Source organism: Ruditapes philippinarum, unplaced genomic scaffold (genome assembly GCF_026571515.1).
Source record: "Ruditapes philippinarum isolate M1 unplaced genomic scaffold, ASM2657151v2 ctg4707_1_1_1_1, whole genome shotgun sequence".
NCBI classification, from domain to species: Eukaryota; Metazoa; Mollusca; class Bivalvia; order Venerida; family Veneridae; genus Ruditapes; species Ruditapes philippinarum.
Window position 1 is genome coordinate 14 of NW_026865030.1, and position 72,089 is coordinate 72,102.

General features: G+C 33.9%; 5 protein-coding genes across 5 annotated transcripts in view; 3 read left to right on the forward strand and 2 right to left on the reverse strand.

Moving 5' to 3' along the window:
- The first annotated feature begins 10,904 nt into the window (after nt 1-10,904).
- On the forward strand, nt 10,905-12,897 carry LOC132727631 (uncharacterized). The gene is made up of 2 exons (XM_060713204.1): nt 10,905-10,929; nt 11,075-12,897. The coding sequence occupies exon 2, from the start codon at nt 11,091-11,093 to the stop codon at nt 12,759-12,761; it is 1,671 nt and encodes a 556-aa protein (XP_060569187.1). The 5' UTR covers nt 10,905-10,929; nt 11,075-11,090; the 3' UTR covers nt 12,762-12,897.
- Nucleotides 12,898-17,122: 4,225 nt separating this feature from the next.
- On the reverse strand, nt 17,123-35,393 carry LOC132727632 (uncharacterized). The gene is made up of 7 exons (XM_060713205.1): nt 35,075-35,393; nt 30,016-30,301; nt 23,297-23,457; nt 22,534-22,600; nt 21,199-21,448; nt 19,577-19,697; nt 17,123-19,160 (listed from the first exon to the last, which is right to left on the reverse strand). Exons 1-7 carry the CDS (start codon nt 35,156-35,158, stop codon nt 19,044-19,046), a joined length of 1,086 nt encoding a protein of 361 aa, XP_060569188.1. The 5' UTR covers nt 35,159-35,393; the 3' UTR covers nt 17,123-19,043.
- Nucleotides 35,394-40,833: 5,440 nt separating this feature from the next.
- LOC132727636 (uncharacterized) lies at nt 40,834-43,224 on the reverse strand. Its single transcript, XM_060713208.1, has 2 exons — nt 42,968-43,224; nt 40,834-42,489 (listed from the first exon to the last, which is right to left on the reverse strand). The coding sequence occupies exons 1-2, from the start codon at nt 43,041-43,043 to the stop codon at nt 41,255-41,257; spliced, it is 1,311 nt and encodes a 436-aa protein (XP_060569191.1). The 5' UTR covers nt 43,044-43,224; the 3' UTR covers nt 40,834-41,254.
- Nucleotides 43,225-45,291: 2,067 nt separating this feature from the next.
- Nucleotides 45,292-58,166, forward strand: LOC132727633 (protein asteroid homolog 1-like). Its single transcript, XM_060713206.1, has 2 exons — nt 45,292-45,498; nt 56,867-58,166. Exon 2 carries the CDS (start codon nt 56,973-56,975, stop codon nt 58,164-58,166), a length of 1,194 nt encoding a protein of 397 aa, XP_060569189.1. The 5' UTR covers nt 45,292-45,498; nt 56,867-56,972.
- A 5,743-nt stretch (nt 58,167-63,909) lies between these two features.
- Nucleotides 63,910-72,089, forward strand: part of LOC132727635 (protein asteroid homolog 1-like) — a gene marked incomplete at its 3' end in the record, with an annotated part of 12,571 nt that continues 4,391 nt past the window's right edge. The window contains exon 1 of the mRNA XM_060713207.1: nt 63,910-64,124. The remainder of the gene's footprint in view (nt 64,125-72,089) is intronic.

Here is a 72,089-nt window from a genome sequence, read left to right on the forward strand (position 1 = left end):
ATTAAGGAATGCAAAAAAACTTGAAAGAGTCATTTCGTTGCGGAACGCCAAAAAGTCAACATCGTATGTATGTATTTTACGTAAATATTTATTAAATTATTTTACAGTAAAAGTCCTTATTATAATCTTATATAGAAACATTATTTGACTGACTCATAATATCGAATTAAATTGAAAATTAATTTCATATATTTTGTTATATGTTAAAAAACTTTATGAAGAAACACATTTAAATTAATTAATTGTCTTATTCATTGTATTATAAAGAATCAATTAGTCAGTCAGTTTTCAATTATATCTTATTACTAACGCATTTTCTTTTATTTGGAATGTTTATAGAAAAACACATTTGAAATAATATATTAATATTGAATTAAGTTTTTAATACTATTTTTATTAATAATGTTATATAAATAATACAGACTATTATTTAAATACAAAATGTCCTAATTAAAAGGTAAGTCATTTTATTCATATTTTTTATGGATACATGTGTATAATTTTCATTTGAAATGTTATCTCCCCGTCTAGGGCCGAGGACCTGACCTTCAATGTCCGCGATTAAAGCCCTAAATCGTGTATACGAGTCAGCTCCGTATACTTCCGGGAGATTAAAAATGAATTTCTAAATATAGAACGATGATGTCATTCTAAAAAAAGAATCCAATATGGCGCCGCGCATGCGCAATCGTGACGTTAAAGAGACCCCTATACTACTAATGTGGTTGAATCACATCGTTAGGTGCACAATAAAAATAAATAAAGACAGCGTTGTAATTCATATACTTTTACAATAGTATCAACACAACAACTGTTCGCATTGCCTCCCTTTAGTTGTTAATCAACTCTTCAGTATTGCCATGACATTATATAAACAATTTAGCAGTTTATGTTTGAAAACGTATTTTCGTCAGTCAGGGTGTAATCAGATATAATAATTTTAGTGATTAAAATAGACACAGAATGAAAGAACATTCAAATATTTCGCCAACAGTGTTCTAGCTTTCAAAACTTTCACTTATGCATTGTGATTAATATAGTAAAATACCTTGATATTGGACAAAAAAAATTTTCTACAACCTGCTTGACAAATATCTTAAAGTGTATCAGACGATTTTAAAAAAGCAAGATGTCCCTGTTTCTAAAGACCATGCGCTTCTGATTCTTTTCAGTGTTAAAAGAGGCGTATTAACTTTAATGAAGCAGACAATCTAAACTAATCATTTGAGCCGTGTCACGACAAAACCAACATAATGGCTTTGCAACCAGCATGTATCCAGACCAGTCTGCGCATCTACGCAGTCTGATAAGGATCCATGCTGTTCGCTTTCAAACCCTATAACAAGTAGAGTAGCTGATAGCGAACAGCATGGATCCTGATCAAACTGCGCGGATGCGCAGGCTAGTCTGGATCCATGCTGGTCGCAAACCCATTATGTTGGTTTTGTCATGACACGGCTCAATTTTTTCATTTATACAAAACAATATCAGAAATACTATAAAGGGATAGACAGTATTTAAAGGGCCAGACGATACCCTATGATGTGAAAAGCCTTTACATAAAAGACAATCTTTAGAGGGACAGACAACCTTGAAACTGAAACATTGTCTGAATATGTGTGCCTTTATTCAGGCGATCTTAAAATCAAGAGATAGACAACATTTATTTTTGTACAGACCATCTACTTGTATTATCTATCATTTAGAAAGCAGATTCGGTTTATGAACCCTAACTCTTTATTTAGTTCGATAAAATTTTGCCGACGGTTTCTTTAAGGTCCTTAAGATTAAATGATAGAAAATCCTTAAAGATTGAGACTTGAGAAGGATATAATTGTTAAGCATATTTGCAACCAAAACTCTTAACGTACTGATGGAAGAGGATTTTGTATTATGCAAGATTAATTATCGAAACCACGTATCATTTACTTTTTAGTTCAAACTCGAAGTACCATTTCCTAAAATGTATATTGTTGCGCACATGGATAAGATTCATGTTTTGTGTTCCATGCTAGGGGAACGAGTTAACTCCTAGCAATGTGGATAAAAGTTAACCCGTTAATGCACTATATTAACAAATTATGAAGGTTATTCTTTGCATTACAGATTCTCTCTCTCAAACTCGCAGAGGTCCCCCTTTAGGTCGCTACACACACCACTGCCATAAAATGTTATACATTATAATTATTTTGATTGTAATATATTTTCTTGTACATGCAATTGAAAACTATTTTTTCGACAATAGTTGGTTTAAAACTAAACGAGTATAATAACTATTTTGAAGGCACACACCGTACAATCAAATGGGCAGACAGCAGTTCAAGCGTCGACAGCCGTACCAGTATATACATGTCGGCGCAGAAAACACAATTGACGGACGGTAAGTAATCATATATTTTTAAAATATCCCAACTGTGTTCAAGTAAATCCATGTTATGAATTCATAGTCAACATCCAAAGGAGCATGCTAACAAGTTGCTTTCCATTAAAGCCGAAATTACGTTTGTGTTTGTTACAAAAAGGATGCCTGAAGCCATGTGCCGTTTTCTATGAAATTGTGACGCGAAGCCAATCAAAGAACCGTTAGGTGTTTTACTTTATCTGATATTAGAAGCTTACCAAAGCAATTCGTTTGTGTGTGTGTGTGTGTGCGTGTGTGCGTGCGTGCGTGCGTGCGTGCGTGTTTAATTGTGCATGTACCTTTTTGTCTTCTGAATACAAAAAATAACCCTGATTTTGTGGAAATGAAATGTTGAGTACACGGTATATATAAATTGAATCTAAAGATCAATTTGCGATAAATCGCAATACAGTTTTGTTTTAACAATAGGGACCGATACGTTTGCGCCTTATTTGTCACGTGCAGTGGTCATGTTTCATACGCGTGGACAAATATAACTTAACGAGCCAAATCTTTCTCAAACATGTCATGTTAATATATAACATACACTTATTTTGTAGCGATAAACGTCAAATGTGTCTACTTTTGTTTTAAAGAATACCTATATTTACCTACTTGATAAACTATATGTGACATATTGACCAGTACTTGACCTTAATCTCGGAATGTAAACACAAAACTTCAATGAAATATCGGTCAGTTGGTCATAAAGGTGTAAATCTTTTCAAACTTAAATTGAAATAAACGTTGAAGTTAAATTCATTGAGTGGCATTTTTGTAACTCGTAAGTGATAATTTGATCAATACATATGCCAAATAAAAGTACATTTCGGAAAATGCACAGATAGCAAATTATAAATTCCTTGGTAAGGCCATGTTTAAATCACCGGACAAAAAGGTGATGATCTAAGTACAGAAGAACTTGTTAGTGTCATTCAATAATCCCCCTACCCATTGCCTCCCACCCCCACACACAGCACAGCACAAGCAAACAACGAAAGGTTCTGTTCACAGTCATCATCATCGACACAGCACCAACATTTTCTTCTGTCTCTCTTTTCTTCTTTTCTATTTTCTTTCTAATCTTCTAACGTTCTTTAAACTCAGGCATTTGTATTTTTTATCTTTTATTTAAACCGATTTGAAAAATAAAAAAATCAGATTGGGACAAAACATATCAGTTATTCCCTGCGGGCCGGAGACCGCAGGGTATTGGTACGCGTTTAATTTTTAAGGCATGAAGGAGCACGTGACCTGTTTTCGGTACATGGAAGAGCATGTGATTTGTAAACCGTACATGATTGGTTAATTGACCTTTTCGAAAACCTAGCTAAATACCGTTTGCGGGTATGTTACGGATTTACCTTTAGGGAATTAGTCCGAATTACATCTAATTAAGAACATAAAACTATTACGTGATATTTCTAATTTTCTATAATTTATTACATACACATGTTTTATATGTTAAAAGTACCCAAGGTACTCTCCCTTTACATGTACTATATATGCTTATGTTATTTTTTTTTTTTTTTTTTTGTATCTCGAAACTTTGTTAGTATTTATTTACCTCATGTTGGTCAATGTCTTGACCTGAGAGAAATAAAGATATTTGTATTTGTATAATTATTTTACCGTTTAAGGTGGAAAAAACTTGCATGATGTGTTTGAAAATTATAAATGTTTCTTTATCTATCTCAAATTTTACAAACAATAATTATTTATAGTGAAAGTCTACAAAATTAAAACATTCATAGTGGCAGCTTCAATAATAAATAGAGATATTTTCTGCGTAAACTTGCGTGTTTTCCTTTTTTGCAATGGAATTATTCATACAATGGTATTTAAACATTTTCTTAAAAAGAAATAATTGTTTTATTTTCGACCTTCTCCGGTCTTCGGTCTTCAATGGTCACCAGTCTCAAAAGACCTTTTTTTCTATTGATCGATTATTGTCAACAAACGTTGTTGTTTTTCCCCAAACAATGTTGAAAATAGTTAAATGAAATATCTTTATATCATTAAAAATGTTACCCGCAGGAAACCAATTTACTTGTTCTTCTTTTAACATTTCTTTTTGCAATTCTCATGTGTAAATGTACAGCGTACGAGCACATGCATGAGATTGCCCTTTGATCAGGTGAATGATTAATAGAAAGAAATGTGCAGGGCCGTTCTTTTTAATTAGTTTTATTGATTATAAACTGTTTTAAACTGTCTGTGAACTAGACTGACTGTTTACTAATTCTCAATAACCGTTTGAACTTTGTCATTATGAAAAAAAGGTATTTTATTTCCAAGGCCGACTTTTTTATTCAAGTTTAAACCCCTTAACTATCAAAATCATATTATTGGCGCCATTTCATGCAAGTTTTCAGAGTGCGTCTTTAACGGTGAATAACGGTGATTGAAAAATTAAAAGAAGAGCCCATCCTATTTTTGATAATAAAAAGACGGAAGATTTGCAAACTATCTTCATTGTTTACAAATGAAAATACTTAACCTCGAGTTTGGTTTTCTTCTACAGGAAATTAATTCATAAAGCCGCGGTAGTTATCTCACGAGCGTTGTAAATCTACTATGTTAGTAGGTCAACTGGGAATTACAGTACAGGTAAACACATGCAATTTCAAAACACGCATGTTTACAAATTGCGTAAATTCGTTTGCAGTGGATTTATAAGAGTGGAAATTCCTAAAATGTCGGGAATAGTATCACATTAAATGACATTTCAAAGCTGGCATGAAATTACATGATTTATAAAATAATGTTAAATGTCAGATATTTAAAATACTGTGTTTGTTATTGACAAGTGTTGTGCTCTTCAAATGACAATTATTACTGAAGGCGATCGATTTATCGAAGTTGGATTTGTAAACAGACTGGCTCTATTAACACAATTTGGATCCTTGAAACTTTAACTTCTGAAGTCATTGTGTAATAGTAAGTTTCCATTTGTTTATAATTATTTACGTATTTTTTATCACTTTTTTCTTCTTTTTGTTAAATTTATAAGGTGGTTCCATAATTATCTATAAAACACAAATTTTTAACAGTAAACATGACTTGTGTTGGATTTTCTTTAAGCAATCGTGACTTATTGAACTGCCAATATTTTCGTTTATGAGTCATTCATAGGTAATTCGGTTGGTTGTATAGGTAAAAGTATAATAACTCGAATAGTTCGTGCTGAATGAAATGCTGAGGTATAATAACATTAAAGTTCCATATATTCTCTTTTGTTCATAAGTATACCCGATGATTAAGTGTCTAAGAGTGATTGATATTGTTCAATGATCTGTAAATAGATTCGAACTTGGGTGTTATGGTTACACTTATTTCATCAATGTATATACGACAAAACAAACAAATGCTAGGAAGCAATACTGATGTATCGAAGTGTATGTTTTATTATGTATATAATTTCTCCAACGTCCATTGAAATATGTCAGACCCCAAGTTGCCATGGCTCAAATTACACTAATGTTAAGGTTAATAAAAAATTCCATGGATTATCTTGTGAATAGCCATGGGATACTAGATTCTTTATATCATTCAAAATTTATTATGTTTTTTTATTTGTAATTTCTAACATTTTGTATGAAATAACGTTCTAAATCAATCCTTTTTACTCGAATGTGCTCTGATGTGAATACATATGTTGCCATGCTTTCTTTTTTAAACAAAACTGGACTCGTTTTATAGTACACACAGATCTAAACGTTACGTTTCATTCACGTTAAAATTCAAGATATGAGCCGCGTCACGACAAAACCAACATAGTGCGTTTGCGACCAGCATGGATCCAGATCTGCGCAGTCTGATCAGGATCCATGCTGTTCGCTTACCAACTCTATTACAAGTAAAGAAACTGATAGCGAACAGCATGTATCTTGATAAGACTGCGCGGATGCGCAGGCTGGTCTGGATCCATGCTGGTCGCAAACCCATTATGTTGGTTTTTAGTCATGGCGCGGCTCATTTAATATAGTTGAAAGGTTCAATGCCTATCATCATGTAAACAACATAGGTTTAGCACGACACGCCTGTGAATAAACAAATAATACATCAAATATTAATAATGTATGGTGATTTATTCTACATAAATCAAGTTATCATGTATTATATCAGAAATGGGTTAATTCTGGTACATGAAAATACATGATAAATAAATTGAATTATGCATATTTGCATATAGTCCAACTAATTAGACTTGTCAAAGAGACATCGAGATATTTTCTTGCATTAGGAAAATTTGTCAAACCGTTCACGCTTCAATAAGCCTAGTATATAACAGTCATTATTTAATGTATTAAGATACCAAAAAAAAATTATTTGAATGATAAATGATTGCTGAAAATACATATGGTGAATCATGCATGATTGCCGATATCATATTTAACAGATAAAGTATCATTTATGATATCACATAAAATAATTTATTTACGATTGTTGATTAAACCATGTATTGAATAATGTGTGATTGCTGAAAAAAATGTATAATAAATAATGCTTGATTGATTATAGGTCTAGATATCAAATAAATAATGCTTTATTTTTTATGATACATATGTAAATCAGTTCAACATTGCTCTAAATACGGAATGAATAAATCAAGAGTGCTTTAGTCTTATACAACAGAATGAATAAACTATTATTGCGTATAAAACGTAATGTATAATTCAATATTGCCTATAAAACAAAATGAATAATTCAATATTGCCTATAAAACAGAAGGAATAAATCTATATCGCTTATAAAACAAAATTAATATTTTCAATTTTACCTATAAAACAGAAGGAATGATGGAATAATTCTACATCGCTTATAAAACAAAATGAATAATTCAATATTGCCTATAAAACAAAATGAATAATTCAATATTGCCGATAAAACAGAAGGAATAATTTAATATCGCTTATAAAACAAAATGAATAATTCAATATTGTCTATAAAACAGAAGGAATAATTTTATATCGCTTTAAAACAGAATAAATAATTCAAAATTGCTTGTAATACACTCATGATTTGCTGATGCAATATTTGTAACTTAAGTATCATTCTATTATACAGGGATTATCTCTACTGATTAAATTCCGAGTTGTTATCAAAATATGTAAACAAAGAATGAGAATAGAGTACATGAATGACGCAATAGACTACAAGATTAGAAAAAGGATAGGCCAATATTTCTTTCTTATTTTCTTTACACCGTCTAACCATGAGATTAGTGGATTCCGAATGTTGATTTAAAAGATTTCGAGTATCAAAATACTGAGAGATTAAGCTGTAATGTAGAATTCACAACATATGTGACGGAAGGTTTTATTCTAAGCATTAGCATATATACTCTTGAAATTAAAGTTTCTAAAAATATATGTACATGTATATGTAAAATTTTAAAAATGAAATTTTCATACAAGGATTGTGTGTGTGGTCTCATTAAATACATGTTCTGATTAAGGTTCTTGGTCTTATACTGATGTGCCGTCTGCATAATCAGGTCGAAAATGGTCTAATATTAGTGTGACATATGTAATGAAATTTCATTTTGAACAGTTCATTACTTTATGTGGCATTAAACTATATACATGTATAGTATATAGCCATTATTACATAATATAGGTAAGACATTCTTACAATAGATTGTGCGTTATACCGTACAAAATGTTTTCAGAGAAGTTATTCAAAATTTATCTTTATGTAGATCTAGCAATAAACTTTAAAACATTTTTTATCATAAAAAATGTTTTCAGAGATGTTATATTTACGGTTTGTCTTTATGTAAATCTAACAATAAACAAGTTAGTCAGAGTTTCTTACTTTTGAAATTCCAATATTTTTGAAAAAATCTTGGCGTAATTATCCAAGGTTATGCATATCTGATAATTATGTAAATATACTTGTTTTGTTTCTATGGATATAATGACATGTTTGATACTTTCACTTCTGCTAAACAACAGAACTTCCTCCTTCATGTAATCTCCTCTGTCCGTATTTCCGGGATTGTGCATGTCGCCAAATTTAAGTGTCACTAAAGGTATAATGTTGTCTTGTTATATTTTTGTAAGCTCTGCATCAGTTATTGAAAATCGAAGAATGCTATATATGCTTATGGGCTATATGTTTATTTACAGAAGTAGCCTATGTGACTGTTCAAACTCGCTGACATACTAAATCATTTAGAATGATCTGCAGATACTGTGTTCTTGTTTGTATATTGTTCGTGTCTTTTTCAAATATGAAATTTCATTCTGTATTATTAGGTGAAAGACTCTTCACATTTTATTTTATAATTCATTCTGACCTTGTGACGTGTTATATACAAAAATAAAACTTCTTTGTTTATGATGTAAATTAACCCTGAAGAATAAAATCTAAAACAAGCAAAAGCAAACAGTGCCTGCATTCTGATAAACAGTCAAAGGGTTACTTCGTTTCCTTACTTGTTGTACCAATAGCCTATAGAATGTTGGCACCGAAAGATTCCTATACAGAATTATTATATTCTATGTAACGGGCTACTGTAAATGTATAAGTTGCCGAAGTAAACTATTTCTTCTTCTTCATATCATTTTGCCCCCCCCCCCCCCCTCGCCTTAATACTATATTAATAACCCCTCCGCCGGCACATACAACATGTGCAATGTTTAAATCACCTGCATGCCCATGTTTATTAACTACGTTCACATGTTTGCTGGATGTCTGATTTGAGATCACGCAATTTCAGTATTTATTCTATCACATGTTTATATCGCTTTATTTTGTAATAAGAGATATAAAGTGCATCAGTGAGGAAAATAGATAATGACCTTCAGCAGAGAATAAAACAAATAACAGCAAGAAAATTCCTGCATATAAATCAATTATATAAAGTTTAATCTATACCCATAGAGCTATCTCTTTGGCGACACGAGTACTCTGTTTGGCGACAGGAGTACTCTCTTTGGCGACACGAGTACTCTCTTTGGCGACAGGAGTACCTCCTTCACGACAGAGCTGTCTTGCAGAATAAATATCATATATTTCATTAAGAAAAGTTTTGGTTCCGATTTAGATTTTAAATACATTCTAGACAAAACATCCACGGTAACGTTTTGAATCTGGATTGCTGTCAAAATAAAGTATGTGCCAATATTAAACGCTTACTTTATAATGAAAAAGTCCATTTCAACTCTAAACGCGCTAAATGGGAAACGCCGCCACAACTACAGTTCAAACATAAATAAATTAACTTTACGTTCCCTTGAAACTTTAATCAAATTTACATAGTTAAGCGATATTCGATTTAAAGTTCACAAATATATATAATAAGACAACACTATTATACCATTGTTGACACTTAAATTCGGCGACATGCACAAGCTAGAGCATTTTATCGTGTATCTCTGAAATGTTTACTTAAATATGGGCGTGTCTGATCTGTGAAAATTTAAAGGGTATACATCTATATCTTATGAAATATTTTTATAAGATTTACAAACAGTAAAATTATATTAGTTTCACTATTATATGGTTGTTTTTCGAAAATGTTGTAATATAGAATGTTTCTGTTATTGAACACACATGAATAATGTACGTAAACAGAATAAAATGTTCCGGAACCAAATACATGTACATATTATTTTGCTATTTAAAGCCATTTAGCAATAATTTTGTGCATGTGCCACTAGCTTCAAGGCAAGAAATAACTGTATTTATTTCATATAAAGTATTTTGGAAATATTCTTTTTTTTAAATCCAAACAATACTTTTTGCATCATACACTTTAAAAGGTATTTAACCCTTACCACGGTAAATACCTAAAATGGACATGGTCATCTTTCAATCTGAACAAAGTCATCCATCCTTTTTATGTACAAATTATTCCAATAAGTATTGACTGTAAAGCGAACAGTGAAGTCGTCTGCTTTTTGGTCTGCACCGGTCGCATTTGAATCAGTTGCCGCCGGCAGACCAAGGGTTATGATGACATGGGAAGTGTATGCATACTTGGTTCTAGGAAGACAGTGGCGTTCAGAGTTTAATTATTTCAAAGCCCACAGTTTTATACTGTTATCTGGTCTGACAATATTGATTTATCTACCTTGTAACTTTTAGCACGTACTACTTGTAGTTTTTTCGTAAATAATAGTTGATGTAAGATGAAGAAATTAAAATTCTCTCAGGCATATTCTATTCCAGATTTTAGAGCAGACGATATCTTTGTTATGTTCAAGGACAAAAATTGTCTGAATATTTTAGAGAAAAAAAATGTGGTATTAGAAAATTAAGATAATTTGATTAATAAGCTGTTAAGATAAATTGTAAACAAGCTTTTAAACAAAAAAACGGTTCCATCTGTATTTTAACATAGGGTGTTTAAGTACATTTAAGCGTCACCATATTGATATGAACTTTCATTTTCTGCCATGTTTCCAAAATTTCTTTTTTTTATTCTGTACTTTGTCGGCAAAACAGACGCCGTGGGCCAACGATGCATGGAAATATCTGTTACATAAATAGTGTAAACAATTTCTCCGCGTTTCAAGGTCTGAATTTGACTGAGATTTTATTAACTACATAAGATTTGCATATTGCGTGCGCTTGTTGCTCATCGGCAGCTGTTGTAAGATTTGGATAACACAGATTTTATAATACTTACCCTTTCTTTTACTGTTTTATATTTCATTGCAGATTGTTTCTATGCAAGATGGATATACGCGTGAGAAAACTACGTAACGGCGAAAAGGGGATACCTTTAAGTCGATCATTTCCGACAAGCGGAAAACCAAATTGCTTTCCGCAATGTTTTAACACTAGTACTGATAGTTTAGCTTCCGACAGATGTAGATCACCGAAATTGGGACAGTATCGAAAACTGCCAACTCATTCCGAATGTGACGTGTGTCAGGTATGTGATAAAGACGCTGTGAATTTGAAATGTTTGCATACATTCTGTCCAGGGTGTCTTGAAAGGCATAAAATATCGAAAAACGGGTGTCCAGTATGTATAAGCGGTGGTGATGACGCCGAGAGGGGCTCTTTCTCAGAAACCGACGAGAAGCATGGGCCTCCGGTTGACGAATTTATCTTCGAGAATTTAGAAAACGGTGACGTCATCGAGGAATCTCTAGACGCGCTTGTTGATAGGCTTGAATTTGATGTGTTGTGTAACCTTGAGGATAGACAGAGCGGTATAGAAAAGGAGATAGAGAGGTTACAAACCGATGTAGACAAAGAAGTTGCTAAAATAAAAGACTACGTACAAACATTAAAAGTCCTTATCGACAAAAGAGCCGAAACTATGATTAGAAGTGCACACGAAAGCAAAGTCAGACACACGACTGAATTAGTCAGACAAAAGAAGATCGTTGAAGATTTCATAAATCGCGTGAAAGCGTGTGTAAACAAGCATCGACACTGTGCAGATTCGACAACTTTCAATGACACAGAAAAAACAGTGTATAATTCTGTTAGAAATTTGATGACACTTTCAGATCAGATTTCGGAAGAGAACGTGCATATAAAGTGTACAACAAAGCCTTTATCCGACACAACACTTGACTTCATGGGAAAAATTGGCGTGCGAGTTTTTCTGGCTCAACCTCTTGGTGTTAAACTTTGTCGAACTTTTCAGTTCCCGGGAGCCGTCCACAGTATTTGTCCAATAAATAATCAACAGGCATGGATTGGATTCCAAAATTATATTCAACTTTGCTCAAAATCTGGTAATAGCAACCAACCATTAGATGTCGGCGAGGATGTCCATGATATTACATCTGATAAGAGAGGCAATGTTCTTATTGCGTGTCACTCTAGTGTCAAGTGTTTAAATGCATCGCACCAACTGCAAACATTGTTCACATGTAAACAAACCCCGCAAGGTATAGCTGTTGTTGAAAACGGGGATATCTATCTATGTATGGGAAACAACGTGGTTGTCTATGATTGGAAAGGACAGCTAATACGCATGCTCGGAGATCCTCATTCCGGTGATTTGAAAATGCCGTACAAAATTGCGATCAATACAAACGGAGACGTGTGCGTGTCCGACTACCAGTCAAGTTCCGGCGAAGTTGTTGTGTTTGATAATGGAGGAAGATTGAAAGCGAAACTAAGAACTGACGGGATGGCTCCACGAGGGGTAGCTTGTAATTTACAGGGAATTATATATGTCGCTGACTTTCGGTCAGACAGAATAAATCTTTATTCAACACAAGGTCATTTCTTACACACTCTGTTGAGTGCAAACGCAGATGGACTTTCAGGTCCGCTGAGTGTAGCTGTTGATGAAGGTGGGGACCTTTGGATCGGGGACTGGAAGAGGAAGGTTCGAGTCTATAAGCAGTCAATTACCAAAGACGAATTTCCAACATACTAAGTTATTTGAACTTTGTTACGCAAAGCCATTTGTGATCTTTTATTTGACATTATTTGTTCCTCTTTCTTTACAAAATATTCACAAAATCTAAACATTATGTCTGCCTTTGAATATATCTAATATATTTACAATATAATGGGTTACATTTTACTTTCCGAATAATGTAAAAGAATGTCGGGTAGATGCAGATCAAGTTCCCGGCGGGATTTCGCTGCATCATTCATTTACATCAATAAAAAGAACTTGAATTCCACAGCTTACTTAATTCAAGTCCAATGAATATCAATATTCTATCGATTTTTTCTATTTCAAGGTAATTTTTGACTTGTCATTGCCATTTTGGATTCTGATACCTGTGTGTTATACGCGATCTGATTGGACGTCCAATTTGGCTCGTCCAATCAGATCGCGTATTTCAACCCAGGTATCAGACTGCAAAATGGCTACGACAATTAAAAAAATACTAATTTATTAATGTTAATGAATGATGCAGCGAAATCCCGCCGGAATGCGCCTCAGTCGCCGAAACGACGATTTCCCGTGTTCCACATTGTTTGGCAAATGGACATATAGTAGGCTTTACACCTTTCTATAACTATAATTTTGATAGTGGAAAAAAATTTTTTTTTATATAATTTCATCGGTGGTTTTGTATTTGGTACCTTATAGTAAGCCTTAGAGTGTTGAATTTTTTTCAGGGTTGTAGTAGGGGTCCAGGGGCAGATAGGGGTGGGGTGTCCAAACACTGATACTGCCGCCTGTGGTTTACACATAGGTTAGAGGTAATATTATAGTTAAAGTCGTCAGTTTGAGCTTTAGAGCAACCAAGAATATTGCACAAGAACTGGTTAGTACTCTAATATTTTAAGCTCGGGGAAAGTTAAACCACTTTTTATTTGTTTGGGTCGTCAGACCAAACAAATAATGGTAGCGAAATTTCAGACCCTGATGTGCCTATTTGCAAAAACCCAAAGGTAAACCGTAAACAAAAATGTATCGAAACTAATAAAGGTTACAAAGCCTAATTTAAAATAATGTGGTTTTCTTCAGGCTATTACCTCATAACTTCCCCTTGGACGCTCGCTAAAGGAAGCGAGAGGTCTGGAGTTCAAATCCCAGTGAAGGCAACTTTTTTTTAATTATTTAAGCCAAATAAACATTTAATTGAATATCAGTGTTGCAATTAGATTTATAATCAATTTACTACAGTTATAACACTGGAAACAACATTGGTGGTACTAAACAAAAACAAATTGGTTTATAATCTCACAACCTTCACCTTTCTGACATTCTGAGACTTAAACAAATTCAGCGCCTTCTGTGCTTTGATTATCCACTTTACTATATGTATGGCGTTTTTTACCATTAAGAGGACGGTACTGCCCTCAAATTGATGTTTGTGTTTTTATTTTTAAGTGTTGCATTCGTCAAACGTTATTGAGGAAAGGTTTTATGCGTCGGTTTTCTTAATTGATTGATATTACAGTGATTTGTCAGTTTGATTTATTAACCAGCGTTATTCATTAAACTCGTCTTCTTTGAGGTTGGTCGAAAAAAAACAATCTTATGTTTAATGTCATCCTTACACACTATGTTCGTATAAAGATGTGTCGATGCACAAAAGCAATCGTCAAATCCTTAAAGCTTTATACATAGATATAGAAAATCTACATGAAAATCTTTACGAACGATGAAATAAGGTATACCAATCGATCGTTATATAAATGCAGTATGTGCAGTCATAACTCTGTTAGCTTTAACCTCTTCAAAATGTTAAAATAATTCAAAATCCCCCTATCATTTAAATATCTAACTACATGTACATGTTTTAATATGAAATGATGGACTGGGTGTGTTTTTTTTGGGGGGGGACAGGGGTGTTAACGTCAGGACCGAAAATATGTAGATCTTAACCGCTCGTATTTAGCTGTACTGTATACAAGAATGTTTAAATGGAAAGCTTTAACACTTTAAAGGGAAGTTAATAAAAATTGATGAAATCAACATACACAGTTATCAATACATGTAGAGCATGTACGCAATGTTTCATAACTCTATTGTTTCGGTTCATAGAATGTTACAATATAACATGTACACAAAGTTTCATAACTATTATTGTCTCGGTTCAAACATTTGTAATGACAAAGAATTCATAAGTACACGCATAAAACAATTGAAGATATAATTTCCTCTGGAAACCAAATTATGAAAAATACAAGATTACACAACCACTTTGTATAGATTTTGAACGTGATGGGTTTTCATATGAAATTGCCTAATCTTATAAAGTCATGTTTTGCTAATAAAACTGGAGATAAATGTTTTATTTATGATACACAGGTTTTCTTCCTTTTTATTATTTTGATTTAGCGAACCCACATTCTATTCAGAAATTTTATCATTGTGGTTTGAAAAGCCAATGAAATAGTAAAAAGAGATTCTTAACTTGGTTTATTATCATGTATGTTTGTTCAAGCATTTTATGACTTTAACATAACAACGATCAAAATCGAAATTAGCATGTGGTATAACAAGATGGATGTATTAAGGGACTGCATCCATTTTAACACAAGCCGATGGAAATCCCAACATATCTGCGCATTATGTTCTTATAATTACAGAAAATGCATAATCAAATCAAATGAAACAAAATCTTTTTTGTAGCGCTTAGACGTGTGTTATTATACAAGTTAACGTATAAGGAAACGTAGTTTATTATGGACAATGCACACACTGGGATATGCACAGACGTTTCACCGGTTTGGAATTCTTAGATTTATAATACCCGTATAAACATTGATTATATTGAGAAAAATTATGAAAACACGAGCGATCAGTAACCTTATGTGTCTCCTCACGATAGCCAATTACATGTTGCAGCTACCGCAGATCTAGAGGCGAAACAAAACTCATTAAAGGACCATAACTCTGTGACAAAAATCATTGAACCGGAAAATGCCGATGATATGCACAACTAGACTTGGTACTGATTCTTGAAAGTGCACCAGAAGTCTTTGAGGAGTAGTCCGGACAAGTTTTGTGATAGGCGGACGGACGGGCGGACAGACAGAACACGGAGAAGTGATCCCTATACGTCGCCACTACTCTGTAGAGGCGATACAAAAATCATTCCTTAATCGCTGGGTCAAACGCCAATTCACAACATGCTGGTGTCAGACTTACTTTTTTACTGATAAAACTGCAAAAATACTGCAAAATTACTACAAGTTAACAAGTATTGTCATATTCGACATTATTACATGCGAACGTTACGGTGGTTGTTCGTTAAACTGGGGTTATCTTTTGTCGTGTTTTCGACCTTTCGCGCTACCTGCATGACAACGTAGGTCGTGTTCCTGTTTTCTATTCGAGGTGTCTTCGTGTTTTCCTTATGGAAAGAAAGAATTCAAAACATAAAAAATATAGACTTCCGTGGTCCATGTGTAACACGAAAATAAATGCATCTTCCCTTTTGCAAGTGTGGTGTTCGAAAATGAGAGAGGACCTACACGGATAAACCATGATTTAGTCGTGCCTCCTTACCAGCAACAACTACCGTGCAAAATTTCACATAATATTGACCATTTTACAGCATAGCAAATATTTTTAACTTTGTAAGTTTTTAAGAAAAATCTGGAGAAACAATAATCCCTCGAAAGCATTAATCACAACAAAATTACATGAAAAATGCAGACTGGTTTGATTGCGTCTGTACATGAGGGATAATGAAAAAGTACATCCATCATGTCCCGTAGCACCGGCTTGAGCGGAAGTAAATGTAAGTGCTGGAATCAAGGACCAGAAAAGTATAACAACACTGACGTGAAGTACGGGACAATGCGTACTCACTGTTTATGTTTAGTTAATTAAAAACATTGTTTTCATTAGTGAACCACTGTATTCTGTAAGACTATATTTTGCATTCTTCTGTGTTTTTACCATCTAAATTATATACTTTACGGGAAAATAAAACATGTACTGACTGAACAGCGAACAGTGCAGACCACGATCAGATGGCAAGGATGTGTCGGCTGATCTTGGTCTGCACTGATCGCATGAATATATTCGGTTGCCGCCAGCAAGCTATAGGTTATATGTTAAATTCGTAATGATCTGAGATCCAATGTACGCGCTAGAATTGTCACGAAAAAGGTCAATTCCATATTATGTTGGTAATATTTCTAAAACTGCTCTATATACATGTATCTGTTTCGATGATCAAAATACACATGTAATACCTTATCTCATAATAAACAGAATTAGGACGTTAGTTTCTCACTATACTAAATAACTCGTAGAATAACTGTATGAAAGTATATTCGTCTACCAAGCAAAGAAGGTAATAAAAGAAGAATATAATCAACAAATTTAAAACAATTTTATTTCAAACAAGTGCTAAAAATAAATACAATACATACTAATTGGCAACGCAAATAAAAATTTTAAAATATGAGTGTTTTTTCGATTTTGACTATAATAATTAACGCAGATGAATGATTTAGATGTGACTCGACACAATAAAAAGGGGACCAACTGAGAAGCGCAAATTGTGATGACGGAGATAGTATTGTAAATTTAATTAGTACATAAATGCATTCTATTGCCTTTTTCTTTTCAAAATAACGTCACGCCATTTTTACGTGACGCTGCACTTCTTTTTATTTGCAGATCATATTGTTTGTGTAAAATTGCAAACATAACAAAAATGTTTATAAATCTGAAATAAAGTAATCATACACTCCTTTAATATGAAGACTAATAATAAAATAAATAAATTACATTAAAAGACGAAGAAGAACAAAGAATTGGTTAATATATGGACAGAGAACTAATAAAATAAATAATCATATCACAAACCGATTATTCATAAATAATACTGATTCGGTCAGATGTATAGATTTGAAGAATTTGTTATCAAACAAATTCCTACATGATAATATCTTTTAGGTACATTATGCCTTAGAAACTGATAAATTTTCTTTCATTAGAAAGTACACGTGTGAGTTTTATAATATTTAAATTATGGTTTTAGAGCATGTTAGTTTCTTATCACCTTAAACAAAGAATTATTTTGATATCCATGCAAAATACTAAATCACTATACTTGTACTAAAGGCGGACAAGAAACAAGCTGGTTCAGATAATTGGCTAATGAGTAACTTTTTGGAAACTCTAAAAACACCAAAAATACAAAAAAGGCTTTTGGAAGATAAAAAAATAGAATCATTTCTGGGGCATAATGGGCCTTTAATGAAATTCTGTGATATAGACACAGACAAAAAGAATATTGGTGTTACATTTGTATATTAGAACCGATCTTTCCCGCCATTACTGACACAGTCTCACGAGTTTTTTTGTTACAAAACATATACTTAATTTTCTCTACCGATAATATTCATACCTTTCGTGTGAAAACTGTAAACAAAACCACATACCAGAAATTAATCTGTTGTTATTTTTTGTTTTTTGTTGTCATATTTTTTCCCAACCACACAGAACATAAAATATCTTTGTCACGTGATAACGGAATTCGTTCACTGACGGTATTTTGTACAGTTCTACGGATCTGGGAAAACAATCAACACAAAATGCACTAAGTATTACAGGTCTGTTATGATAACTTTACAGTTTTCACCAACGTTCAGTGTATCTTGAAATAAAATAAAGAATCAGCTAACAATTATATCCTTTTTATGTTCAGGAAATCATGATTATTTTGTTGTTGTTGTTGTTCTTGCTACTGTTTTCCAATCTATTATGAAATTATCGTCTGCGATCTATGACTTATATTTGTAGAAAAGGCAATTTTCTCACAGAGTTTACAATATGCATGGTAACTCCAAATGCATTGAATGAAATAGACCTGTATCAAAAGCGGACAACTCTTTCATACTAGTATATTGAAATTATTTTCATGCATTTAAATTATTTTTTAACATTTGATCTCTTAAACTGTCCAAAATCTTAGAGAGATCTTTCTCTGAAAGGAGTGTGTGTCCAAAGCACTGTATTATTCAATACTTTAATGCTGATCCTAGATTGATTGTCGTTTTTTATAAGTTGTACAATTGTAGATGTAAATACAAAATGATATGAACGATCCTTATCAAAATATGATAATAAGATAAGCAAATGCTGCGATACATCAAATAAAAAATGGCAGCTTTCAAGTGTTTTTAGGTTCAATGGGGACCTTTTTTACGCGTCAGTCGATAAAGGGGAGTAACCGACGATGGAATGTGAATATATGTTAATATAATCTAAGGAGTTATCCCGCCTAGTCTAAAATCTGTTTGAACTGTGCAATTGAAGCATTGATTTAGATCTTCTTAGAGAACTACGCTCCGAAACCCAGTCCGGATGAATGATAAAATGGCCTACACAGTTTGGAGTTGTTGTCTGAAATAAAGAAGAGAAAAAAAATATTAAAAAATCATGGTAAATGTTAAACAATGACTTCAACAGGCACACAGTTGTGCAGATTTCAGCTTACATGTTACTTAATCATAAAAACATCAACTAGATTAACTAAACACATCAAGGGCAGTGTTGTTGTTTTTGTCGTTATTGTTTTTTCTAAGTCCGTTTGTTTAATGTACAATGTACATAGATAGTTGCTACTTAATTATATTAGCAAATACTGGATCAGAACAGAATTTTTTATATAATACGTAAACAAACAACATGCACCGTTTTAGCCTTCAAGATTGTCTACAACATCGATTGAACGTAAAGCTTTTGTTCTTGAAACAGTATGTCATAGACAGCATAAAAGAGTCTGAGAAATATTTCTAAATATTGAATAATTGATTTACCATAAACATGCTTCGTTCGTGCACATAATCGTCAGTGGTAGCCGCTGTTCGCTTGTTTTTGCGCATGTGCAGTGGGTATTTGTTGAAACTGTAGTTGTAGTTAAACGCTGGTGACTGACTCCTATCAAAATTACAAAATGATATAGAATTTTGTAAGCCAAGACATTTTCACAAGAATAAAATGAAAAGTTTATTTTTTTATTTATTTATCTATCTATATCTATTTATTTATTTATTTACCTATTTATTTATTTATTTATTTATTTATTTATTTATCTTTCTATCTATTTTCACCATAAGACTGACTGTAGAGCACACAACATGCACTTTAAGACAGGAGACGCGGTGGCCCGGTGGTTACGGTCATTAGTTGCCCAATGGGTTGCAGGTTTGAGCCCTTCGTTGGCCATGACCATGCTTCTTCATGGGACACCGGTATTGATTAATTTAAGGTTGATTCAGATCATCTGTCTTCACAGTCGGACTCAAATATATAATATGTTAATGTTTAAACTAATAAAAGATAATAATAGTATAATATAATAATAAAATTCTTGTCAAAATCAATTTGCAATTATTAGTTTGCTTGGTCGATATAAAAGGGAGGTAACGCATTCTACCAATACAGTTGTCTCCCATGTTCCAGTGCGCTATACCACAGTCGAAACTTTTTGACCTTTTCTGAGGGATAACCAACGAATGTTTACATTGCTTCTTTTGGCAAACTGATTAACAAATAGTCTAAAACATAGTTTAAACATATTTTGTTGCCTCGATAATTTCAAACATCAAAAGACAAATATTAAGACCACTGTCTTTGAGTTCGCATTGGTCCTTATCCCCGGCTTGAGTTTTATCTTCATTATACTTTTATATTAACGAAATCTAAGGCATATTTTAAGGATTTAGAAACAGTGAAAAATTTCGCTTTCGTCATATAGAAATAGGTTTGCATAATAAATTACCTAATTCATTAATTGGAATGGGGTTTTAAAGGGGTGCATTGATAAGAATCATAAAAATAATCTGTTATATACGGCTTATGATAGCATCAATGATATGCAAGCATAACGAAAGCCAAAAAACTATGTTTACGTAGCATAGGGATATCTAATCATAGGTCTGTCAACATTTATCCAAGTAACCATCTTTTAAATAGTGTGGCGTCAGTGAAAAGCTACAAGTGCGAGACACGTGAAGTGACCTGGTAGATTGGTTCAAACATATTTATTTAAGCTCCATTGCAAAAGTCATCTCAACTTATATTAATCACTTTCGAGTCAGCTTCCTGGAACCAACCAGTGCTGGTGTCAGGTGAAGAAATATGGTCGTGACCCGATTATGGCTCGAGCCCATGATCCCCGAGTTGACAGGCAGACACCTTAACCACTAGGCCACCGCTACCATCTGACCTGGTAGATTTACACGTAATTTATGCTAAACTCAAACTCGGCCCCTCATCCCTATCCTGGGTCTTTTTATCTTATCCCTCTGGGGCGACAGTCAAATACTGTAACCGCATCGCCAGATGGACGTTTTGCCCTGTTAAAATTGAACCGGTAGTGTTTCAATGTTCTGTGGAAATCTGTGATAAGAAAACTATAAAAATATGTTTCACTTACTGGTTCATTTCACGTGACAGCTCCTGTAAATGCATCGCATCCCTTGGTCCTGTACCATGTGGTTGGTAGTACGGATTGTAATTCTGTTGGTACAGACTTCTTGGATCTACAACTTGGCCTCCATATTTAGTATATCTATCCTTTGGTGGTGGATCATTTACAGAAATTGACGTCATCGGTTTGTACATTGGCTCATAAAAAGATTGGCTCCGTTTCATTGTAGTAAACATGGCGTCGACGGCTTTGCGATCTGTAAAAAAGTGATACCGTACACTTGTGAATGAACATACGAACTGGCAAATTGATCAATCGGTCCGATATGATCGATTGAACCTACTGATATTGAAAAGTAAAACATAGTGTGAACAATATGAAGACATTGGCATGATTTTTTTATTATAAAATGTAGTAATGAATATAAGAAAGGAAATATTTGGTCGGATATAGTTCACAAAACTTGTTTTTGTCTAATAGTTGAACCTCTAGCGTGTGCAAGACTGTGATAGACTGACGGAAGGATAATCAAAATGTATAGTTGAAAAGTTTATAGTCAGGCTTGTTATCCACAACATTATGAAAGTTCCATAGCGTACCTATCACTGCAACATATGCGAGTACATCATCTAAATCGATGATAAATACAATTTCTCTGTACCAAAAAGTAAAAATTGTTTCCTTCATTTTTACCGTTAATGATAACTTAAAATAAATCTTTATTCTTTTTTATTTATTTTTTTTTGTTTCATTACAATTTAACCCCTTACCACGCTAAATATCTCAAATGGACAGTCTGGACAGAAACCAGTCATCATTTTTAGGGAGAAAATACAAACTATCTACTGGCTGAATAAAAAACAGTGCAGACCATGTACATCCGGGCGGATGTGTCGACTGATCTTTGTTTTGTTGGTTTTTTCAATGCGTTTATTTAAGGTCGCCGCCGGAAAGCCCATATGGGCGACCGTACACTCAAGTCGGGCCATCCTAGAGCGTCCCGCCGAGATTTTTTCGTCGATTTTTTTCCAGCTTTATTGGTGGAGGAAGGCCCCAGGTGCCCCTTCGGGCATTATTTCAGGCACGAGCGGGCACCTGGGTAGAACCTACGACCTTCCGTAAGCCAGCGTGATGGCTTCCTCACATGAAAGATTTCGACCCGAGTGAGGATCGAACCTACAGCGGTGAGGGACCTGTGATCTCAAGTCAGCGACCTTAACCACTCGGCCACGGAGGCCCCTTGAACTGATCTTTGTCTGCACTGGTCGCATAATTATATGTTTCCGCCGGCCGAGTTAAGGTTAAATTAGGCTTCAAACTTTTAATTAAGGAACAACTTACCGTTTGCAGCGGAAACGTTTGTCCAACTCTTGATGTTAGGATCAAATTTAACTGGTTGCCCAACGTTCTGTTGATGAAGTGTAAGAAAAAATGTATATACATATGTATATCATTTTATTACAATTAATAACTAACTCTTTAAAATAATATTCTTTTGTTTATGGTGTACGATTTATCCCTACCTCAGAAAGTTTCTATGATTTATATGTAAAATTGGCAACAACGAAGACACTGGCGAAGATCCCCCGCTTTATTTCCTAACTCATTACATTTGCAAGTCTTTTTATAAGTCGTTTTGTATTATTTACGTTTTGAATAATCGTTATTTACTATTTATTGTTCCTGTCGTCTGCTTATTTATTTAAAATAATCTTAAACAAGCCATCTTAAATGTTTCGTTTATTCGTACAAATTTACTTTAATTCGATTGCGTTGGAAGCTATGTGCTTATTGAAACACTCTCGACTCCGTTCCTGGAACCAACCAGTACTAAGCAACGAATGAAATGTTTCTTGCTCAAGGAAACAATAGCTTGAACCCACAAGGTTTGAACCCACACGGTCAGTAATCCATAGAATACAAGTCCGACGAGTGAACGACTTGGCCCACGCCGCCACCAAATTTTTATAAATATTATGGTTATCTTGAGTGCACGGATGTGCATGCTAGCACTTGAAGACCTAGCACTAGCATCATAGCGGCATTAGGGATATTTACCGCCACCTGTCTTCAGATTCAGAAAGAGGGAACATGTATAATGTACCTTATTATTCGTTGATTGGATGTTTCTATCAGTGTACAGGCCCTGTGACGTGTATGGTCTCTTTTGTGTTCTGTTTCTTTTGGGCTCAGGCCAGCAGATCCAGTGAAGATCGGGTGTTTTACTGCGTATAGGCTGTGCCTCGGGAATTACAAAGTCTGCTTCTGTAAGAATAAAAAGAAATACAAAAAATATTAATATGAGCCTGGATAGAAACGTGTTACAATTTTAAACTGTCTATTTTCTTATTCACATTTTTTTACAATTTAAACTTTAAGTAGTAGAACATATACGGTTATCAAACATAATACCAAGAAATTTTCTTCAAACTTATTTTAAAGTAAGAAAGAAAGAAAGAAAGAAAGAAAGAAAGAAAGAAAGAAAGAAAGAAAGAAAAAAGAAAGAAAGAAAGAAAGAAACAACCGGATCGAGTCGAATTCTGTATGTAAAAAATAAAACTATAAAAATACGATATGTGAATCGAATTAAAAAAAAAGAATACAAAAAAAAAACAACAAAAAACTGAGAACTGTCTCAGGAATAAAACAAATAAATTTGTAAATATTTTAAGCTATTGATACTTTTCAAAAATAAAAATGTACATGTAATTTAAAGAATGTGGTACATTTAAAGAATTAATCGTGAAGGGTATTAAATATGATTTGAAGTAGATCAAACGCTAATCGTGATAAATAGTTAAACACTGATCCATAAACTTAATATGGTTTTATACACAATATAACATCTAAATACCATTATCATAAAAAAAAGCTTTACATTTAATACGTTAAAATAATTTAACACACCGTATAATCCACCCAAAACCCGTTTACCTTTTTATCAATGGTATAAATTATACTAAAAAATCAATTAGAATTCCCGACACCGAGATATCCAGTATCTAACAGTTTCTGTTTCGTTTATTCAATTAACCTTAGATGTAGGTCTCTTTGTTAATCGATCGTCTAGCGTTAATGTATAATTCATAATGAGCTATTGTCTTCCATTTATTAGTTAAAGGGTTTAATCCCATTATATTGGTTGTCATTTGGATGTATAGAATTACAAACAAAAAACAATTTGGCAAACCCAGCAAATTTTGTTGACCTAAATTTCAACAAGAAAAATGTACCACCGTATAAATTCATTCACACATTTACAAAAAAGATTTTGTATTAGTTTAAACACATCAGAATGCTATTCGATGTATGCTATACGTAATCCTATTCAATTATCGTAAATAGACAATAAATCATTGTACAAATATATAGCGCCATGCAAAGAAACCGTTGTCGTGAAATTCGAGGATGTTGAAGATAATGCATCTATTCAGAAATATTCGTTCTATTTGGAATCATACATAATTCGCAAAAACAAAGAAGTCTCGTTATTTAATTAAAGGTGATCAGCACTTTTTATAGTTAAAGCTATACAACTGATGCCATACATGTATCAATAGTTGTGTTTTTGGTCATATCAGAACTGCAATTGTTGTAAACTACACGTTGTGTATTAAATATTTGTTTTATTGCATTATTCAACGTATCTGACGTGCAAATGTTTATAAGACACAGCAACGCGTGGCCAATGCTTCAAAGTCAAAGCAACATGTGAGTAACAGCGACATGTGACTAATATTGCAAAATCACGCCGACGGGAAACAAAATGCCTAGAGGTCACAGCGACGTGTCGCAAATGTTTCAAAGTCACAGCGATGAATGCCAAATGTTTCAAAGTCACAGCGACGTGAAGCAAATGCTTTGAAATGACAGAGACGTGAGACAAATGTTTCAAAGGTATATGGTGGGGTCAACTACATTTTGCATCTTAATGTGCTATTCATCAAACAATGCAAATACTTAAAAGACAAAACGACGTATGCCAAATGTTTCAAAGTCACATCCACTTGTACCACCTGCATCAATGTCAAAGAAATTTGTGGCAAATACTTATAAAACAACGTCATGTTGAAAATGCTTAGAAACAGCGACGGCTGACAAATACTAAGATAACAGCAATACGTTGCGCGTGCTTAGAAGTCACAGCGATGTGTGGCAAATGTTTCAAAGTCACATCCACTTGTGGCACATGCTTCAATGTCATAGCAATTTGTGGCAAATGCTTAGAAACAGCGGCGTGAATCAAATACTTAGAAATAGCATATACTTAGGAGTCACTGCGGTACATGGCGCACATGTTTCGAAGTCACAGCGACGTGTTGCAAATGCTTAAAAAACGGCGACGTATTGTAAATAGCGTATGACAAATGTGTCGAGATCACATCGACTACTGAATTTATATAATCATTTTCCATTTACAATGTCATATGTCCACTGATATAGTTACAGTAAAAACTTTTATTTTCAGAATATTTTTTATATATATATATATATATATATATATATTATATATATATATATATATATATATATATATATTAGTATATATATATATATATATATAAATTTAATGAAAGCCTGCATTCCTTTAGCAGATGCTTCCGGTTCTATATATAGTAGGCAGACTTTTATGTTACGATGAAAAAAGTCAACCCAAAGAAATGTTTCTCTTTTAAATTTCGATTAGTTATGACAAAAATAAACTCAAATACATGAATTTTTATCGTATATTACAAAAGATTATTACATATTATTACTACTTTTGCACCAGACATTCTATCATAGCACAGTTAACACGTAACATTTTACAGGTGACATTGCGCGCGAAAAATTTCTTTAAAAAAAGAAATAAAGACAACCAATATTGCTTGTGTTTTTATCAGTTTTAACGATCTGTATACATTAGTGTATTATAATGAATTATTAATAATTATCTAAATGTTGCTGACATTGGTTTGGATAAATGCCATTTACAAATGCATTCGCGAGTCAGTTTGAATTAAAATTTAATCATATTATTGTGCAAAAGTTATTTATATTTCATATTCAATACAAAAGTAAACATCTGTCACTGAATAGGCACAGTGGCAACCCGATCCATTTTTACATGTGTTAAAAAAATCTTCAAAATAATCTCACCTTTTTTGCAAACTCAGAATTTCAAATGAAATAAATAATAATTCATTTACATCCAATAAAAAATAATCTTAACTCACCAAAATCTTTTTTCAGCGGAAAGTATGTAACAATCTCCTTTCGTTTCAGAATAGATTTCCTGTGTGATTTCTCCGGGACATGCACTGTGAAATCTCGCATTGTTTAAAGCCCATATCAACGGCACTGCAAGGTTTGCAACTGCCACTAATCGGAGTATCTATTACAGCACAGTTCAAATATATTTACCCAAGCTTTTGTATAATACCAGTTTTAGTTTAATGACCATTTTAAAGTATTTATTCAAATCGGTCGAGGATTTAAAAGGTCCGCTGTAAGCCTTTAAGAAAAGGTATTTATTTTATTCATGTTTGATTATAGTGTAGCATACAAAATGTGCCGGTGAAAAAAATACCTTTTTGCACACTTTATTGGTTTTTAAGTGAAGTACATCTTATGTTTGGTATACAATGCGAAATGAATTTATTGTACGAAAATAGTAATTAAAAAAAAAATCATGTCTTTTTCCTCAAATTATTTCTGAAGGAGAGAAAGTTATATTTGATAAAGTTGAGATGTAGCTTATACATAACGAGGCTACACGGTGAAATATTATATTTCATTACATTTTTAACCAGAAAGGAAAATTTGGTGAATAATACTACAAGTTAATTGTATATTCTGTATCTTCACTCTCGCTGTATTGAAGGTATGGTGTTTCAATAGGTGATGACGCTCAAGTATAATATTGTATGATAAATCTGTTATATTCTTTCGATATTACAGTTATTATATCTTTGTTTTGTACTATGGCAAGTAATAATTTTCGGTCTTTGGGCGAATAAATTTAATAACTGGCATGAATAAACAATAATGGTGTAACCTGACTGTAAATGTAACATATTAAAGGAACTCCACTGAGGTCTTATAGCCTAAAATCAGAAAATTTGAAATTCTTTCATAAATCAACTGGGGCACTTAAAATGGAAAATTATACAATAGATAATGTAAAAATATACTCGATGTAAAAATTGTTTATCAATTTTTATGCGGATTTTTTGGCCACTTTGTGTAAAAAGCATTGCAAGGCTTTTCAATCGAATATCAATTTGCGCAATAAAATTGATTGTCCCTTGAAAGCGGAGTGAGCAAATGATCTGAAACTTTGTACATGAGTTATTGGTCCATTATTAAAAAATATTTCCGGTTCCTTCATGTCGAAAAATTGTATTGGGGTCCTTTTAACATGTAGAATACTGGAAATGATGTAAACATATATCAACAAGTACATGTGTATTTAACTTAAAAAATGGACAACAAATATTTTTAAAAAAATCTGAAATTAAAAGATTAGAATTTTGCAAACCATAACATTCTACTTCATTGAAGGAGTTTATATGAAAGTGCCCTGAAATTTATAATGTGGACATAATGTTATGAACTGTGCTGTAGTTACAAAGTTTACGTGTTCAATTTGAAAAATATCGAACTTTAAATTCTATAAATCATACGTATATTGTAATCTAGTGTTAGACATTTAAGTAAAAGATTATCTAAGATTAAAGTTATTGTGTCTGCTGCCTTTTCAAATCAGCCGTTCGCCTCCGCCGCGTTGATAAGGGCCGATTAAAGAATGATCGATCGGGCCTTTATTTTAAATGTATTTAAAAAGCAAATACAAGTTCGCAATTTAAACACTTACTTTAGACGATTCAAGAACGTCAATTGATTATTTGCATTTGGAATAATACAAAATGCATTTAAATGCGCGCTGTAATATATTCGTCAACATACGCAAGGATTGATTAGTGCAATATGGCGAATGCAGGCATGCAGTTAATCTACAAGTGTTTGTTTGTTTTTGTAATTCATAAGGCAAAGCATTTATATCTTCTGTTTCTTCGTGAGATAATCTATGATCCAACATTATTGGAAAAGTCTATAATAATTTGCATACACCAGTTTACTGCCAATTAATGGTAAATGTAATGCTATACCTTTACACACATACTTATTACTAAAATGATAAAATGTATAGACTTTCATTGCTTATTATCTATTCTATTATACATAGAATCATTTGCCGCTCATCACTTCGTGTTCGAATCTTACTAGGGCTAAGGAGCCTGTCATCGTGAGAAACTATGCAGCTAGCTTGCAAAAGGTTTGAGGTTTAACTTGGGTACCCTTGAATAATTATGGATATGGGTACTTGATGACCTCCTCGACCCGTGAGACTAGAGAGTCACCACGTGACCTTCACAATGTGGATGTGACTTAAAACCAAGCAAAACATTTGAATTGAGATTTTAGCCTTTTGAACATGATATGTTTATTTTGCTGGTGTCGATACTAGGCCCTGATAATCGTTAAGAAAGTATTATATATAACCAAACACGGACAAAATCAAAATCCTCGGGCTGCGGACTATGATACATTTACATATAGATAGAGGTAAAGCAGTAAATTGTCTTAATTAAGGATCACGAAACCCAATGAATCGGTAAATATCGACTTACTTCGGATAATATCATAATAAACTCAGAACCTCCATAGACCTCTTTCGACAGTTTTCGTATTTTTACGGTGTTCCGTTTGGACAATCGTAATTTTTTATTTAGTCTGTACCCGCGATGCACGATGGTAGGATGGTGAAAACGCGATGGTACGATGATGAAAACACGATGGCGCGATAGCACGATGGTGAATACGCGATGTTACATCGCGTTTTCACCATCGTACAATCGCGCTTTCACCATCGTGTCATCGCGCTTTCAGATCTTTGAGATCTTAGTATTTAAAACATGAAAAATAACAAAAGGCAATCGCTCAAAAATTTAAAAAATTCAAGTTGTCATCCTTGTGCACTGTACGTACATATGAAGTTGTTATCTTAAATACAGCAAAAGAAAAAATGCAAACATATATAAAACATTTACATGTATAAGCATATATATATCTATATACAGTATAACCTACGGTGTTCGATTTGGACAATCGTGATTTTTTATTTAGTCTGTACCCGCCATGCACGATGGTGAAAATGCGATGGTACAATGGTGAAAACGCGATGGTACGATGGTGAAAACGCGATGGCACGATGGTGAAAACGCGATGACACGATGGTGAAAACGCGATGGTACGATGGTGAAAACGCGATGGCACGATGGTGAAAACGCGATGGTACGATGGTGAAAACGCGATGGTACGATGGTGAAAACGCGATGGCACGATAGTGAAAACGCGATGGTACGATGGTGAAAACGCGATGGCACGATGGTGAAAACGCGATGGCACGATGGTTAAAACACGCGATGGCACGATAGTGAAAACGCGATGGCACGATGATTAAAAAAACGCGATTGCATGATGATTATATTTTGGTACTTTTTTATCAAGTATACGAGAGTGTTTTGCACTGTAAAGTCATAATCCTAAATAGAAATTCTATAGGAAGGAAAATATCTATGTGTCTATGAAATGAAAAGGAACAATGTGTTATTATGTAAATTGTTTGGCATATTTGTCTGAGCTGTTGAATACCATTAAAATATCTAATGACAGTCTCCTTCCTCGTGTTTTGGGGGATTTTACCTAAAGAGAAAGTGAAATAAACGTCCAAAAGAAATTCAGCTAGTTGTGAAGATATTGTAAGGTATGTATATTTACCTCCAGGCATGTGAATCAGTCCAGCATCAGGAATCGGCATCACTTGATTTACGTCGTCGTCATGATCGTCCTGAATATTGTGTACACCGTGCAAGTATGTTGTATCTGGCTGGAAACAGTTTACGGTTGGAAAGTGAACATCGTCTTCAGTATTCAACACTGTATCATCTAACATGGGATCATCAAGGCCGTGACATTGTTCGGAATATGGTTGTGCGTATTGTGGCAGCACAATCTCGGTCGCACGTGGTACCAACGGTCTGTAGGTTTTACGGTAGTTTGATCTCTGAAAAAATAAAACAGTTATGTAAGTCAATACGGGACGAGTTGGATGTACTTCTGCATGGGATGAGTGTAATATAAGTCAATATGGGATGAGTGTTATGTAAGTCAATATGGGATGAGTGTTATGTAAGTCAATATGGGATGAGTGTAATGTAAGCCTACAAGGTATGAGTGTAATGTAAGTCAACATTGGACGAGAGAAATGTAAGTTTACATGGGATGAATGTAATGTAAGTCTACACCAAACGGGAATAATGTAAGTCAACATGGAACGAGAGTAATGTAAGTCTACAAGGTACGAGTGTAGGGACGAGTGTAATGTAAGCTACAAGGGACGAGTGTAATGTAAGTCTACAAGGGACGACGGTAATTTAAGCCTATATGGGACGAGTGTAATGTAAATCTACAAGGGACGAGTGTAATGTTAGTCTACAATGGACAAGTGTAATGTAAGTCAACATGGGACGAGAGAAAAGTACGTCTACATGGGACGAGTGTAGTGTAAGGTTAGAAGGACGAGTGTAATGTAAGTCTACATGGAACGACTGTAATTTAAGCCTACATGGGACGAGTATAATGTAAGTCTACAAGGGACGACTGTGATTTAAGCTACATGGGACGAGTGTAATGTACGTCTACAAAGGAACGAGTGTTATGTAAGTCTACAAGGGACGACTGTTATTTAAGCCTAATGGGACGGGTGTAATGTAAATCTACAAGGGACGAGTTTAATGTAAGTCTACAGGGGACGAATGTAAAGTAAACCTACATGGGTCATGTGTAATGTAAGTCTACATGGGACGAGTGAAATGTAAATCTACAAGGGACGAGTGTAATGTAAGTTTACAAAGGCGAGTTTAATTTTAAACCTACATGGGTCAAGTGTAATGTAAGTCTATGTACAAAGTACAAGGGTAATGTATGTCAACATTGGACGAGAGTATAGAAAGTCAACATTGGATGAGTGTTCTGTAAGTCTACAAGGGACGAATGTAATGTATGTCTACAAGGAACGAGTGTAGTGTAAGCCTACATGGGTTAAGTGTAATATAAGTCTACATTGGAGGAATGTAATGTAAACCTACACGGTATGAATTTAATGTAAGTCTGCATGGGACGAGTGTGATGTAAGTCTTCAAGAGAGTATAATGTATTATGTAAGCCTATATGGGACGAGTATAATGTAAACCTACATGGGTCAAGTGTAATGTAAGTCTACACGGGACGAGTATAATATAAATCAACATTTTCAGTCTACATAGGACGAGTGTAATGTGAGCCTACAAGGGACTAGTGTAATGTAAAGTGCGATAAAAGTCTACATGGGGTGATTCTATGCAAGTACCTTAACATGGCACGAATCAGCTGCTATAGTTGTAGATATCACGGTGGTACGCCATCGTTGGCGACATTTAGCTAAAATAGAGGTATCCGATGCGAAGAAACGGTGGCCTCAAATGAACACCGTAAGAAGGCGAGACGATTGTTGCCCAGAATCATTTACTTAAATAACTACAACAAAACATTAACATGATATCGTTTATCATTTTTGCCATGCCGCCAACATTTTAATCAATGTGTGGGGGAAAACGGTTTCATTTAATATTTGCTGAAACTCAATAACTGGGAAATTTCTAGAACATAAATTTATGCGCTTGAACTGCGCATCTGAAAATGGTAACAAAAGCTCGTAAATGACCGATTATAGGGAACAACACATGTTAATGCTTCCAATATATCTAAAGTGACAGGTAAGGTTTAAGGTTTTTAAAACTAATAAAATGTAATGTACATGGCTGTTTTGTCATAAGCCGCTAAAATGGAACGATTTAGGATTTAAAATGTTTACTGTGTAAATAAATATAATTAATCATGGTTTGAAAGGGAAAATGGCGTTTTCTATTGTTAAAATTTCTATAACATAATAAAAACACAATCTTTCCCGCGCTTATTTTTAACAAAGCGTTTTTGTAATACTTTAGAAAGTCTTAAGTGATCGGAAATTAGAAAACAGAAATAGGATAATTATTTTGTCAAATAAAATCATTTATTTGAAATATGAATGTAATTTATTGACTTAAAACTTTTCTATGTATAAATGTTGACAAAGCTTCAAAAATTTAGAAAGGAAATTATTTTAATTTTGGTCCTTTATGACTTTTATTGGGAATACAATGTCTTTTCTTTTTCTTTGTTTGACAATATTACGACAGTTGCAAAGTTCACCGATAACATATTAAGCACCTGCACAAATATATAATACATGTATATACACAAATATATAATATATTCACAAATATATATCATATATACACAAATATATAATATATACACAAATATATATTATATACACACACACACATATGTAATATATACACAAATATATAATATACATAAATATATGATATATACATAACTATATGATATATACACAAATATAGAATATACACTAATATAATTATAATATATACACTAATATATAATATATACCAGGTGTCATACATATTTCTTTTATTTTAATATACAGTTTTAAACCAGTATCAATTTGTTTATTTTGCATCGGTATTTACACTTTTTTACCAAAATGGAAGCAAATTGTTCTGTTTTTCTGTTCTTGGTGCATTTTGGTACATTACAAAAACAAGAATTTTTGTACATTAACAAAAATCTTCATTTTTAGTACATTCACACAAAAAACTACATCAACGGCGTTTAAAACAGTGTAAGGAATATACGCTTTTATATACGAAATATCGGTGGGCCATTTCAACTTAATGAATTCTCGATTTCAGCTTCATGAATTCTCGATTTCATCTTCACGAATTCACGATTTCAACTTCAGTACCGGTCTTTCGTATAATTATATCAATACATATGTACACTGAATTGCGTTACGTTAAGTTTATCTCTATATCTACAAAACTCTAAATCAGGAAACGTTTAATTATAAATAATTAAAACTCACAAATCAAACCAACAAAAGCTCACTGATCTGACGTTCAATATATAGTAGACCTAACACACCTTGTCTGTAGTTAAATACCTAGATACCTGAAACCCGTACCAATTTCGACTACTGAAAGCCGTGCGTAGTTCAACAACCTAAATTCGTACCAAGTCCATATAAAGTTTAACCTAGTTCAATACATGAGAGCCGTGCTTAGTTCAATACGTTCGATACCATAAGTCGTGCCTAGCTCGACATATGAGAGTCGTGCATAGTTCGTTAATTTCAAGTCGTGTCTGGTGTGATTAATACATGCCGTGCTTATGCCAAAACTTTAATTGTATCAAGTTGTGCCTTGTTCGATACCTAAAAGCCGTGCCTAGTTTGATACCAAATGCCGTACTGAGTTCGACATCTGAGAGCGGTGTCAAGTCTGAAGTGCTTAATCCGAATCTAGTTTGATACATTGAGCCGTGCTTGCTTCGGTTGAGCCGTGCTTAATTCGATATATGTACCTGAAAGCCGTGTCTACTTCAGTACCTGACAGCCGTGTCTACTTCAGTACCTGGCAGCCGTGTCTACTTTGACACTAGAGAACAGTGTCTAGTTTGAATGCCGTGTTTAGTTCTATATATGAAGGCCGTGTCTTTTGTGATATCGGAGAGCAGTAAGTATTTAGTATAAATCCTTTAGAACAAATGCATCCCTTAACTGGCAGTATACCTTCAAGGCCTCCTGCATATCCTTTACATTCGTCGGCGGTATTTTTGGCACTCTTAACCATAAGGATACAAAATAGCCGCGTCACGACAAAACCAACATAATGGGTCCGCGCAGTCTGATCAGGATCCATGCTGTTCGCTTACAAACCCTATAACAAGTTGAGAAACTGATAGCGAACAGCATGGATCCTGATCAGACTGCGCGAACGCGCAGGCTGGTCTGGATCCATGCTGGTCGCAAACCCATTATGTTGGTTTTGTCGTGACGCGGCTCAAATAGCGTTTGATAGTACAGTCGTCTGCTATGTAGTATGCACCTTGAATCATATCAAAGTGCACGAAGTAATCAAGACTCGTTAAAGTCGTCGGCATGTCAAGCGACCTGAATTTTACTGTCACATCTGTGATGTCGGCATTTGCCTTTGATACGTATAAAAAGAATTAAATTGAATTAAGCCTATACCACTATTATCTCCTATCAGGAAATTAGAGACGAGTATAACTTAACAGTAGATGTCATTTTATAGCTCATTCAAACTTTAAAACGAATTCAAATAAAGAATATGCTTATCATAAATATCTATTTTAACATCAGTTTTTTATTAAACGAATATCATTAGCATAGCAAAAAATATAAGTTCTAATCGCTGTTTTATTCACCTTGACAAGTGGCAATTGAAATACATATGGAAATAACAAATTGATATAAACAGCTATCTTTAATATATGATATCTGTGAATATTGATTAATCGAAGATAAACGATATGCTTTAATTTCATTAAGATATTAGACCTTACGAGAAGATTCAATTTACAAGAAGGCTGAATTATTTAATCGTTAAATAATTTTTGCTAAAAGTTCAAATCTTGTCACCGGTATGTCCCAATGGTGGTCGACAGGTCTTTTCGAAGATCCAGTATTCACGTTCATGCCGTCAACAGATTAGAGTGCTTGGTTGACAACCTCATTTCATTATATCCCTACCTTCTCTGACCAATGTTGACCGCCTAACTGTACCATGTAACAATGTACTGCCCATCCAACATTATCATTGTCGGGTCCTTTATATCTATTCTCTTATAAACTTACTCAGTTTAAACTAACCTTCTTTTGATAATTCCAAATGCCTTTCTTGGTAAAATCCTCCCCGTACTGGGTGGACCACGCCCTAGGTTGTCCCGTCGGCATCCCTGTATCGAACGTTAACCTCCTAGAATTTATATCTTTACTTAACTGAAAGAAATTAGCAAGTAGCTACGAAATCTTTATATTTATCAATATTCTCAACTAAACACTGTAATCCTTATGTATTTTTCCAAAACACCGTTAAAAGTAAACGCTTTGAAAATCCATTATATGCGATACGGTGAAAATCCATTATGAGGGACAATTTTTAACTTTCGCTACTTGGCACAAACTTATTATTTTATACAATCGATGGTTCAAACAACCGGAGATAATAATACTTTTCAATATTTTGTTCAATTTAAATGTAAGAGCTTTAAGGATAAGTAAACAGATACAAACATTATGTAAAAATAAGAAAACGCAAACATCTGCTTTAATACTTAATGGTTTGGCTTTAGATTGTGAATAAAGCCTTTATATATTATATAAAAAAAATAAAACCCGTGTATCATGAAACATCTTATGTATTAAGAAAGGATATTAAAAAGCTTAGATAATCTTTAAGAATTTAAATTTTTAAGAATTCTTCATAAGGGTTTTAGTGAAGATAGAAACTGACAGTATGACGAAAACAGCCAGACGCAATCCTTATATTAAATACAGAAAAATTGTAACATTTGCCCGAAGTAGAATATGAATTTCATACGTTATTCTGAGAGTGTTCCCTGTATAGCGATTTGTGAAAGAAAACTTATGAATTTCTTTCTTCAAATAGGACTATATATGAAGAAAGAAATTCTTAAGGCCGAAATGTATTGAATTGTAAACATCACAAATGAAAATGTTAAGAGAAAAGTATCCGTGATTATCTGATATACACGGAATTTTGGTGTCCATTTTAAGATGTTGGTATATACCTTATTCATACTGACCATGGTATACTGTTTAATGTATCAATTTATCTATTTTAAAATGATGTAAACATGATTGTTAAATACATGTATGTAAAAACCTTCTCCGAAAATTTGTTCACTTTTCCCTGTTCGCAATATATGTTATTTTAAGTAATTAAAACTGTAATTGTTGTTGTCATAATCATAACCGTACTTGACATTTTAAAATTCGTAGTCATGTTCGTTTATTGAAGAAGGCGTTGTTGTAGTCTCTTAAAAAGTCATAATTGTAACCGTACTCGAAGTCTATTAGTTTAGAACTTGTAATGTTGACCGAAGTTGCGTCGTAGCCGCACTTGTTGTTCTATAATTTGTGGTCGTAGTGATGGTCATAGTCGTCGGCGAAATCGTAATTTTGAAGTTGTAGACATTCTTGCAGTGAAAGAAGTTGAAGTAGTGGTAGTTGTTGTTGTATAAGTAGCTGTACTCGGAGTTATTAAAGTTGTAGAAGTCGTAGTTGTGATCAAAAACGTCGTGGTCGACGGTCAACCTGTAGTCGCTTAAGACATAGTTGTAGCCATAGTCTTGGTTGAAGTCGTCGGCGTAGAGTAGGCGTAGCCTGGACGAAAAAGTAATGATGATTATCATTTTTGTCATCTTACGAAAATGAGCTATATTCGGTGATACTCAGCATCTTAACGTATACAGCTAACGGTAAGCCGTATTCGGTGTAAGCTGTATACTATGTTACAGTCAACGTATACAGTCCAAGCGTAAGCTTTGTACGCCGTGAACTGTATACGGTGCAACATGGCTGCCACATACGTCCCTATTTGCATAAATTAAATTAGCATGAAGAAACATAAAAAGATGTGTTTGATGAGATTCGAGTTCTTTGAGAGTGTGTTATTGATGTTTTATTGGATACCGTTTGTCTGCTTCTGATTGATTGTATTTTAATTTATAACGCACCTTGATTGCTTCTATATTTTGCCATATCATAATACGCCCACAAACAAGGAAAGGGAAACGTTTATTAAAATATCCGAGGCTCGAATTTTACCAATAAAAGGCATTTTTGTTTTGTCTATATACCAGACTTTTATCATTGCATAATTTTTGATAAGATGAAGTAACGACGGTTAAGACAGAATGCCGTATTGTAATGTATTTTTGTATTTAAAACTACGGAAACGTGAAGGTGACTCCAATTTATATGTCATGGTTTGCTGTATGAAAAATTGTTATCAAGGAAAACTGGGAAGAAAATATGTTTAAATATTCAAGTTTTGTTCTAAGACTAAAAGAATGGATTGTCACTTGCAAATGTGCAGACGCGTAATTAATTAAGTAAATAATATACTGTAGTATATGATTATTATCATTGGTGGAATCACCACCCGTGGGTTCCGATAATGGTTCATCTCAAACACCACACAAACCAAAGGAAATATAAAGAAATAAAAGGAAGACATTCTTTGCGTCTTGTTTTCCACCTTGGATTATTCAACAAAGTACATGTATATGAGAGGTTTTCTTGAGATACTGTTCATGATTTAACAAGTTATTCCTAAAACAGAGTAATCTGTCCATGTTTTCAATAAGTTTCTAAGAGCGTAAATCGTAATTTCAGTAGCATTTAGTCCGGATTAAAAACGAACAGACAGATAAAAAAGGGAGAAAGAAGATGTTCTTCCGAGGTTGAAAGGAACTCAGAGTGAACAATAACTGTCATGGTATGTCATATCATTTTACAAAGACAAATAGACCAAGAGACGGACTTGCAGAACAGAGATACATGTGACAAACAGACGGACGGGCAGACAGAAATACTGACAAAGATAAAAATAGTAATTTGTTGCATGACGAACGCACATCATTTCAATTAATTCGAATTTATATCTTGTTGTCATGTGTATGTATAATTATACAATATATTTACCATTTTGAAATTTAAAGTACTTTACTTTGCATCTTTAAATTTACATGGTGAAATTGCATAATATCATTTATCTTATCTATTGCGTTTTTTAACAGTCATTCTAGTTATCACAATTTTAATGTAGTTAAAATAAGGCGTACACCTGCAGCACAATGTGCACACCTGCAACACCGGTCAAAACTAACTAATAAATAACTGTTGATGTATATCTTTGACGCTGGTACTTTACTAGGAGCTGTCGAGTTGTCAATACAAGCATAGCTATGATCATAGTTAAAAGGTAAAATGACTTTGATATATAATATAAAACATTCTTTATCAAGATGCATGCTGTTATCAGCATTGCGGGTTGTAGAGTTTTGCACTTTACGTAACATATTGCAATGAGTTGAGAAAATAAATATCTATATGAAATAGAAGAAAGATCTAATAACGTATTTACTTGCTGATATAATATGACTGATTAAATGAGATTAATAAAAGGAAACGATGAAAAATTTAGATTCAAGAGACTGAGAATTTATTTCGTAGTATTTCAACGTCAACAAAACATGTCCCTGTGACACTTGTAACAGATGATGTTTTTTTTTTTTTTTAAAAAAACTAGTTCCGACTGGTCTTTTTCAATAATAATTGAACAAAAACACAACAAAAAGAACATACAAAAACACACTTTATTTTCCTCCGGATATTCAGTAAATATCTCTGTTTCTAATTTTCTAAAGGATATACACATGTACGATCTGGTTTGGTTTTTTACGTTACATGCATGTATGCCTTATAAACCTACGTAATGTACGATCTTTGAATTTTGAAATAATACTTTTTTGTTATTACTTTTTTGACTCAGCGAACATTACGCTAAATTTCTGTTACAAGGTCACATACGCATCCAAGCTACAGCCAAGAAAGACAACTCTCATTGTTCTGGCTAATAAACAACACCCTATTAATTCCCTTGGACTTTTATATACAGAGAAGCCGAGACGTAGTAAATTAAAACAAAAGAAGAAACATTTTATTACTGAAAGATTTGTGTCAAGTAAAGAAATAAACACATGTATGTGCAGTTTATTGTGAGTGTTTGGCAAGTGTTTGGTCGGTAATTTAGTTGTAGCTATTATAGCAGTAGTTATTTTTATACCACAACCACAAGTATATATTGACTTCCGCTGAGTTGAATCAAGTGCACTGGGGCGTGGAGAAATATTCAATTTTTCTGCATATTCCAACGTGAACACATACCAAAAACTTATCAGAGCTAATAAGTTCAAAAATAGTCATCCACCATTTAACATACACACAAGATAAGAATGATGTTTGGAAAAAAATCTAATACGTGCATTTTTAAAAGTTGGTTGGAGCAATTCCACATTGACTAAATAGAACAAAGAAGCAATCCAAATAAAAACCACCTCTGTATAAAGACCATGTTGTTCACAGGTTTGACTGTATGAGAAATGTCTGCTGGCGATTAACAAAATGTTGATAACTTTACCATCGTAAACTTCCCGCGCGACTTGCATTACTATCAAGATTATTGCACTCTATTTTATCGTCTGCTGTAAAATGCACTTCACATATATTGCACGAGTTGGTAATTTTCGAGTGACGGTGTTTGATACATTATAATAACACGTAGGTATGCTTTCAAAAACCACTTGGAAAGCAATTTACAAAATTAACAGACAATTTCTTGGATGTAAATTGAAAGGTGACGTATATGATAATCTATAACAAACAAACGATGCATTCTAAGAAGCCTGTACGGCGACATATACAATTAACAAGATTTGACCATATCTACCAAAACGGAAAATTTGATATCACATGATAACAAAATGAACGACATAATTAAGGAAGCAGTACACAGTTTCGGTGGTTTAGTTTCAAATTTACAAATAAGAGATCATTTTGTAATTGGAGTGGATATTTGAGCTTCTAAATATTTAAAGCTGCTATATTTGAAGTTTCAGTGGCTGGTATTGTGTTTTAGTTATCAAGTAATATTTGTTTTGGCAGTACCTCAATCGCAACTACTCGGCACTTTCCGTCAGTCTTCGGATATTATTATAGATAATAGCCGAGGCAGTTCCGAATGGCAGTACCTCGGAAATCAGCTCTTCAATTTAAAGGGTATGCAGAAGACATAAAACAGTGGAAAAACTAATTACATGACACCCAGTTTGGATTTTATTTTCAGATTGTGCATTGTTTAAGAAAGAAGAAACACTATAGCTTGTGATTTAATTTTGTGACGTTAATATATTTTTGTAATTTTGCGAATAGGGTAATCCACTTTTTTTGTCGTTGTTTTTCGCGACCAAAACAATGAAAAGCACAAGGCTATGTGCCAGAAAACCAGACATGTATTTTAAATTGTTTGATATGACATACATATGTTAAATATGAAATGCATTTATTTCAGGTGTGTGATAACAGACGTGTGTGTTAGGTTTTGATTGTGATGTCGCAGTCAGTTGTTTGCCGAGAAGCCTTGAAAACTGTGTATTGCCCACAAAGGGGGCGCCTACGGTGCACGCTATCCGCCGTATCTTGTCGGTTTATCTATACGTATATAAATTGAAATACTATCTTCATGCACGAAGCTCGAAACCGGTGTGTATGCTCCTACGGGGTAAACAATATATGAATTATTTCTATTTATAAAAAAGAATAACATTTTTGGAAATGATAATGCTTGTACATTGCCTACGCTCATAACACGTGAACACATCAAGATGGCGCGGTCCATACATTCTTTGGACTTCGTTGAGTTTTATCACGGATTTATATTACATCCGTGGTTTTATATCACCAAAATTAAAAGCAAACTTAATGTTCGAATACATTCTAGAAATCAAAGATATAAGTTATAAAGTTAAAAAACAAACACATAATATCGATGGAAAAATACGTGCTCTCTATTTACAAATAAATTCATATAAGAAAACATACTTAGTCTAATATTTTATATACTCAAATTGGATTTCTCTGAATATCGTGTATCGCACGTATGAAAAGCCGTAACTAAATGATCTTTACAATCGAATCCAACTGTGAAATTACTTTACTGCAAAAGAATGAACATTTTTGTTTCTGTATAAATTTGTTATTGATTAAACATGCGGACATTTATATTGGTACGCATATTAAAATGTCACTTTATGACAAATGAACTAGCAATCACTAAAGTCCGAGTATGATGTAGACACCTGTCAAAGTCGACTTTTTCCGTGAACAAATAACTTAAAAGGGAGGACAAATCCCCTTATATATATCCAATAATATAAATCACCGGTGTTCTACCAGTAAAGGTGTTCACCCAAACAGACCACCAAACAACGGCATACCAGCTGGTTGTATTCTTATAGTTCTTCCAGGAAGAGGCCTGAACCCTTGCCGAACACCGACAGCAGACCTAATCAAAGAGCCAAAAAGTCCACCGCCCCCATTGCCAATGTTCAACGCAGATCGTAAGGCGTTCCCTATAGCGGCTAATGGATTAGGGCGGGTTGTTTTAATAATTGTTATTCCACCACCACCACTAGATTTCTTCGGAGCAGGGGTTGTAGTTGTAGTTGTTGTCGTTGTTGTCGGCCTCCTTCTGCGACCACCACGACCGCGACCTCGTCCACGACGTCTGCCGCCTCGACGGCCATTACGTCTTCGGCCACCTGTTGTAAGCAAAACACTTCCACTATCAACCACACCCAAATCTAATTTATCATAATCATGTATGCCAACAGATTCGGATAAATGTACTGTGGGGCCTACATTAACTGGACCTGGGATAACACCGGCAGCACGAGCATCGTCAATAGTAGCTCCAGGTGGCAGATGCAATGCCGGCTCATTCAGTGCGTTCCCGTGTTGTCCTGGAGCATCAATATGAATATCAGAATGTAAATGGTGGTTCTTATGACCTAAAACTTCCCCAGGGTGACCAGGGTGTCTATGTACCATTGGAATACCATTGACAGGATTTCCGTGTATATCTATATGGACGTTTCCTACGTGTTTTCCGGGATTAGGTCCGATAGGAATTTCTTCTTTATGGACAACTGGAACACCATTTATTGGATTACCATGCTGTCCCGGCATGTCAATATGAACACTGCCAATCAGCACACCCGGGTTAGAACCAACGTATCCTGGCTCTTTATGAACAATTGGATGATTGATCTGATTACCATGTTGGCCCGGTAAATCTACATGGACCTTAATAGTTGGTGCATCAGGAATATGGCCGTGATGGTTCGATTCTCGATGGACAACGGGATGACTATCAAACGGATTGCCATGTTGTCCCGGTAAATCTACGTGAATGTTATCAATTGGTACATTAGGTATATGTCCAAAGTGATCCGACTCTTTATGAACAACTGGATGATTGTTAATATGATTGCCGTGTTCTCCTGGTAAATCTACGTGGACGTTACCAATTGATGAACCAGGATTATGTCCGATGTGATGCGATTCTCTGTGTACAACTGGGTGATTGTCAAACGGATTACCATGTTCTCCCGGCATATCTACGTGGATATTACTCGTTCCTGCAAGACAAAATGAAATTCAAACTACTTTATACTGCTTGTACCAAAATGACAATCGTCGATTTTAAAAACTGTTTACCGAATTTTCCATATATTCATGTTATTAACTACATGTATCTTATTTAAAATGTTGATCAATAAGTTTTTGACGAAACGAAGAAAATCTCTTTCCCATAATAAATTCCAGAAATATTTTGTAGTCATGTCATCTGTAAATACAGCGCAACTTGAGCTGTTAATCATTCTCTTAGGAATATCACTATCACCTTCATGTTTTACAGTATTTTTAGTGATTATTTAGATGAAACATCTAATAATAGTTTGGCTTTTTTACAGCTTTTTTACCCATTCTTACAGTTTATTATCCCTTTTTACAGTTATTTTTCCTTTTTACAGCTTTTTTAACCTTTTTTTTTACAGTTTTTAGACTTTTTTTTGACTCAAATTAACCATTAAAAAAGATTATTGAAAAACTTACCGATCAAGTCTTGAGCACTAACATATGAAGCCATGATAGTAAGATATAATAGAAATTTGGAGACTCCCATTATCATTAAAAATTTAGTTAAACAAATAAATATGTAAAATTTATATTTGATCACATAGAAATAATATTAACACTGCCTTTGTATGTTACTTGAAACAAATACACAACAACAATGTAAAACTGTTCGTTTATGTACAAAAGGTAATACACATTCGTGTCAAATTAACAATAAAAATGACAATAAAGTATTGACACTTTAGCAATATGCATCAATGTCAAGTGAATATCTTTCTGGTTGACGTTCATGAAATACTCTTACTCTGATTAAAGAACGCTACGTAAAGAAAACGTACCAATCAGGTATCGATAATATAACGTAAAGCAAAAACGTCACGGTGACGTCAAACTTAATAATTGTTATTATTACCAAAAGTGCAAAAAAAATCGACAGTTGATTACTGTTATATGTAATATTAGATATAGAGGTACAGTTGATATTTTTACTGTTTTATGTTTAAAAACACATTAAATACAGCTTATTATGTCTAACATTTGGTGTTATTATAACACTTTATTCAGTCATGTTGGAATGACTTGACAAGTTAATTAATATCTGCAGATGTAAAATCTTAGAACTTAAAGTTTAAATAAAGTGATTATTTAATCAGTGCCGAGAAAATGCTTTTTTTAATTTCGATTTTCATTTTTCACGCATCTCGAAGTATACATATTTTTGAGATAAGTATGAGTGCTTCTAGTACTCCATTGTTAATGTTTAATGAAAGTACAGAAATTTATTAAACGTTTGCAAAACTTTTACGAACTAGTCGCAACAGTTCCACTTCATTTGTTGGCATTACTGATGAAGGAAAAGTAGCCGCTATCCTCGCACTTGCCTCCGTAATTTGTATTGGTCAAGAGAGGTAACCACTTTGTCATCGCAGCGGTTACTTCCCTCGATCAATACATTTATACCGAAGAACGAAGGAGTTCGAGATAGTGAATTAGATTAGCCATAATTTTCCTTAGGCGGCCTTGCCCGAGGGGTTAAAGACGTTGACTTAAAACCACTTGCCCTCGCCTGCTAGGACTGTGAGGAAACTATCCAGCTAGAATAATCTTACCGTTTGTAACTAAAATGGTTCAATTTTAGATGTGACAGACATTTTGTAAAACCTAATGTTGACACTTTAGAGTGTAAAAATTCATTTTTCTTTAATAGTAATGTTGTTTCGTAATTAACAAATCTCTTTTGAATTGATTGTCAATCAGTAGAAAATGTTTGCGAATGGTAGAATGTTCTTATTTTCTTTACTTCTATTTATTTTAAATCTTGTTACATTTGTGTCCAGGTTAGTTTTAACTGTTAGAAAAATATTCAAACAATGTGTTAGATACAGGACCATCGACAATTGGTTCCATCCAGACCTCGCCAACCGATCATCCTTGCGTCCTCTGTCTGACCCACAATCGCAACTTTTCGGCCCTTTCCGCATATCTTCGGATAAAGACCTCCACCAGCAATTGCAACTTCTCGACCTTTTCCGAACGGTATTCCGATCTAATCAACGCCAAGAAACTTAACATGTAATTAAAAAGTAGTTTGTCACAGAGTTATTGATTGACCAATATATGAGAAACAGTCCATCTACATTAAAGATCCTGTAACACATTTTTTCATGGTTTTATTTCATAAATATGATGCTCAAATTAAGATTTGTCAATATTGTAAGTTCCAATAAGCTTTTTTTTATAAAGATATTACCCAATTTAACATTTCATGTAAATAAAGGGAGGTAATTAGAAATTTATTTCTAAGTCAAATTTTCCAATAAGAAATGAATGCATGTAATTTATTGATTAAATATAATGTGCACAAATATTTGCAGTACACATTTTACATATTCTTCGATGTTTGAAAATTGTTTTATTTGCATAATTATATGCATATATAATTTTTTGCAAGTGTGGTATACACACAGCAACAAGATCAATCACAAAACTTACAGGATCTTTAAGTAAATTTATAGATATAAAAGATAAAAGTAATGCATGTTGTAGAAACCGAAATTACAAACTGTATACTTGTCATACACTCGGCTTTGGTTAAAATTGTACATCAGTGGGTGTTTTTAAATTAATTATAAATGTTAGACATATTTTCAATCATGATTTTACCGAAATATACTCGTTATACATTATACAAAGATTACACCCTCTGTTTTTATCTGTTAATAGTCTAGGTGTTCCGATAGTCCATACATTTCATTTTACGCGGTTTCCATACCTCTCAAAGTATTTACAATTTACGAAAAATACTTTATCGGTAAAACCTTTTAAACTATTTATAGTTCAAAGCAATTTTCAGAAAACATGATATTCGCTTACGACTACTATGTGGTTTTTGAAAAACTGTTCGTGTATGTTTAAATATTTACCTATCAGTAGAGGAAAATGAACTTACTTTACGGCAGTTCTTCACAACACAAAGCTGGAATACATTGGCCTGATATATGTAACAGGTAAGAATTTTTTAAATTACGAAAACCTTACAAATTTACAATAGGTGTATAAATCGTGAGGTTTAACTTGAAAAACAACTTTATAGTGAACATTTCATTAATTATCAATTTGTAATGCGCGACATTCTTAATTAAATATATCTACTGGCTAAATAGATATGTTCTCTTTTCGTTTGTTGTTTCTTTTTTGTCTTGAGTATACTATGGGTGGATCTTGGAACCAACAGGTCAAGTTGCTCCATCGTTATTATTTAAAAGGTCAAGTTGCTCCATTGTTTATTATTTAAAAGGTCAAGTTGCTCCATCGTTTATTACTTAAAAGGCGCCGGCGGGCACATGGGAAAATCTCCCTGCCTCCCCCCCGTCTGCTCAATGAATTTAGTTTTTAAACAGATTTTTTGTTTGATTGTGTAGAGAGATCAGCATATATTGAGGAATTACAGTAAAGATGCTTTTGCTTGTGCTCAATGAAACAATAGCATGTCCCTGATGGGGTTTGAACCCACGCTGCCAGTGATCCTGAGATGGTAACTTGCAAAACGTTTTCAATAATTTCCTCGCCACTATTCTCTAGGAAGGGGTTTCTGATTTTAATATTTTTACTATTTTAAGTTGTAGGTTTATTGAAATTTGAAGCTAAACAGTTGTTGTATTTTTCAATTCCTATTTCTTCAGTTTTTATTTGGTACAAAGTATGCCAATAGCCAAAAAGCAAAAACAGAAAATATAGTTCATCTATGTGGCCAATGATTAACCTTTTGAAAATTGTAAAAATATACCAAAAATTATAAGAATTTGAGAAAATTAATAGAAATGATAGCATTTTGCAAGCTTAATGGGCCTTTAAATAAGGAACAAGGCACTTATCATCACTCATGCGCGGATCCAGAGGGCGTCATGAGCCCCCCCCCTCCACCCTCCTCTAGGATTTGACTAATATATCATAATATAAGCGGCGTCACGACAAAACCAACGTAATGCGCTTGCGACCAGCATGGATCCAGACCAGCCTACGCATCCGCGCAGTCTGATCAGGATCCATGCTGTTCGCTATCAGTTTCTCTACTTAGTGTTTGTAAGCGAACAGCATGGATCCTGATCAGACTGCGCCGATGCGCAGGCTGGTCATGATCCATGCTTGTCGCAAACGCATTACGTTGGTTTTGTCATGACGCGGCTCATTTGTATTTGAATATGCGGTCCTAACTCCTCGGAAATGCAAAACCTCCTGTGTAATATTCGTTAACCCATGTCGAAATTGCTTGACCCGCTCTGGTAAAATCACCGACTTGAAGCCTTCTTTTTCTAATATACAAGTGCAGTCCTACGCACAAGCCCAAGATTTCCAGTTTTCCCCAAAATTTCCTATCTCTGGCCAGTGATGAGCATTTAATTATAATTACACGGCTTGTCACTGTATTACTGATAGCAGCACCATTGAATGTTTTATGATCCTATCATGTTTCAAGAATGTATAGTTTAAGCTGGAAGACTAGAGAACATTTTAGATGTAACGAAAAACTAATATTTAACTTTTTAGTGTAAAGAAGACAAATACAAAATTGGATTACAGTAAAAAAAAGGTTTTTAATCACTTACAACTCACAATGAAAATAATTTTGTAAATTACTTTCATATTAAAGGCACATCATACCTCAGTGATTTACATTCTTTTTCTTTTTTTCAGAAGGAGCAAAATAATGTTTAGTATATTGATAATAATGGATTCAAAGCATTATTGAAGCTTATCATTCAATCTAGTAGGGAAGAGATGAATGTGATTTTTTTTTATAAAAAAGGTACCAAAATGATACAAGCAAAAAGTAAATAAAGTTTTTAAAGTAAAATTCTAAGTTCAAAGAGGAAATATCTCTTGAAATAAGGATACTAGAGTTATTTAACCATGTCATGCATGATGTGAGTTACAATTATCTTAAGTCTAGAGTTGATGTCATTTATAATAACAAAGATAATTGTTAGAAATATATTAATTTTCAATAAATCCCTACTTCAAAAATGATATGAAGATAATTTTAGAAATACAGGACTAATGAGTTATAAATCTAATCCCACCTGATATAGGTGTTGATAAAAAAAATTTTATGCCGCCGAAGGGAGGCATATTAAAATCGCACCGTCCCTCTGCCTGTCTGGACGTCCGTCTGTCTGTGCGTCCCCACTTCATTCCTGTCCGGACTATAACTTTGTCATGCATGGAATGATATTTAAATAACTAGGCATTAATGTCTACCACATCGATGTGTAGCGTCCAAGAATTACGTCCCTATCTCAGAGGTCAAGGTCACACTAACATTTTGAAGTTTCACTTTATCACAATAAAAGTTTATAGGTTCACACATTTGTGTCCGGAATGTAACTTTGTCATGCATGGAAGAATTTTAAAATAACTTGGGATAAATGTCTTCCACATCAAGACGATGTGTTACGCGTCAACTTATCACGCCCCTACCTCAAAGGTCAAGGTCACACTACCATTTTGAAGTTCACTATATCAAAATTACAGTTTATAGTTACACACATTCGTGTCCGGACTGTCATGCATAAAAGGATTACAAAATAACTAAGCATAAATATCTTCCACATCAAGACGACATGTCGCGACTAAGACCCCTATCCCTACCTTCAAGGTCAAGGTCATACTTATAGTTTGAAGGTATTCATTCATTCGAGAAGAGTTTGAAGATACACATTCATGTCCGGCATGCATGGAAAACTTTTTATAATAACTTTTGCACAAATGCCTACCCCTTCAGGACAATGTATCGCAGCTAAGGCTCATGTCCGTCTGTCCGTTTGTGTGTCCCCACTTACACAACAATCATGTCCAGTATGTAACTTTATCATGCATTGAGGGATTTTGAAATAACTTGGCACAAATGTCTATCTCATGACAACATTCTGTCGTATCTAGGAACCACGTCCCTTCTTCAAAGGTCAGGGTTACACTTATACGCTATCACAATAAGAGATTATAGGTACAATAATACAAAGAAAAATAGTAAGCAATTAGTTACTTTCATCCTCTTTTCTTTTCATACTACCAGTCCTGCATGCTTGAGCAACTTTTTCGGGGGCATCGTCACTAATCTTGTGTGACAGCTCTTGTTGAAGTCCGAATTTAATAAGGAAAATTCTAAGTATAAAGGGATAATGATTCTGAAAATATTGATGCTAGAGTTTTGAAGCTTGCCATGTTATTGTTTAAAGTTATAAAATATCAATTTTTATTTAAAAAAAAAAAAAAAAAAAAAAATTAATGGGGGAAATAATCCTGGAAATATTCATGCTACAGTTATGAATCTTGTCACACATGATAAGGAAATATATTTGAAGTTAGAAGTTGATACCTTAAGAAATAAAAAAGAAAGTAAAAGTAACATTTTTTGAGAGGAAAAAAAATCATGGGTAGATAATTCTGGAAAAAATGGTGTTAGAGTAAAAAATAAACATTGTCACATATGATGTAGTTGATGATAAGGAATACATGTTTGAAGTTTAAAGTCAATAATATAATATGAAATGAAGATGTTAGAGTAAAATATAACATTATTTTAAGTTCAATGGGATATAGTTCTGGAAATACTGGTTTTAGAGTTTTGCATCTTATCAAATGATGTGGATGATGATTAGGAATATATATTTGAAATTGATACCTTAAGAAAGAAAGAAGCTATAGGCGCATAAACATTAATTTAAAGTATAGACGTTGACGTCGACTTGCAAACCCAGGTGAGTAGGACAACTCACCACATTTTTAGTATAGTCGAGCTAATACTTACCTGGTCATTTTAGTTAAGAGTCTTGCACTTTGCAGTAAAAGTTACATCTATGAACAGTTTTTTGTTTTTGGTTTTTGTTTTTTAGCGAGCCGGGAGGGGGGTTCAGTCAGTAACATGAGTAACAGTGACACTTAACTATTGAACTTTATTTATTATTAATTAAAAAAAATATCATAATTTATGTTGTAAAGTATATTTACAAATAATTCAAATTGCTAAGTTTCACAATTCAATTGGGCCACATACCCATTTACAAAAGAAATTAGAAAAAAAACATTGATTAATTTAGTGAGTGTATCTTCTATAGAAATGTGATCCTTCAAAGTTGGGGCCATTAGATAAGAATACAGAGGGGCAATAAATAATGACAAAACTCTCAACTCAGTGGACGTGTTAATGGGAGATATACAGTTAATAGTGATTTACTAGCTGATAAGCCCTTACTGAGATTCAGCAGGCTGGAAGGGTTTATGCGTAGGACTGAGTGGACGTGTTTACTTTAATAAGATAAACTTATAAGATAAATAAGATAAATTTTGACATGGCCTGTAAAGGAAGGTTTTATCTTTCTCTGGTATTTTTAATGTAAGTCATTATATACATGTAGTGTGTATCCTCGTCGTTATCACACCCCCCCCGCCCCCCTTTGAGGAAAATATTTAGGGCAGTCAAAATCCACATTATATCTATTTAATTTGATTACGTCCAACTCTATAGTATTGTTTAACTGAATAATTTCCGGGATGCTTCTCGGTAGTTTCCGTAATTTTTTACGATTTACGCTCTCGATAATTAAGTGAATTGTAGTCACGTTATCATAAGCTCGAGTCCTCACTCAAACCTTACTTCAGATTTCTTTAACCGCTTAACTGTAGAATGACTGGATAAAATTTTGGCGTCTTTTTTCCTGAATTTCATAATTTTGATAATATGTAAATTTTCATCAAGCGTTTCACACGCGCAAAACCATAGTGGTCAAGCTTTGTAAAATGCAGTTAAAACAATAATAAGAAAATAAAGAATGATTTATAATGTTTTATCATATTAAACCTACAATCTTCAGCTTGAAACTTACTACTGTGGTAAGTAAGGCAAGTATTATGGGAACCGCCTCCGTGGTCGAGGGGTTAGAGTCGATGACTTCTAATCCAGTTACCTCTCTGGCGTGGGTTCGATCCCCGGGAGATGCTTTGGTAGTTTAGCACGGAGGAAGGTATTCTAGTACTGGTGTAACTCTCCAGGAACGCTGGTTAGGAAACTTCCCGCCGATATTACTGAAATACTGTTGCTGAAAAGGCGTAAAATGAAACAAACAAACAAACAAAGCAAGTATTATGGCATTCCTTTTCAAATTATATATGAACCGTTATGCCATTATTAGGATGCACATGACAAAAGGTCATTGAATATTAAAATGCGTCGGCGTCAAAATTGTCAAACAATGTTTCATTTTTGGTTTACGCCAATCTGATTAATTAACGCATTCTAATGGCCTTTCAAACAGCCAATCATCGGCGAGCTTTCACAATTTGGTCTCTAATGTTAATCGCTTCAACCATATAGCCGGCAGGATGACCTCGACCGCCTTATACTATATCGGGGTGGACAAAATGATAATAATAAATGGGATTCCCCGGTCATAGCCTTACACAAATTAAGAAAGCAATTGAACAAAAAAAGAAAAAAATAAGAAAGAAAATGAAAAATTAAAATCTTTACCGGTGTTTTGAAACTCCGGATTACTAAGTTTACAAGCTCTACTTATTACCTGAGATAACCTTGACCTTTTGATAGGTGCATTAGGGTACATGACATTAAAATGACAAAAGCATTTCATATTATGCCCAAAGTTGATATTTGCTAGTTTGGGTTGCTGCGACCTTGACTTTTGACCCAGGGCCATGTAAATTGTTCCGGCCGATATATTTCATTAGAATTGTTGCGGACATGTATAATGCATCAATCTCCCTTTCATTCTTCGGCATAGTCAATGTACTGATAAAGGGAAGTAACCACCGTGCGGAGATATACATTACCAATCTCCACACAGTGATGATCTCCCCTTAATTCTTCCCACCAAGGTCCCAATATATCAGAATTTCTGATATACTATATTTTTTCAAAAATTGTTTTATTTACTGCTTTTATCTATCAGTTAAGTTTTTTCTCATTGATTAAACAATGTTTATGGATAAATAAATAAATAATATGAATATTTAGAAATAATTTTTAAAAATATGAGAATATTTTTTACCGAGACAATATTTTGATATTTTATATTTTTTAGCTTTTGAATTTATTTTTCGTTATTTTGTATACTTTTGATAATTTTTTGATAAACTATATCGATCGTAGGCACTAAAAGTTAAAAATAAAACAGAAAGAGAAAAATGACGTTAGATTTTCGGATTTAGCTCAATACAGGATTGGAGCAGTACCTCTAGACGCTTGCAGAAATCATGATCACAAAATAGACAAATATCGTTTTTTTTCGCCGAATTTTACATTTTTCCTTGATTATCGTACTTGATTCGGTGTGAAAAGATGAATTAGACCTGTTAAAGTTCATTCCGTTGGGTATAAAGACAAGATTTTAGCATTTTATCATTCAAGCGCCTTGTCCGGTATATACCGGAATACGGTATTTAGTGTGGTGCTCCAATCCTTTTTTTAGTCACAGCCTAGATTTTCTATGTAACGGTCGAAATTTATATTTGAATTTCGACGTTACGTCATGTGACTTTCATCATCATGTGACGTCTTTGAAGGCAGTGATTCCAATTCTGCCAAGGGAGGTAATCACTGTGAGGAGTTTGATACATTACAGTACCAATATTAGCGTCACGTTAGCGCCTTTTTATATATTGTTACGTTTGACGTCATTTATATGAGTTGACTTCCGGTAACCAGAAATAAAACAACGTTTTTAAGAACCATTCTTTTGATTATATTTACAAAACATTTTGGTCCCGCGAACCGGATACGAACCAGTGGCCTAACGATGATTATATAGTGAAGGAAAAAAGTATTTGTTTTAATTGTCTGGGAATCACAATACAGTCGACTCCGGTTATAACGAACTCAATGGGACATTAAAATATCGTTCGTTATATCCGAAGTTCGCTAAAAGCGAAGTAGCAACAATTTGCCGTGAAAAAAAGCCATACTTTTAACTAGTTACCGGTGTAACCAGTATTTTACTGCAGCGATTATTTAATGCGGGGAATTTATTGAACACTATATTATGTACATGGTACATGATTGTATTCAATCATGTAGTACTTGTCTATAAAATGCTTACCATTTGTATTCTTTTGCTATTTGTTTATTATCGTTTGGTTAATATTGTAAACAAAAACAATCGATTATTTTGGTAATTATCGGGTACTCAAATACAGCAATCAACTGAGGGTGCGAAATACAAATTTTCCGTAACAAATAGGAAATTATGTTGTTATAACAATTCATCAAAATCTTTATTCCCTGAAGCCATAACTAGCCTGTGCAATCATTCGATTGTATAATTATCCGATAGAGTTATTCATGTATTGATGCTTATCGAGCGCATCCCGATATTTCAATTAAAACAGTTTGTTATAACTGAGGAAATTTGCATGTTTTCCGTCATTTTGGGCTTGAAAAAATGGTTTGTTATAGCCGAAAATTCGTTATAAGCGAGTAGGTATTAAGCGATGTGATTTAATATAAAACAAGAAACATGGCAATGCCACGAAACCAGGTTTTCAAAAATGTTGTTCTGATTCTATACTATAGTATGAATTTTGGAATGAAGATTGCTATGAATATTCAAAAGATTATAACATGACATGAAGGAAAAGATAATATTCATGAGAATACATGATAATGAGTAGGATGTAAATTTCGGCTAACAATACTGTCTGCAAGGAGTATACTTAATAATGAGACAACAATTTGAGTTAAATGAAAGCAAGTTTGAGAGGGTTCTATAGATGTTTTAGTGCAATCATTGAGACATCAACTGCTGAAAAAGAAAGCAAATAGATTATATTGTTAAAATGGGCAACAATTGTTAATCAATGTTATTACCCGACTCTATATAGCAGCCCACACCATTTTGTGATCACTCCAATAGGTCTCAAGAGTTCCACCTCTGGTTGCGAGGGCTGTACTGTATATCTGATCCAAAGATGAGTGATAATCTGTTGTTTCCTCATGGATCACAGGTTTTGCTCTAAATTGCGTACACATACCATCTACGAGTTTAGTACACTTTGTAAGGTCTAGATGATTAATATTATAATCTCCAACTATTAAAGTTGGAACATCCGTTGAGTGGAGTTTGAGTGCAATGTTTAAGATTTTATCTGTGTTTCCTGGTGGCCGGCAATATATAGATAGAATCTGATAGCGAGCACTGTTTTTGGAAACTATCACACTTGCCCCTTCAATACCTGGGTCTGTATACTGCTGGCTGCTTACAACTTGTAGTCCAGCTTTAACGTAAATGAATGTTCCAGAGTGGGGTCGGTGTTTTCTATTATCTGTTGACACAGAAAGTGGTGGCTGAAAACCAGGAAGGGTATAATAATCTGCTTGATCATTCTTCTTAGCCCATGTTTCTTGAATCACCAGTACATCAGTGTAAGAAAGCCTGTCATCTACTCTGTAATGTCCAATATGCTTATGTAGAGACCTAGCATTATGGCCAACTACGGATATTAAGCACTTACAATCAACTGCTCTGTTACAAACAAATATTGCATCAGTTCTGAGCCGAGAGATCTCCTGCTGGACAAGTGGTTCTACAGAAATCTTTTTGGGATCAAAGTCCAATAATCGTAGGCCTTCAAGAGTACGTAGTCTGCTCAATGCAACATACACCATGTGTTTTTGGATTGTACCTTTGAATGAAATTGCTGCTTTATCTATTGTGGATCCTTGTGATTTATGGATTGTGATTGCTTCAGCAGGTGTCAAAGGAAACTGCTTTCTTACAACTCGGAGTTTGTTGCTCCTTCCAATTTGAAATTCCTTTTGCACTGTTAAAATGGGTGTCCATGATCTGTAAATTTGTGAAGTGGCCCGGTACAGGTGCCTGTTTTCATATCTGGCAATGGTCCCTATATCATCATCCGGAAACATGACCCAGACAACTGTAGGATTATTGTTGACACATTGAACCATCATTATTTTGCAGGTAGCGCCATTGGTAAGACCATCCGACGTATTAATATTGTGAGTTATCATATAGTTACCAGACTCCTTAAGCAATAAATTATACTGTAAATTCTGAGTCTTCTTTGGTTCCAGTGTTTTAGCTTGTTCTAAAAGTGTCTTTGCTCCACTGGTTGTCACCTGTCCTTGTGGGAAATCAGTGGCGACTGAAAAAAATCTCAGTCCTGTTTTTTTTGTCAAAACCATGTTATTGTACTCGTAAACATCAGCATTACGGCTAAATAAGTGAAGGTAATCACTGAGGTCTTCATTTTTTGATACCTTTGAGGATATGAGATTTATATCAGCTTGGGTATGATTGCATTCTCTTATACGATTCAAGCAATGTGCGAACTCGGCATCATCTTTCTGACGCATAACAGTTGTCAACTCATACATTTGCACTGTTTCTTGCCATAAATTTTGCATTAGAGGACCATACAAATATCGATCATTCTGGAGAGTATTTTACATGGAGTTTCCAGGCGCACCACACATGCCTTAATGAGCTTTTGTAATAATCAGATTAACTTCAGACATTTAATAGATTAATGTTACAAGTTTATATTTCAAATTGATTTGATAAAAAGTCTGTAAGAAAATGAACTAATCAAAAATAGTAAAGTTGTGTGAAATTACAGATATTATATTTCTGTATCTTAATACATTTAAAGAATTTTAGGAATCACACAGAAGCAGTAGTTAAACACAGGAAAGTTTAGCAATGAAATGGAATGTGTTAAGATTTAATAAAGTATCTTATATCATTAAGGCATGCTCGAGGAGGTACACTCATGGTACAAGGCATTTAGCTTAATTTTAGTTCAGAGAAAACAGAATTATTATAATTTTCCAAAAGATAGTGGAAGTATTTTGATGGGCACTAGTCATACAGAATATTGGCTATTTAAGTTAAATGCCTTGTAGAGTCAGGAATAACAATACATTATTGTATAAACACCGATTTTAATTATTACGAGTAATTCGTTAAAAATTTTGATACTGTGCACTGGATAAGATAAAAGCGAAATCATATAGGCCTTTAAAATTATCTTATAATCATTTTATTTTATTTTAGGTACATATTGTTATTCCTGATGCGCCCCTGTGCAAATAGATTACATAAGTATACATAAGAAGCTAACTAGACAGTATGTTTCCATGTATGCATTCAATAACTAGCGTGCTTGTATAACTGTGACAGAAATAATGTTCTCACCTGTATCACAGTTTATATCCATAGCTGCTTTCAGTATAGTTTTTTTGAAACAAAACCGCCGAATGAAAACGACTTTCATTAAAAATTGCGCTAAATTCCGAGATGGATTCAATGAGATCTTCAGGATGAAGTCAATTCAAGGTCAACATCATATAGAAATATACGCTTGCTCTAAAATTCTTCAAAAAGTTCAAATTTTTTAAAATTTTCAAGTTACAAAGTAGACATGAAATAATATATCATATCTTTTTTAAATTACCTCCAAAGATGATATGACCTTTGACTGCCAAATCAAGTTAAAATCATGTAAACAGGATTTTCAATGTTAATGTCACTGTGACCTTGACCTTGGAGCCAGCCATGCGGAACATGCGTTCTGCACGTCATCTTGATGTGGTAAACATTTGTCTGAAGTTTCATCAAAATTCTTCAAAGGGTTGAAGAGTTACAGAGCGGACAGGATTTTCAATGTTAATGTCACTGTGACCTTGACCTTGGAGCCAGCCATGCGGAACATGCGTTCTGCACGTCATCTTGATGTGGTAAACATTTGTCTGAAGTTTCATCAAAATTCTTCAAAGGGTTGAAGAGTTACAGAGCGGACACAATTTCGTTTGACGCCCGCCCGCCCATCCGCCCAGCCGCCCATCCGCCCATCCGCCCGCCATACCCCAATCTAATAACCAGGATTTTCAAAATTGAAAACCTGGTTAATAAAGGTGGAATCGGACGGGATGTCAGATTTAGTTCGCTATTAACGATAATTCGTTATAAGCGAGTTCGTTATAAGTGGAGTCGACTGTATAACAGATTGTATGTCTAGATTTATGTGTAAGATATGTTCACGCAGACATCATACTAGAATTTGTTAGTAGAAATAGAATCCAAATCTACAGATAAATATTGTGTAACCAACAATGGGAAAAAGAATCATACTTCGGTTTTACATTCTGCTCACTCTAACACATCAGGTAAGGTCCTAGAATCCAAAATGGTTAGTCCTAATACAAAAAACAGTAAATGAATTGTAAATGACTAATAGCGTGAGGGTAGATACGTTATTTGGTTGAGCTATATTCCTGGTAAGGTTTTTTTTCTGACATTTTGTTTTTACATAAAATAATTCTACCAGCGTTCCATTTTTTTCCTTCAGAAAATAATTTGGCGTAACTGGAAGGGAAAGAAACATTTGAGTATCATCGTATGTTGAATTCAATAAGCAGTGAAAGTACCAACAATATCAACAAATCAGAGATATAATGGGGGTGCGGGGTCTGAGGTCATACATTCAGGAACACCGGGACAAGTTTTTACAAGATTTCAAACTTAAAGACACAAAGCTAGTTATTGATGGCTCAAATTTACTATATTTCCTTAACTCACATTTTGAAGAAGAAAATATATATGGAGGAAATTATGACCACTTTAATACAAAATGTCGAGACTTCTTCAATACCTTGCTGAAATGTAAGATCTTACCAATAGTGGTATTTGATGGAGCAGACGACCCAGATAATATGAAGTTGGAGACGATTCTAAAACGTCTAGATGCGCGATTCAGTAGAGTTAAGAAATGGAAAACAAAGGAAATTCTACCTATACTATCAAAGCCTCTTTTGTATCAAATTCTTGATGAGCTGAAGGTTCCTCACATTGCCACCGTGTATGAGGCTGATAAGGAAATTGCGGTTTTAGCAAGCAGATATGAATGCCCTGTGGTGACTAATGACAGTGATTTCTACGTGTATGATTTAAAAGGTGGATCAATTTCTATGGCATGCATGATCGAAAAAGAACGAATGGATGTAAATGGCAGTTTTTACATACCGGTCAAACTTTACAGACGAGAAGCTGTGCTAAAAGAGTTGTTCAAGATGGAAAATGACGAACTGATATTTCCTGTATTTGCAACATTAACTGGCAACGATTTTTTCGATCCTTCAAGTATTACCCTAAACTACCCCAAGCGACCGAGAGAACAGATGAGTTTTGCGAGGAGGAATATACGTGTTGTCGTAGAATATGTATGTAGAGCAGAATTTGAGAGTGGACAGAAGGCATATGATTACATTTGTTCACAGTTAAGTCAAGCACAGAGAGAGCAGTTTAAATATTCTGTCGATTCTTATCTTGACACAAAACAATTTACTCTATTTGATTTAGAAGCATTCATTGCCAATTTAACGCATGGCCACAGCAAAGAAATTAGTATTTTGTATGAAAGACCAAGTACTGAAGGAAATTTGTCCTTGCAAGAATTAAGTTTGGATGAGCCTGAGAAATTAGAAACGGAGCCAAGCAGTTCAACTGACGATTCGGCATCAATGCCTAGACAGGCTCACAATCATCGTCAGCAAGACGAGAAATACATGAAAATTCTCAGTTTGGAAGCCTATCACTACAAGATAAAAACAGAAACAACTTACCATCCTGGTTTGTTAATGAGGCTTTGATGTGTAAAATGGAGTCTACATTCTTGCTTAACATTACACAAAACCACAGACTTATATTTAAGGCACAGTTTGAAAGTCATGAATTGCCGTCCTCTTTTAAATGCTCAGAGAGCATCAGACGTGTTATCTACCGACTGCTTTTGTATACTGGGAGTTCTGCAAGTCATAACCATCAAATTCAAGAGTACCATAGGAGCAGTAAAAAAGAAGATATTTCGACAGTAAGTCCAATAGAAAGTCTTGAATTCGTTTCAAACTTACCAAACCTTGAAGCTATCCCGTCGCTAACGGGAAGTGAAAGGAAAGCAATTGTATATGCTACATTTAAAGCAAGTGTTGCGACTTTTGATGATGAAATAGATGAGACTTCACAAATACTCATCCTCATGTTAAGTTTTTGGATAACAACTTCTAAAGCTAAAGAATGCCATGTAAATGCTGTCCTAATTGGTATTGTAGGATTGCATATTGTCGGTGCTGCGGAATCGAATAAATGCTTGGATGTTATGAATGCTATTAGCAATACAGACACACAAGTCGTCGAAAACTTCAAAGAACGCTTTGGAAAATATTTCAAACCACAAGATTATATGGGACGCCATGGCATTAACAAGGACTTAATTCATAAAGTCTCACAGTTCCAGGCAATATTTCTTCATACCCATCATTTAAACACGCTTTTGCTTGGTCCTGTTTCCCTACCCAGTCCGAGTGTAGTACTAAACAGCACTTTCGTCTACAACATGTGTCATTTGCTAGAAAACAATGTACGCCTGAAAAATATTTTTCCTGGCGAGGAGTCACCGCTTTATAGCTTGTTGAGAAAATGGCAACGTCTCATTGATAACCTTCTTTGACATTCTCCTGTGGGCGAAAAATAAAGACTTAAACCATATCAGGTGGTAAAAATTCGTGAGATTTATATACACAATCATATTTCTGCCAGAGCTGGCCAGAAACAACTGATTAAAAAAACTTGTTTTGTGACATAAACGTTATTTTGATTTATGTTAATAGACATGTAGTTATTGTACACTGCATAAACTGTTGTTACCATTTAGCTAAGAATGTTAATAATGGTTGCTATGGGGATTATAACTGAATTTCAATTCAAATCATAATTATTTATGTATCTATACATGTATTTTGTACACTGCAAAAACTGATGTTTTTAATATATTATACCATTTAGCTGAACATGTAAAGAATTGTTGTTATGAAGATTATGTGAGAAACTAACATAATATTCTTATCTAAACAGTTAAGGCAAGTTTAACAAATAAATGGAACAAATGTGAGTCATTGAATGAGAAATATACATGTAATTAAATGTAGAAAAGGCAATTTTAAGAATGTTCTCATTTTAATACATATACCAAACAGAATAGTATTTTAGATTTTATGGTCAATAATATTTAACACAATGTTTGAAATTTCGAAATTTGTATCAGCAGCTGTTGCATAGCACTACCATGGAAGATCAGCTTTAGCGCATTTACATCTTCCGCGTTAGCCCTTTTCCTAGATTCAGCTACTCTTTAACAGTCCCATACATGATTTTGGATTTTGCTGCTGGCAACAAATTTGTTCACAGAGGCTATCATGATAAGATTGGATCAGTTTTTTTTTGTCTAGACCAAGTTTTGTAACCAATGTATGTACTGTCTTATATCGAAAGGTTCTGTGGTGCCAAATTCAACCTACATCTAATCCACTTCACAGGGTTTTAAAAATGACTAGAAATTTAAGTTGCATACCTCCTGGATAAGCTGAAATATTTTTCAAGATAATAAACTTTAAAAAAAAATATGTTCAAGATATTAGAAAGGTTAAATTATTCACAATAATTCCAGAAATAAATTAAATGTTGTATGCAATCAATACACGATTTTACAGTATGTATCACCATATTTGTTAGTGCTATACTTAGTATTTGTATATTCTCACCTACTTTTGGTAATAATAGATTTTCAGTATTGTTTGCAAAAATATAAATTACTTTCTTTGTTCACTTGACAATATTTTACTTTTTATTTTTAACATTTTCCTGAAAATCAGGATGAATCTGGAGGCATGCTGCTTCAAAGCTTACTTAAGTTATGTTGGATAATGACACTGTATTATTTTAATGTTCGGATTAAACGGCGCATTAACTTACAACTAGCCATACCGTACCGAACACTGCATAAATAGAGCCTGTTATATATTTGTTCACTTAAGATTATTAAACCTACAAAGGGTTATGAAAGTCGTTAGTTAAATTTTAGAATACAGGTTTATATTCTTGTAGTAGTCGATCAATGTTTAGGAAGGAATTGAGTCAAAAAGTTGTGAAAGTGAATTTACTCGGTAATATCTATTATGAACCTGTGCAAGATCATAGCATTCAAGGAAGGAATGTTTGGCAATGAAATATTCATTGCAACCTACATATAAAAGAGCATAATGGCCTCTGTTAAAAGATGAGAATGTGTAACTCTAGTTTGTCATGTTCAACATCTAAAAAGAACTACCTGACAAGAGATAGTGATTACGATTTAGCAACTTTCATCATCGGTTAACAAACGGAATATATATAGCGTTGGTAACCGATGATTAAACAACGTTATAAGTCGGACACGAATTTAGAGCCAAGTATATCTGCCGTTAAACTTTGTATCAATTGACTTTTGAAGAAAAGAACGCATTAAATTGATAAAATAGTAATACTGCCCGTCTTGCAACACGGGAAAAACTTAAATGCTGTTCATGAACGGAAGCAATAACGTTATGGCTAAAAAAAATTACCTGTCAAAAAAAAAGACACATTAAAATGATTTTTTTTACAATTTTCATCTATTTTTTTAAACTAATAAGTCAAAATAGAAGCATAAGTTGTAAATATATTTATCTGTATTTTATGATTCATTTTCATATGAACAATACCGCATTGCAATCTGAGTAAAATCAGCCCCTTATTAAAGCTACGAATTAGGATTTTACCGCCACCAATATGAGGTCACTTTCACGTGACCATTTAAACAGCTAATCATCGACGAGCATTCACAATTTTGAAATCGATGTAGTTGCTAGTTTTACTGCTGGAAAACTAATACTGAGTAGATAATTTACATGATTTCGAGAGCAAACAAGGCTATCGATTTAGCCGGAAGAAAAACTGACAAAGTAATCTTCTCCATTAAAATTGAGTCTATAATTTCCATTTTGTTTTGTTTTGTTTCAAATTACTTCAAACATTTTGTTTCTACATTAAAATTCCGCCGATGAATGTAAAATTTTGCTTCAAACAAGCATTTTTCAATGACCTCTAAGTCTGACCTTTTTGACCTTTGACCTAGAGACCTGGTTCATGCACGTGACACTGCGTCTCATAGTGGTGAACATTTCTTTGAAGTTTCATTAGAATCCCTCCATAAAGGGAAGGAGATATGCTCTGGATCTCTACATTTTATCATTTTTTGGGACCTTGACCGTGCAGATATCAACCTAAATAACATGTTCCACACAAATAGTCATGATTATGACCATTTGACGCCTTTAGTGGCCTTGACCTTGACTGCAGGAACCTGAATTTTGCACGTGACATTCCGGCTCAGAATGGTGAACATTTGTGCCAAGTTATATTGAAACCCTTCTATGCATGTAGAAGTTTTGCTTCGGACAAGCGTTTTTCAATGACCTCTAAGTTTGATCTTGACCTTTGACATAGAGACCTGGTTCATGCGCATGGCACTGCTTATCATAGTTGTGAACATTTCTTTGCAGTTTCATTAGATCCATGCATGTAGGAGATGTGCTCTGGACAAAATCTCTTTATTGTATCATCTGCTATGACCTTGACCTTCCATATATTAAACTAAATTACATGTTTCACACCCGTAGTCATGATAATGATCATTTGTGATTCATTCCCTCAAATAAATGATGACTAAATGGTCCGAATACATATTTTCATATTTTTGTCTGAACTTTGACCCCTACATGGCTCATTAACCTTTGTCGCAGTGACTTAAATTTTTGCATGCGACACCCCGCCTCAAAATGGTGAACATTTGCGCAAAATATATTAGTTTTTACGAATTTATTTTAGTTTGATTGTGTTAGTAGCTATAAGCTTATAGAAAAACTCTCGAATCCGTTCCTGGAACTAACAAGTACTAAGCAATGAATGTAAAGTTTCTTGCTCAAGGAAACCACGGCTTGCCCCTGACAGGGTTTGAACCCACGCGGTCAGCAATCCTTAGATTACTAGTCCGACGGGTTAACCAATCGTCAACGCCGCCACCACAAAGTTATATTGAAATCCCTCTATGCATGTAGAAGTTTTGCTGCGGACAATGTCTAAGTGTGACCTTGATCTCTGACCTAAAGATCTGGTTTATGCGCGCGACACATCTTCAAATAGGGATGCACAATTCTGTGAAGTTTCATTCAAACTTCTCTATGCGTGTAGGAGATATGGTCCGGACATATATGGACGCCGCCCGCCCGCCCGCCAGACCACCCACCAGTGGCAAAACTATAAAACGACCCGTTTTTCAAACGGGCGTATAAAGAAGATATAAGTTGTAAGATACAATATCGTGCTATGGGGTTATTATACATTATTGAATACAATACTGAACTCTATCGGACGAGCACACAGCTCTCAAACGGCCAAACATATATTGGACGAGACAAAAACCGAGTCTGATATAGATATTGCAGCTGTTTATTTACGAGTTCAGTTCTCAACAATATACAAAGACCTCTGCATTTCACAACAGTTTTTGACATAATGGCAGAACTTTCTTTTTAAAAGTACAATATTGAACTGTGACAATGCAAGTGAAAACGACGCTTGAGTAAGTACGATTTGCATTTGATGTAGATATTTTGGACCCTGAAAATGAAAACAACGCTATATTTAGAGCGATATGCATTTGAGATGGTTTTTTTGGAAACAATGCTAAATTTATAAAATTGGATCAAGATGTTGAAAGTTCATTGGGTGTATTTTTATATAATGTGTATAATAAAAAGTTTTATTAATTGAACACATACAGAATTAAAAAAAAACGAAAAGCGAGAAAAAATAAAAAGATATTCTTGTAACGAGTAAATCAAAATTGATCCTTAAGCTACTTATTATTACAACGGAATGTATATAGCCTCCGTCTTCTTTACACATCGTGCCTACTGATTGATTTGGTCCAACCAAAACATCATATTGAGAAATTCCAAAATGACATTGACCTTTTTTTACATTCACCTGATAAGGTATTTTGTTAATTGTTGCAGTAGCTATTGTTGAAAATCTGGTTTCTTGTCATTGTCATGTTTCTTGTATTAACTTTTTTATTACGTTTGTCTTAAAACGTGTCAGCACGGACTTTAATTGTAAATAAAGTCCGTGTAATTAAGGTACGTGGTATCAGTTACCAAAATAAAAGTTAGCCACAACCAGCAAAAAATATTCAACATCTCCTGACACTAATTCACAAGGAATCCTCATTTTCTGCACAATTAGCATATTAAAAATATTATACAAAGTTTCCTTCTATAAAAAAAAACACCGCAATTTTGAAATATATTCCCTGTTATTCATAACAGGGATACTTTCATTACCCCCACATGTAAAAAATACTTTTTATATTGTATTTTGATATGATGCTCGATTAATTAGAGTAGCAATAGAATAATTAACTTCCGGATTCTGAATTGAAAGTAGGTTCATCTCTTCTTTTCTCAGAAAATATTTTAAACGTTCAATAAAATTGTAAGAAAATTTTTCATTTTCTGAAAATATAGGATTTTTTTTGTTTGACCCTAATGTCATGAAAATAAGGATACAAGCCTGCTTAACTGTAGACAAATTTTGTCTTTGTTTTGGATTCAGGGGATGGTTTAACATCTTTTAGTCTTACAACATCACACACTTGTATGCACGATGCACGAAATAGTTGGTTATAACTACAAGTAAGTGATTGTTTTTTTGTTGTTGTTTTTGTTTTCTTTAGGTGTCTTCATCTAAATGCGTCCTTATGAAATTAGTCTTAAATTGTTTTTTACTACTTAGGCATTGTATACAAAGAACAAAACAGAGAAAAACTTCTTTGTTTTTATACTTGAATACTTTTTTTCTTATTTTTCATAGAAGTACACATGTACTATCATATTATCCCTCAAAACATATTTAGAAACCTTGAAATTTCCTCATAATTTAACAATTTTCGAAGAATACCTTGTTGCCTTTTGATCTCGTAGTTAGTAGCAATTTAAGGGAAATGTTATGTTTGCTGACGACTGCTTATTTATTATTAATATTTTTTATAAACTGTGGGCGAATTTTCAAAAATAAATGGAGCTGCCCCATCGATCATAACTTTATGCACAGTAAACCTCCTTCCTTCTCGTTTGCTTATTTGATTTGGCGTGTACTGATTTGAGCAATGCCACGAACTTTCAAATCGCTTTCTATAAAATAAATTTTCTTGACGTTTTTCCCAAGGTCTAACCTATGCTAAGGAAATTAACATGTAATCAAATAGTAATACAAGTTCAAGAGGGATTTTTAATAATTTAAAGATATTTCAATTACCTCTTTTCAACATAGTTTGAAAAAAAACGTTTGTATCGAGAATATAGTTTACAATAATCGATCAATTATCGATCAAAAGAAGAAGGTCTTGGAGACTATAATGTGTCGCGGCTAAGGTTCATGTCCGTCCGTCCGTCCGTGTGTCCCCAATTACACAACAATCATGTCCAGACTGTAACTTTGTCATGCATTTAGGGATTTTGAAATTACTTGGCACAAATGTCTATCTCATAACAACATTCTGTCGCGTCCAGGAACCACGTCCCTTAATTCTTTAAAGGTCAAGGTCACACTTATATTTTGAAGGTTCATGCTATCATAATGAGAGATAACAGGTACAATAATACAAAGTTCAATAATCAGCAATTAGTATGTTTCATTCTGTTTTCTTTTTTTATAATGCTTAAGAAACCTTTTCAGGGGCATTCGTCACTTGGGTGATAGCTCTTGTTTGGATTTAAGTTAAATACCATTGTATGAATAATTCCGTGCAAAAAAATAAAGTAAACACAGAAGTTTTATATTTTTCAAACACATCAAGTTAGTTTTTCCACCTTAAAAACGGAAAAATGATATAGAAAAATAGAATTGTCACGCAATAGTGTTGTTTTGTACTTAATTAGGTGGAATTCCCCTTAGCTGAATCTGTAACGTATCGAAAAACGGTATTTAGATATGTTTTCGAAAAGATTATTTAACCAATCATGTACGGTTTACAGATCACGTGCTCCTCAATGTACCGAAAACAGGTCAGGTGCTTCTCCATGCCTCAAAAATTAATCGAGTACCAATTCCCTGCGGGCTCCACAGGTGGTAGTATCAGTTTGTGGCCACCAAATAAAAATCAAAGCACTGAATGTACTGATGGGGAGGCTATGAGAGAGTGTTTCAGACTTATAGTTTCTTTTCTTTTTGCTTAAAATATGCAACCAAAATAAAAAGATATGCACATTGCGCTATTTATCCTTACTGTTGTGTTCAAGCATTCATATATATGGTTAATGTGGTTGACTATTCATTTTGTTAATATTCCAGAACATTTCATTGAGGTCTACATTCGAACTGTTAATCATGCAAATTTTGAAAAAAATAAATGACATACCAGCAAGTATGACGACTGTTCATTATCAGATATCAATAACATTTTACAACTGACGGTTCCTTATCAAAATATTCTAGGACTGTTCATCATAAATACTTTATGTCATTTTAATAATATTGAATGATAATAACAACTGCAAGTGATGCAACATTTTTATTGAACATAAAAATTATACACGTTTAGATGTACCATAATTGAGATCAATAAGATACTGCGACGTGCGCGCGGGTGGGGCAAAGACTAAGTCTAAATATTCATATAAGGGACCGACTATACTGGACTAATTTAATTATTTCTTGGCGTAGTCAGGCGTTGATATCTCCCTGGTAGCGAGTAGACTAAAGACTCTCCCCTGGTAGCGGGTGAGCGCACGTCACGATCGACCGAGCCGACCAGAAAATAACAAACGTTATTTGATTCTCAACAAGTAAATTTATTTAAGGAGCGAATAACAATTAATAGAATTAGAGAAAACTTAACAAATATTTAACTATTTAACAGTATCTTAACTTCCTAAGCTGACAGACCTCGACGAAAATGGCAAAGTGTGAAAATTTAATAAAAGCTCTTAAATTTAATTTCCTACAAAAATTTATTATGGAAAATTTATTTAATCAGCAATAATGATGCCAGAAAGTTCTTAGTACCTAAATTTCTGAAGAAACTTGAAGAAATTATCAAAAATAATTATTTAAATTCTGAGAGTAATCAGAGCGTGGCTGCTCTCTAGGAAACCTGGATCGCAACTGAAGTTTAGCGTTGATTTGACCCGGGGTATGCGCAGAGGGTCCCTTTGACCCGATGCTGGGCATGCGCCGTAGGTAACACTGACCCGGTGAAAAAGGGGTCCGCAGAAAATTTATGATCCGCATAATGAGTTATGACCCGACACGGAGCATGCGCACTTGCAAAGAAGATGACTGCACGAAAACAGCTGAGCGGAGAAATCTGGAAAATAACTTAAAAATAAACAATAATACAAAATGTCAGCTGTAAGGAACGATGGAGGAATGTGACAAAGGATAAACTTAAACAGTATGTTTCAAAAATCTCAAGGTCTGACGCTGAAATACAACAATATATACGATAGCAAATAACAACATAAAAGTCACATGTTCTATTGCGGACATGTACATTAATTAAATACATGTGATAATGATGATGAGTTTTGCAATGTTTCAGGTTGAATTGACATGATAATATTATGTTAATATAACATATATATAAGATGTTTATAAGTATTTGAACATGTCAATATTACAAAATAAATATACATGTAGTTAATTATTGCTATTTTTATCATTTATTTAAATAAAACTAATTAAAAGTCCTCTTCACTATTTTTACAATTGTCATTGTAAATGATTACATGCCGTGACGATGACGTCACAATACTGTTTTGTGATGAGTATTAATATTCATGCTCTACGGACAAAAGGTTGTCTTCTCCAGAAGCAAATCTCGAATAAAATCACGTTTCAGAAAATTATTCCCATTTCATTACTGACGGCGTCGGATAATATTAAAGCTAAATATTTCTTGAAAAAAATACATATCTGCAAAGCTTATTCAAAACTGAATCAACCTAAGTGAAAATTGATCAGGAAGTTATATCTTCTTTTTTTACCGCCAACACTCAACCAACTTATGGTAGTTAATCGATAGAGTCTACGTGAATTTTTAAACCTCACTAGCTTGAAATATATACTGCGGAAAATCTGTTGTTAACAGGGTGTGCGGTTATAACGTAGGGTTTTCCCTGTCGACCATTTCCCGCAAATAGATGAGAACATCGAAGCCGTCAGTGCTATGAATGGTGTTATAAATGGCGTGTTTTGGAAGTTTTTGTTGAAACTTCTCCAAATCCCTCCAGAGGCGTGCACGTCGCGGAGAAGGCACACGGAAGGTCATAGTCAAGTCATCATAAGTACCAGAGGTGAGTGGTTGACCTGTCTTGACTTACTCTGGAGGTTTGGCGCTAAAAGATGCCGTTTTTGTTGTCGTCAGTCAGAAAGTTGATGCCTTGACGGTATTGTCGTCTCCTTTACCACCAAAGAACGAAGAATGGGCTTCCAGGAAGAATCTGCTTGAAAAAGATGTCCCAGATGCTATAATCTCGGACATATGGTTATTCCGGCGCCGAGTATAAATAAACTTAAAACACACACACTTTTGTTGAAAACAAAACAAAAAAACAACAACACATTTTCTGTAGTAATTTTTCAAGTGTTGTAAAATGAATAAGAAATTCCTCTTATGCCGCCGATTATTTTTAGAACACAAACATAAAAGTTCTTTTTTTTATTTTTCAAATAAACATTAATCACTTCAGCGCGCGCAAATATCGTTTTCAAATTAAAGTTTCGTAAGATAGGCTAATGACTTCCCGATGCTCGACTGTAAGTTATTTGTATATGTATGCGGGTTTTTGTTTTGTTTTTTGTTTGTTTTTGTTTTTTAATTAAAGCTTCTTATTCTTTAATATTTTTTATGTACCTCATAATCTGTATTGAAAATTTGAATTTTATTACACATGGACTATCAAATTATGATGTATGCCCTAGAATTGAATAAACTTTCTAATTACACAATACGGGGTCATACTGATCTTTGCGTCTTTCTCTGAAATAATTATTTCCTTGTTAAAACATATTTGACCACATATTTCTGTCAATTAACTGTTCACTTTACTTTCGATTTTTGTTGTACGGAAACACATGTTTCTATTTGTGTTTTCTAATCAATTCGAATCTATAATCAGTTTAATGGGATCACCACCGGGTAAACACCTACTACTAGGTACTTTGGTCATGTTTTTTACCCCAAATATTTAATTGTTTCAATTGATATTAAAATGAGCTTAGTTAACTAAACAACTGGTTGTATAAATCCCTGACCTGTCTAATTCTAATTATGAGATTAGTGAATATATAAGAATTTCACTACAAAATATCCCTAAACAAAAGAGCACATGTTTAAATTTATTCCTATACAAATAAAAGATCAGAGAAGGGATCTGTCAATTGCCAAAAATACTTTTATGTTAAAAGTTTGATTAATGAATTATGTAAGATGAAAATATAAGTATTGCTTTTTTTTTATTTTGCTAATGTAAAATGTAATATTGTGCTGTCATTTTGTCGGAGGGTCCTTAGGGGTTTTGTAGTTAAATAGTTTTTTTTCGGCGATAATGGTTCAAGAATATAATGTTTTCAAACTATATGTTCATCACCATCAGTGAATTTTTAGTTAAATGTATGCAAAATATTTACTAACAGCTATATGATATAGCGGTTTATGAGCTTTTTTACGCGTACAGCCTCCTGGGGTGTACTAATAAGTTAGTTTTCCTTAGTTATCACGCAAGCATGATCCATGTCTCTGATGTAAGCGACAGTTTACAATTATTTGTCTTTAAAAAAATATTAAGGACTATAAATGGTTTATAACAACAAAAGAACATGCATGATATTGAGAAAACGGTGTTGCAACGTTGTCAGAATAATCATACAGTTTTACTGTACATAGTTTTTTTTTACAACGAGTCAGCGATACACTGAAGTGTATCATATTTCAATGTACAGTTTCATTTATAAACCTGTTGCTGGGAGTGTAAAATATGTATACATGTTTAAAGTTCAAATCGTTTAAGCTAGCAAATATGCGCGTTTAGAGAGAGATTTTACATCAGTTAGGATAGACACGCTGATAGTTTTTAGCGGCTTATTTTTTTGTTAATAAAAGAATTTTGCTGTTTTGTAGGGAGTTTTGTTGGTTTGTTGAAGTGGTTGAATTAATTGTGGTGATCTTAATTGATCAGGGTTTATTGGTTGTAATTAGTTGTTTAGGTTGTTGAGTTATATCTATTTGTGAAGATATAATTGGTTGATATTGGTTGAATGTTTGGTATTGTCAAGGTTATATTAGTTGCTGCTTTGTTTTGAGGATATATGTAAATATTGGGTGCTTTAGTTTAAGTTGTTTTCTGATGCTGATTAGATTGTGTGAAGTTAATATTGTTGGATGAATGTTTGTGGTTTATACTGTATCTTAGAGTTGTAAAAATATTCATTTTTTGTGTTCTTTATTTTGTGGTGATTTTATTGTTTTGTTTGGTCATAAGTTGTTTAGAGCTTGGGCTCGCCAGGTGTCTTGTTTTGTTTCGTATGAAAGACGTATACGTGGAAAGATATTTCGTATAAGTGGCTGATAAATGATGTGTGTTTGTTTTGGGTGTAAATAATGATCAGAGTTCTGTGTTTTGGGTGTAAATAATAGTCAGAGGTTGTTGTGTAAATGTATATATTGATTTGAGATAGAAAAAGATAAAAATACCTAAAAAATAGTGTTAACTAAACAATTACATGCTAGTTTTTCAACTGAGAATAATTCACTTTTATGTCAGGCGGTGCTGCCCAGCCCCCATATCTTGGAAATTGGTTCCAGTATTTATTACTGAATCTTTCCTTAGATTAAATAACATCAAGGCAGACATTTCTCCTGACAAACGTTCTAGTTAATGACCCGTCATAAACAGCTGGTCGCTGCGTAGTAATTGGAAAATTGTTATCAAAAAAAAAAATAAAGAATATTTGCCACTAAATTAAAGCATTTACTTATAAATTTTCATTTATGCTTTTTGCTAAAAAATATTGATAAAGTTATTATTTTGAAGGGTTTTCATACCAGAACTATTTATTACAGACGTACGTTTGCCTAAACCTGATTACCACGGCAGTATGACGTCACGGAGTAGTGATTTAAACAAAAATCAAGAATTTTTCAGAGAATTATTATCTTTACAAATTGCAGATATGAAATTAAAGAATGAAAATATTTTCATATTGTTAATGTCTGTGATGAGTGATGAGTCAGCTTAGAAAAAATCAAGGTACTATTTTTTGACCTGATTACCGCGGCAGTAAGATTTGACGGACGGTTATTAACATTGGGTCGGCATAGCCTCCCCAAAAATCCACTATCAAAATAGTGAAATGTGTACTAGGCTCATTTGCCAAACAATGTGGGACACGGGGTGACTCAGGCGCATTGCGGCGGCATATCGCTGCATATCATTAACATCAATAAAAAGAACTAGAATTCCACAGTTTACCTAATTCATGTCCAACGATTATCAATACATGTAATATATCGATTTGTTTCTGTTTCACATTATTTTTTATTTGTCGCAGCCATCTTGGAGTCTGTTACATGCCTTGTAACACGCGATCTTATTGGTTGGGCAGATTCATTTTTTTGTGCCCCGTCTATCGTCCAATCAGGTCGCGTATTACAACGCACGTAACAGACTCCAAGTCAAAAGTCAATAAGATCCGTAAGTACATATATATATGTAAAGTTATAAAGCTGAAGAAGGTTTATTTTATGGCACAGTTAATTTTGTTATTCCTGGTTATGATGAAATAAATTTTTGACCCTGTTACCTCTAAGTGCTTCCACCTGTGAAGTTTGGAGATATGCCCTACCAACATATCGACCTGGATTCATAAAAATAGTGCAAACATAGGAAACAATGATTTCATTTAGAGGAAACACACCTCCTTTTAAACAAAATCTGTATATAAAATGTCTAGAGCATATATAAATTTGGCATTATCTTTTAAAAACGTACACGTTGTAAGGTCCTAGACTCCAAAGTGGTTAGTCCTTTGGAACATTTTAAGACAAAAAGTAGTTAGCAAATTGTGTTAATAAGTACATTTGTACTTAATACCTTAATACTCACACTGGCCATAGCTTTCGCAGAAGCGGTGGGTCTACCGGTGCGGCGATGGAGATTTCGTCGCAGAAGCGGTGGAAAAATATGGCTGTCGGATAGTTTTTTTGCTGGTGTCGGTAAGTTTATGACTTATTTTTACGTTATGTTTTTATGTTCTACTGATAACACCTAGTGAGACTGGAGCCCACATATGTACTCTTCCAACTCATTACACGCATGGGGTGCAAATCATGACCAGTTATGCAAACACTTCTGTACAGTTTGACGAGGGGACGCCACTTTTGCCTAATTTTGTTTATAACACTACATATGTACTCAAAACTACCCCTAGATACACTGGCATCGCATCGTATGTATGATAATTACACAGAACAACCATATTTTGGAACTTTTGGAAATTGATATTACCATTTTAATAAAAGAATTGACAAAAAATGATTACAACGCAGACGGCGGTGGATTCGATTGCAACGCAGTGCGGTGGGCCCGATATCATTTAGG

What these genes read in the sequence shown, in the direction of transcription:
- LOC132727632 (XM_060713205.1), bottom strand. Translation starts at nt 35,158, where the DNA reads ATGCCGACGGGACAACCTAGGGCGTGGTCCACCCAGTACGGGGAGGAT. An exon ending in TCCAATCAACGAATAATAAG is followed by an intron (nt 22,601 to 23,296) that starts GTACATTATACA and finishes CTTCATCAACAG; the next exon opens with AACGTTGGGCAACCAGTTAA. An exon ending in ACGAACGAAGCATGTTTATG is followed by an intron (nt 19,161 to 19,576) that starts GTAAATCAATTA and finishes TCTTTATTTCAG; the next exon opens with ACAACAACTCCAAACTGTGT.
- LOC132727633 (XM_060713206.1), top strand. Translation starts at nt 56,973, where the DNA reads ATGGGGGTGCGGGGTCTGAGGTCATACATTCAGGAACACCGGGACAAG.
- LOC132727636 (XM_060713208.1), bottom strand. Translation starts at nt 43,043, where the DNA reads ATGATAATGGGAGTCTCCAAATTTCTATTATATCTTACTATCATGGCT. An exon ending in TAGTGCTCAAGACTTGATCG is followed by an intron (nt 42,490 to 42,967) that starts GTAAGTTTTTCA and finishes TTTGTCTTGCAG; the next exon opens with GAACGAGTAATATCCACGTA.
- LOC132727631 (XM_060713204.1), top strand. Translation starts at nt 11,091, where the DNA reads ATGGATATACGCGTGAGAAAACTACGTAACGGCGAAAAGGGGATACCT.